The sequence below is a fragment of the Pinus tabuliformis genome, chromosome X (genome assembly GCF_031772625.1).
Source record: "Pinus tabuliformis cultivar Carrire ecotype Pingquan chromosome X, CPIR1, whole genome shotgun sequence".
NCBI classification, from domain to species: domain Eukaryota; kingdom Viridiplantae; phylum Streptophyta; class Pinopsida; order Pinales; family Pinaceae; genus Pinus; species Pinus tabuliformis.
The window spans coordinates 301,355,471-301,427,559 of record NC_142308.1 but is presented as its reverse complement, the minus strand read 5'-3'; the positions used below and the strand labels follow the sequence as shown (position 1 = coordinate 301,427,559).

The 72,089-nt window shown below is 36.7% G+C and overlaps 3 protein-coding genes, 1 long non-coding RNA gene and 2 pseudogenes across 5 annotated transcripts; 1 reads left to right on the top strand and 5 right to left on the bottom strand.

The window, feature by feature from the left end:
- The first annotated feature begins 26,338 nt into the window (after positions 1 to 26,338).
- LOC149139606 (vacuolar cation/proton exchanger 1-like) lies at positions 26,339 to 27,743 on the top strand. Its single transcript, XM_089452719.1, has 5 exons — positions 26,339 to 26,502; positions 26,715 to 26,946; positions 27,120 to 27,187; positions 27,350 to 27,378; positions 27,515 to 27,743. The coding sequence occupies exons 2-5, from the start codon at positions 26,836 to 26,838 to the stop codon at positions 27,739 to 27,741; spliced, it is 435 nt and encodes a 144-aa protein (XP_089308845.1). The 5' UTR covers positions 26,339 to 26,502; positions 26,715 to 26,835; the 3' UTR covers positions 27,742 to 27,743.
- An 8,996-nt stretch (positions 27,744 to 36,739) lies between these two features.
- Positions 36,740 to 37,854, bottom strand: LOC149139605 (ACT domain-containing protein ACR4-like). The gene is made up of 3 exons (XM_089449791.1): positions 37,496 to 37,854; positions 37,192 to 37,296; positions 36,740 to 37,050 (listed from the first exon to the last, which is right to left on the bottom strand). Exons 1-3 carry the CDS (start codon positions 37,778 to 37,780, stop codon positions 37,042 to 37,044), a joined length of 399 nt encoding a protein of 132 aa, XP_089305917.1. The 5' UTR covers positions 37,781 to 37,854; the 3' UTR covers positions 36,740 to 37,041.
- Positions 37,855 to 38,464: 610 nt separating this feature from the next.
- LOC149139604 (uncharacterized) lies at positions 38,465 to 39,296 on the bottom strand. The gene is made up of 2 exons (XR_016264829.1): positions 38,964 to 39,296; positions 38,465 to 38,883 (listed from the first exon to the last, which is right to left on the bottom strand). It is a non-coding gene; the product is annotated as an uncharacterized LOC149139604 (long non-coding RNA).
- A 129-nt stretch (positions 39,297 to 39,425) lies between these two features.
- LOC149139603 (ACT domain-containing protein ACR4 pseudogene) lies at positions 39,426 to 39,785 on the bottom strand (annotated as a pseudogene).
- Positions 39,786 to 39,932: 147 nt separating this feature from the next.
- Positions 39,933 to 40,590, bottom strand: LOC149139602 (ACT domain-containing protein ACR4 pseudogene; annotated as a pseudogene). Its single transcript, XR_016264893.1, has 2 exons — positions 40,234 to 40,590; positions 39,933 to 40,034 (listed from the first exon to the last, which is right to left on the bottom strand). The product of XR_016264893.1 is annotated as an ACT domain-containing protein ACR4 pseudogene (transcript).
- Positions 40,591 to 61,295: 20,705 nt separating this feature from the next.
- Positions 61,296 to 63,035, bottom strand: LOC149139601 (uncharacterized). Its single transcript, XM_089450776.1, has one exon. It carries the CDS (start codon positions 63,033 to 63,035, stop codon positions 61,296 to 61,298), a length of 1,740 nt encoding a protein of 579 aa, XP_089306902.1.
- Between the last annotated feature and the right edge of the window lie 9,054 nt (positions 63,036 to 72,089).

Sequence of the window (72,089 nt, the reverse complement as noted above, 5' to 3'; positions counted from 1 at the left end):
TATCATTATAAAGAATGACATCAAACATACACATTAGATTAGGAGATTGATCCTCCACAGGATGATCTACAAATCCATTTTCATGATTGTCCATAAATGAATACATAAAACAATCATTTTCTTATCTATGGTAACTAGAATGAGTAGGATAATGGTCATGGTCAACAACCACTTCTTCTTCAACAATAAGTGGGACATGGTGTTTTTGAACAACAAGTTTATCTCTCATGATGATCTTTTGCATCATTTCTTCCATTGTTCTTACCAAAATGTTGAGCTTCACTTTTGAAGATGTCAGGTGTTCCTTCTCTATATTCTCCCTATCTGCTTCCTTCAATTTTGACCTTTTGACCAGCAAATTAGCTTCCACAACTATTACATTGTCCTGTATTTCTTCGACTGTTGCAGTGTTCCTTTCTCTCAATTGAAATTCCATTTATGGATCAAAGGCATCCGGGTAGTGTAAGCGAGCTAATCCGGGAGGCAGTTTTATATCAGCAGACATTGAATGGTATACTTGATTGAACCTTGCTGAAAAGTGTTGCACTGTTTCTCCTGGTTGTCTTTCCAAATGATTATATTCTTCTAAAATCAGAAAAGGATTTCTCTTGATCACCCATTTATCAAGGAAAACTTTCACAAACTGATGGAAATCGAAAATGCTTGCAGCTGGTAATTTCTTGAACCATTTCTTGGCTTCGCCTTGCAAAGATAAAGCAAAAATATTGATACTGACATCATCTTCTTCAACCTCAAAAGGGTCGAGAAAATTTTCAAAACTCTGAATGTGTTTTTCAGCAGTGATGTTACCATATTCTCCATCAAACCTGGGAATATATTTGTAGTAATTTTAAGGGAAATCATGGAGTATAAGAGGTAAGATGAGTGGCTTGTATCTATATGAAATTTTACAAGGTGTAGTAGTATGTACAAAAGTTATATGATTAGTCTTCATCTCTCGAGGCTCATCAAGCTGAAGATGGTCATCATTAGATTTAGAAGAAGGGTCTTGATCAAGATCAAAATTTGTATTCACAATATTCAAAGGAAAGGAATCAAATGCAAGTATGGGATCTTTTCTAAAATAAAATATACTCTGGAAAACCTTCTTGATATTATCAGGAAAAGAGAAGAAATAATTTATAACAAAGAACATGGTGTCTTGGATGAAATTCCAACTTGAATACCTGATCTTCCCATATTTTCCTTTCATTATTTTGTTGGTAAGGTTCATCCTCCAGTGGAGTCTTTGAATTAAATTTGAAACCGATTTGGAGTCATCAGGTGAATGATTTTAGCCTTCTCGTGTCTAGCCATTGTCCACCATCAACAATCAGATCCAATCCTTGTCATTCTTTCCCAGGGAAGATATGATCTTTCGTTTCCCCCACAACGACTCCAAAATGTTATCCCCCATAATATCCCAAGGTTGAGGAGGGAGGCCAAAGGAGGTAACCCCAAACCATTTATGGTTCAGCAGCTAGCCTGCTAAACCAGAGAGGGATCTCTTGATGAATTCACAACCAATGATGACTAGAATGGAAAAGGATTTTAGGTTAGATATGTTAGGCTCAAGTGCTAGACAAGGGATGAAAACTAAGTATCTAGGTCAAAGGATCAAAGGGTTATAACAACAAAGATATAGAGGAGCAATGTAGCAATAATTTTGTGATGGCTTTAGGGTTTGTCGGTGTAGTGTAGTGTTTGGAAGAAGAAAAAGGTCTTAATGAGCATGAGCACATGAATTCATTAAGTTAGAAGGAAAAATACACAAAATGATATTCCCATAAAAACAGAGCTTTATGCAAAGAATTATGTTTATAAACTTTAAGGAAAACCACTGAAGAAACAAGATATGAAAGAGATGTATATCATTCAAGTAAAACTAAAACAGAGCTACACATGAATTCCTAGATAATAGCTGCAAACTGCTCCTTTGATTTCCTAAATAAAGTGTCCAAGTACAAGCTACAAGTGTTCTCTTCTCTGATGTCCAACCTGTTCTATGACTGAGAAAATGATACATATAGACCAAAACAACATCTCCCTTCTCTCAGGGGTCGAATCCATGAGTCTAGGAACTGCTACATGAGGTGTTCCAACCAAACCCTAATGTCTAGGGAGGTTAAAACAACTCCTCCAATTAAACTTTGACTCAAACCACTCTCATTAATGAAGCCTAACTTTACATAAAACAACTTTAACAAGACTATTTACTCATCATTATATCATAATTACATCAAGGTTAATCAATTACACCATAAAAAGTCGAATCCAACTGATAAAACTGAAGAAAATATGTCACAGGAAAAAACATAGTGAAATCAGCCAAAAACGTAGCGATCCTAGAGAAAACGCAGCGAATTTGGGAGAACTGATTTTTGAAGGCCTTCTTGAAGTCCAAATTATGATCTTGACGGTTCATTGGAAATTTGTGGATGTCTGCTACATGATGGACTCTTCAGGACATGAAAAAGGGTACTTTTAGACCCTCAAAATTGCATTCTCCCACAATTACTCTCAGAAACGTAACGTGGTCTTCAACAAGAGGGAAAAAAGGTGATTTTTAGGTGGTTTTTGGCCATTTTCACCTGTCAAAACCTACTAAACATCTGCTCCCTCAGGCTAAATGTGATACATAAATCATGAAAAATCCATATATGCAAAAAAAATGTGATTTGGAGATCCCTAACAAAAGCGCAGTGTGGGGCACGCTGCATTTTTTATCCTCTGATTGTCTCAAAATTGCCAAAACAATTCTAGATTTGTTACAACAATAGGGCTTAAATATGGAGCCATATATCTCTAACCATAAGGATTTTAGGACAATGGAGAGACTTTTTTGTTATTTGGTATGTTAGGAAGACAAACCTCCTCCATTTTGAAAAAATAGTTTCCTATTTATTCAGAATTGAAGTTTGAAGTTGGTCACTTAAAATTGGAAAAGCGTTGTGTGCTCACAACAAAACTGCAACAAAACGTTTGGAGAGTGATTTGGAGGTCTTCCTAGAGGATTTTTGGGATGAAAGTGGTATGGTTGGCAAGATATGGATGTATTATACACAATAGAGTCATCCAACACTGCAAAAACTTGCTCCAAGACACCTAAAAATTCAATCTCCCGAGACTACTCTAGAAATGCAACAACTCTCCTATAGCAACTATATTTTGGGAATTTCTTCTAAATAATAAAACTTGTGCATAAAATGAAGTAGGTTTTTTTTTCCTTTTACTATTATTGACAAAATCATCTTTCCCTTTTGTAAAATTCATCTCCATTTGGCCATAAACATATTTTGAAGAATAATTGTCCCTATGTGTAGCAAAAGATTTGTCTCTTGGAATGATTCCTTGAGAAATGGTGAAGACATTATCTCTTGTGTTGAAGTCGGCTCATATATACTGATCTGAACTCCTTTGTGCCTCTTTTTTCAGATGATTTAGACTCCATGGAAAACCCTAGCTCAATGGGAGAGGAATTAGGGTTTTAGTTGTAGGGAGAAAGAGGGATTTGGGTAGTTTGAGGAAATTGAGGGAGATGAAAGGGATAGAGAGCTTGTATATTCTTGCGAAAATTTGGAGAGATATTGAGGCATGTTAGGGAGTTGGGGAAAGTTAAATTTCAGGATTTGAGTGAGGGGAAGGGCTTCAAAGAGGGAAAACACAGTCCTAGCCTAGGAAAGTGTAGTCTAGGCTAGGGTTTGTGGGAAAATGATGAAATTGAGGGATGGGATTGATGGGGAGTGTTTAGGAATGTATAATAAGGATAGAGAGATGTGTATGAGCTTAAGAATAAGAGTTTTGTTTATCAATTCATCATGGATGTCATGAAACTAAGAAAAATGCACTTAAAACCCTAGGAGAGGGAAATGAGTTTTCCAAGCACAACTGAAGCATAAACAAGGTGAATTGAGGTCACTTTTGTAAAAACACATCACTTCTAGAAAAAGCATAACACAGCAAGAGAAAAGTGTAACACAACAAAAGAAATCCACTTTTGGATGGCAAGAAATGGTCTTTGGTGAGTGTGAGTGAGTTTTCTTGGTAGAGGGATGTCTCTTGAAAGTGGAATGAGAAAATGGACATGAGTTTTGCTCCTTTATAGCTTGAAAAAATTGATTTTCCTTTGCATGGTGTAGTGGACCCACCATACACTTTTCACAATCTGATTTGTTGTATCTTCAAAACTGCAGCCTTATCACTTTATGAAACTATTACATTATGATTAAGATAAAAAGACGCTTTAAAACCTTTATTGACAACTTGACTTTCACTACTCCTTTATAAAATTATTTTAATGGTGACATGACCAATTTTCAGGAAACTAACCCTATGACGTAGTGGTGACCTAACATGGACTTATGAGATAAATTATGACCATAATGACTATGAGACGCTTCCAACAATAATTTGACTTGACCATGATGGTGTTGATTGACCATGGAACTAAAATAAGTAGTAAAGAATAAACCTCCCTAAACAGTGACCAACCTTTATTTTGAAAACCTAATGAAATGATAAAAATTTGACTTGAGACCCTACCAAAACCTTTTAAGAGCGTATTTTATCACTGGCGATAGGGAGAATTGATTGAAACTAACATTATGAAAGCATATGCATAAATAACAACAGATCCTGGTATAAATATCAATAAAAAACTCTTAAGAGAGTTACACTAGTCAACTCTTTTCTAACTTTCTTTTTTTCCATTTTCTGCCAACCACGAGAGTTGGGTGTGGATGATATAATAGTCATTTGAGTTTATTTTACATTTGTTGGAACTTCTTTATTGGAATATAATGGTACTAAAGTAGAGTTATTCTCAACCTCGTCCTTTTGTGAAGTGTCCTCAGATTTCTGATCATTTATGATTGTGGTGTTTCATGTGGTTTCTGCTCCTTCTGTTTATGCTTCACGACTTTCTAAAAACTATCATCCTTTTGGCTTATGAGGTTGTCTCTTTTTTATTTTTGGGTCTTTTTTAACTTGAGGACAAGCATTTTCAAGATGACCAGTTTGAAGACATGTGCAACATCGAAAAGTCGTGTTCTCATAATCAAGGGGTTGTGATCACTGCAAATTATTGTGAAACAACAATATGTGATGAGGTAAGCCTTTACTAAGGTCTACCTCTATGCAAATTCTAGAAAAGGTAAAAAAGCCTTTTCTAACGCGTTTACCATCCACCATTAAGAATTTCCCCAAACAATTCTCAATCCCTTCTAATACTTTATGGTGCCAAAAATGTAGTGGTAGATTATGTAACTTGACCCATACTAGCATTTTAGAAACCACCATGGTATTTGCATCAATACCCGGAAACCTAGGAATCATGAATAGGCCCACATTTCCCCAAAACCATAGTCTATCATTTAAAACATAATCCTTATCTTTTGTTGTATCAAAATTTACAATAAAAAAACCCCTAGAACATAGTTGTATATCACAATTTTCTATCCATGTAGAGAATATCCATTGATGTAGTGCCTCCAATTTGGACCAAAAACCATTAAATCTACATATAACTACTCTTGCATGAAAATCCACATAAATCTCATTTACCTCAGGCAAGTTGACTATCAACGCTGAAACCTGGGTCATCTGCTCCACAATGTAGGGGCTAGGAAGGGTAGTTGGCATCTCCAAGTTTTTTTGTGGCTCCGTCTTTCCTTTGATTACATCTTTGAATGAAATTGGGCCTTTTGAGCTAGATCTAGGTTTTTCTCCAAGAAGTCTAAAGTTAAGGATGATGGTTGAATTGGAACCATGCCATAATCCTTCACCTTATAGTCCTCTTGCATTGTTTCCCTGCATATATCAGATTTTGTAATCTTGCTAGGATACCCATTTTCTCTTGAATCATTTGTTTCAGATCTTGTACTCGCTGCCAATTCCAGACCCTCATATAATACGATTTCCTACTAAGTGTTTTGATAAAAATCTGGATCTGGGTTCCTTTGAGCGAGTCTCATTAATGATCTTCTAGATCGATCCGTTTATTAATCTCAGTTGGTTTTCTCTCTCCTCCATTGCTTAATTCGTGATGCAAATTAAGAGTAATACCATACCCATCTTTCGCCTCCCACGACCATAATTAAAGTATAATACCAGAATATTTGTAGAAAAATCCTCCAGCTAGAAGTCCATCATCTTTACAGGGTAAGAGATCACGAAATTGATGAAGGATTTGGTTTTAGAAGCACTATTTTTTAGATCCCATGCGAGGATCTCAACAATGCGTTGCGAAGAATCCATTCTAGGGTAGAAAAGAGCCACAAACCATCACAACCCTAAACTCCATCGTTGCTCTTCTATTTCTTATTTGTTCAACACATACAAAAAATCATACTCACTACAAATCCATTAAATATCCTTTTAAAATCTGGAATGTTTATTCTTATATTAAATTAAATGTAATCACAAATAATTCCTTCAAACAAATTTATATGTAGAAATACAAAATCCTATATAACCATCAAATTATTACTTTAAATTAAATAAATATATAATAAAATAAAAAATATATATTTTAATAAAACTTATATATATATTTGTCATTTAACCAAAAAAGAAATTGTAATATACTTAAAGACTTGAATTCTAAATTTAAAGGAAACATTATTATCAAATATATATTAAAAAAAATGAAACAATGACAACGTGTGGTCAATCCCTCTTGCAAAAGAAAACCCACAATATAAAGTTTAATTACGTTGGCGCGTTCTCTGACTAATGAGACCCACCTTCTGAATTACGGTGACAAACCAGAGAGCCACACGTTAATTAAATTTGTCTCCTTCGCCATGATCCCTTACTCCTTAATCAACCTTTCAACTCCTTTTGATAGAGTTTCGAATAGACTTCCCTATCATAGCTCAAAGTTACTCTCACGAAACAGATTACCATTATCCAATGTTTGGTAAGGAACGAGACGACTATAATGGGTTCACTTCACTGTAAAATTATTTAGTGCAAAGATTTATGGCTCAAAAGGGATAAACATAGGAACCACCTTGAAACCAAGAATTCGGGCAACAAATAAAACATGAAGCAAACCGTTCAAGACACAAATAAAATATATTTCATTCTATTCTTTTGTCCTCCCCTCATGCCCACAAGGTCCTCTAACCAATGACATGTGTGTTGTTAACATCATCCTTTTTAAAATCGACAATTAGGCACTAACAAACAAAACAGCTGTCCCATAAAAGGGACACATCTACAAATAGAAAAAAAACATATTAGTATAGTTGTCCCTAAAAGGGCACATAATCAAAACTAAAATAGTTATTTACATAGGAAAAAGGCAAAAGGTGGAGCGGTGCTTTTGCATCAAACTCACTTAAAACATAATATTTCATGTACTCCTGTCCATGAGGTTTGCAACAGTGCTTCCATACTTTGGAATCTCTACGTCATTTACCCAAACTGCTTCTTCAACTAGAAAACCCTTCCATTTAACTAAATAGTCATAATAATTCCCATTTCTTGTTCGTTTGAGGAGTTTTTGGTCAAGGATCCTCTCAATCAGTAGCTTTTGGATTGTAGGTAACTGAGTTTCCCAATGGATCTGCTCTTGTTCACTTTGTGCCTCTCCTTAAGGTTCAGGAGACATGTCTACAACATTAAATATAGGAGAAATTCCTATACCCGGAGGTATTTTGATCTCATAAGCATTTGCTGAGAACTTCCTCAAGACTTTACAGGAACTATTTTTTTTTCAACTTCAGCTTATTGTATTCATGATTTGGGAACCTTTCCTTCCTCAGATGAGTCAAAACCATGTCCTCGACTTCGAAATTCACCTCTCTTTGGTTGAGATAATCTCTTTGCTTATATTTAAGATTGCTTTCATGTAGTTTCCCTTTGACATGTTCATGAATCATTTGCATTGTTGTAGCAAACTCCTTTGCATCAGCACTTCGATTCTCTTCTCTCCCAAATTATTGAGTTCATAAATACCCCTCGGATGCATGCCATACACAATTTAAAAAGGACTTTTGCCTATGCTCATATTAGGAGAATCATTATAGGAAAACTCAACTTGTGGGATAATTTGATCCCACTGATTATTATGCTCATGAACTAGACACCTTAATAAATTTCCCAGACTTTTATGAACTACTTCAGTCTGCCCATTTGTTTGGGGATGGTAAGATGAACTATATGTCAACTTTGTCCCTAGTTTCTTCCATAAAATTCTCCATAAATGATCCACAAAATCAGTGTCTTGGTCTTAGAAAATGATCCTAGGTAGTCCATGTAGTCTCGTCACTTCCACGAAAAACAAATTTGCAATGTGGGAAGCATCATTTGTTTTTGAATAGGGTATGAAGTGTTGCATTTTGGAAAATCTATCCACTACTACAAGAATTGAGTCATTTTCCCTCTAAGTTTCTGGAAAACCCAGAACAAAGTCAATACTAATGGCTTCCTTAGGTCTGTTGGGTATGGGCAACGACTGATATAACCCTTCATTCTGCGGTCCCCTTTAGCATGCTGGAAAATTACGCATCTATCCATGAACCTTTTGACCTCTTCCCTCATGCTCGACCAATAATAAAAAGAGCTTAACTGTGCATATGTCTGGTCATGGTTGAAGTGGACGTCAAGTCCTCCATTATGTTTCTCTTTCAACAAATTATCCCTCATCGATCCTCTTGGAATGCATGGTTGCTGCCCTTAAACAATAATCCTTTTTGGATCATGTATCAAACCACAAAGTTCTATCTCTAGCCACAGAGATTTCACAAGCTTCATAAGCCTCTTTGAAATCTGGATCTTCCCTATACAGTTGTTGGAGGTGTTCATATCCCAAAGTTCTGACTTGTAATTCTTGTAAAACAAAACATCTTCTGCTCAAGCCATCAACAACTTTATTAGCACTTCCATTAACATGTTTCAGAACAAAAGAATTTTTTTGCATGTATTCAACCCATTTGGCATGTCTCTGGTTCAACTTGTCATGTTTGGTTATAAATTGCAATGCATGATTATCTGTGTAGAGAATGAACTCTTTGAGCATAAGGTCATTCCTCCACTTCTAAAGGAACTGAAAAACAACATAAAACTCATTATCATAGGTAGAATATTTATGTTTTGTTTCATTCAATTTCTATTGAAATACATAGCCGACTTATCATCTTGGCTAAGGACAACTCCAATGGTTATTCCATTGGCATCACATTGTACTTGAAAATGATTTTGGAAATTATGCAAAATTAAAACATGTTGCTTTGTGATTTTCTTCTTCAGCAATAAAAATGCTTCTTGTGTTATTGTTGTCCATTTAAAAGGTTGTTGTTCCTTTTTAATAGTTTCCACTATCAATGCACAAATGTGACTAAAATTTCGAATAAATTTTCTGTAAAAGCTAGCCAACCCATGGAAGCTTCTCACTTCATGGATACTTGTTGGAGAAGGCCAATCTTTAATGGCTTTCACCTTCTCAAGGTCCATTTTCAACCCTTCAAAAGAAATCAAAAATCCTAAATAAACCAATTTTGTTTTAAGGAAATAACACTTCTTCAGATTTATTAGAAGTTTCTCCTGTTGCGATTTTCTTAATATCGGTTTTAAAAATCTCAGATGTTTCTCCTTGGTCCTGTTGTATACAAGGATATCATACAAATAAACAATTATGAACTTACTAATGAATTCCTTGAGGACTTTATTCATGAGCCTCATAAAATTGCTAGGTGTGTTGGTGAAGCCAAAAGGCATAACCAACCATTCATACAGACCATCATTTGTTTTGAATGATGCCTTCCACTCGTCCCCTTCTCTCATTCAAATTTGATGATACCCACTCTTTAAGTATATTTTGAAGAAATATCTAGCACCATTGAGACAATCCTTTATATTGTCAATGTGCGTAAAGGAACAATGTAAACTTTGAAACGGGAACTGATACTGTTACCCGTTTCGTAGAGATAGCAAAAAAGTGACCTGATTTTGAAAAGGGGTGATGCAGAACGAACATGTTTTTTCTAGAGCATAGTTTTTGGAAGGAATGTCATGGGAAGGATAGTTTTATGTACATTACGTTTTAGAACGGTAGTGATTTTCATGCTGATTTAAAAAAGTGAGTATTTTGCATCACCCCCTTTTTTTAAAAGACCTGTTTTTTGGCTTTAAATTTTCTAATGTATAAAATGTAAATAATTATTTTGTAAATTTCATCATTTTTGAAGTGGTCGTTTTCTTCACATTTTCTTGTTTTTAATTTTAATTTTAACTTTTTTTTAGTGAGGTTTTTATTGTTTTGCATTTTTAAATTAGGAGGTCGATATTTAGAATTTTCGATATTCTACATATTTATACATCCTTAATTAATTTTTCACTCCACATGAAATAATTGTTTCTAAAAAACAATATTAATTAACAATGGACATAAAAATAACCATTTTTAACATAAATATAACTAAAAAACTACACATTTTGATAATTTTTTGCTAGAATTGACATGTCAAAATCACAATTTTTATATGATAATTTTAACTAAAAAAGGTTAAATAATAGCTTTTTTTATGAATTTCATGTCAAAAAAATAATATTAATCACTTTTTTTTCAAAAAATAATGATTAACTTAAAAATCAATGCGAAAATCACATATTACAAATATTGAACGTATAACAACCCTAATTGAGTGTTTATTCTTCTCATAAAATGTCAAAGTCAAAACATTGCAAAGCTTGATTTCCAAGCATAACTTAAATTTAATCAACAATGTCACGTAATCCAAACTCTTCGTCCTCTAGAGTTTCATCATTGTCTTCTTCCACAATATTTTCTATTTCTTTTTGCTCATTTTCCTCTTCTAATGGGTCTTTGATGTCTGTGAATCTCCCAATATATGTCTTTCCAAACATTCGATGTAATGGTGGTTGGGGTTCCTTTGCCTTTTTTGCCACACGTGATTCACCAAAGTCCCCTTTATTCAACCCAATTTCTTGCATTTCATTTGGAAGAAATTGAAGAGCATTAATTCTTTGTTGAATGAAAGGCTGAAATGTTTAGAAATTTTCTTGAATAACTATTTCAAATACCATTTAAGAAAATATGGTAATGCAAGCACATACTCAACGCCCATGTCACCTCCTCAACGCCCATGTCACTTTTATAAAATAGAATGTATTTATCATTCTACTCAACATTCATTTTTATCAAAATTCAATATTTTCACAAACATGAAATCACTTTAAAACATTTTATATCAATTTTATACCAATTTTCAAAATTAATAAAACAAACTCAACTAATTTAATAATGGTGAATTGTAATATATAAAAAGAACTCACTACATATCATCCACTACCAATGTTAATCAAGTGAAGAAAAAAACACTATAATTCATCCAAACACAATTAATTTTATATTTATTAAAAAAATCAAAATTATATATGTTCAAGTCTACATGTGAAATTCATTTATATGATTAAGACTTGCTTACACACTTGTTTCCCTTGTAATCAATTCATCTCAACAGAATTATCAGCGAAAACAAATCTTATCTATGCAAAGAGATAAAAGATAAGCTTCTTCGATTTTTTTTTTTATTTCCACCAAGTGATTTGTCTATTTATCAATTTAATAATGATGTGTGGAATTAAACCATATCAATTTATTAGAAATTATTGAAATTTTTATTTATTAACACCAATCTAGTCAAAACGATCCCAAATCTCCCAAAAACGACTGTTTTAACCTCATGCATTCAAACAAAATGAGCCTAACAGACCCTAAACAAAATGAATTAAGTGAGTTGTTGACTCAGCCTAACAAATCCTAACTGACATAGCCTGATCACATTCCAACTTCAAGTCATTAACTAAAATAGTCGAAAGACCCTCACCCTATATCTCAAGTCTTGAAGCACTTGGTTGCCTTCATTTACCAAACATTGCTTGCGTACGTTTGGACTTGATTTGGTTTATAACAATTTGCTTAGCCAAAGAGAGCAGGGAATCCATTTGTGATTATTTACAGATTTGCAAATGGAAAATGCAAACTATTTTATGCAATCAACGAAGAATTGCAAATTGCAAATTACAGATTTGCAAATGAAAAATATAAACTATTTTATTCTGTTCTGATGAGATAAATAAATATTTGACATTTTCACCATTTATGACAATCAAATTTTTGCCCTCCTCTATTCTTATTTCATTACCTTCTTTTTGAATCTTGAACATTGGTTTTGTCCCATCCTCTTTTTTCTCCTTAGATATTAGCACTTCTAGGTTTTCTTAAGCTTCCACCCCTTTATTTTATCATACCCATATTTCCTTATTTTCGCAATACACCTCTTAAAATATTGTGCCATGGAATATCAATCATCTAAAAGGAACTTTCCAATAGTCCAAATGTTGATTGAATATTTATTTTCCCCATTACATGGATATGTCCTTTAGATGGAGTTCCAAATCAACTAATAGTTGAATAAATATCCTATCCACCATGGTTCAATACTCTTATTCAAAGAGCCCGTAAGAATGTAATATTTATATACATAATTTCATTTCTCTCAATGCAACAGTCCCTTTTAATTTCATAATTTGATTGTCAAACACCATGTATATATGCTCTCAATGCAATAGTCCCTTCTATCTTCTCATGAGCATGTATGCATATTTTCCATTTCCAATAATGGAACTTTGATTTCAGTGCAATTCGAGGACTCTTGGCAGCGACTATGAGACGACTATATTGCAAAACAATGATATTAGGTTTATAATCCTCAGTATATAATTGCTTATATATAAACTTTTTTTGTATAGATTCTTTAGGTTCATAAGAGACTTGCCCAGTGAACATAATTGGACACAAGTTCATATGAGTGCGTTTCTAGATTTACCCAATATAAGTTAGAATGACCCTCAAATTGTAAATAGATACAATACTCTTTTTAACGAAGGAATAGTATGAACATTTTAGTTTGAAAGCATAAGCTTACTTCTTGTTCGGTTGCTCAGTTCAACTAGCATCACCAGTGATATCTACAAGAACACAATCCATCCTTAAAGTGGTGGAATCGGTTTTTATCTCTCACAATAATTTCTCTCCCAGCAACCTTGGAGATGAACTTAGTGGCAATGTGGCAGTCATTACACACACAAAGGTTCTTCATGATACGGATGGGGGTGCCTGGGCTCATTTTCATCACTCATATGGGAAGACTTGGCGAAGGCGATTCTGAGAATCGCCGGGTGGTGGGGAGATTCTGAGAATCCAAGTAGCGGGGCGGTGGCGGGGCGATTCATAGAATCGCCCCACCACCTTAGTTTTTTAAATTGACAACAAGATTATCCATTAGTTCCTGCAGCATCTCCAATAAATTCCAAAGTTTTTTTATTTTTTTTCAAATGCTTTGTGGAACAAATGCAAGGGTTTTATAGAGGACAATTATCTATCTCTTAGAAGATTGAAACATGTGAACAATTTTGCAGCCATCTTTGCGATTGCGGGAGTTAGAGATTACAAGGCTGTCGAAGCATTTTGAACGGATGGGTCAGACTCTAGAAAGATCAGAAGAATTTTTGAATTTGCTTTCCTTGAAACACTTGCAGATTTCGTTCTGTGGAATACGATCTCTGCCAGACTCCTTCGGGAATCTAACAAACTTGCGCTACCTTGACCTATCATTCTCCTCGCTGTTAGAAAGACTCCCTCAGTCCTTCAGAAATCTAATAAATCTGCAACACATTGACCTGTCGAACAACATCGAATTAAAGCAGCTTCCAAACATCTTTCATAATCTAAACTTACTTAGATATCTTGATTTAAGTTTTTGCTTAAATTTAACTATGTCCAACGAAACCCTTTGAAAGATCAACACGCTTGATTACATATGGTTGCCTTTTCATCTTCAACAACAGCTCGAAAAGGACTTAATAGGGTTGTAAGTACCAAGGAGCTTAAAGAATTTGAATCTGCTAAGATGCCAGAAACTGAAATGTTCGCAGCATTCCCTTGGACTGGTTGAATCAGTTGCTGTAGATAATTGCTTGCTTTTATGCCTGCGTGGAAGCGGAATATTATTACTCTGATACCATTTCTGCCTCATCCCGCAATCACAAAGATGGCTGCAATTTAAAAAACTAAGGTGGTAGGGCGATTCTGAGAATCGCCCCGCCACCGCCCCACCACCACCACCACTGGTTGCGGGGCAGTGGTTGGGCGATTCTCAGAATCGCCCCACCACCCGGCGATTCTTAGAATCACCTTCGCTGAGTCTTCCCATAGAAAACATATATTCTGTACAGAACATTGTTGTAGTATTTTAATTCAATTTTTGTTCTGCTTGATAGTTTTTCGTTAATGTTCTTTGTTCTATCACGATTCCAATCCTTCATTCTAAAGGGTGATGGTTTCCTTAGATTCATGCTTTTCTTACGACAACACCTATATTTTGAGCCTTGGATGGAAACATTTCTCAGATTTTATACTCGAGTTGAAAATCCTACCTTTGCCTCACCTCAACCAATTCATCAAGGCGACTTCCCTACCCAGCGAGGGTATGATTTAAATTTTCTTTTCCTTTCTAAGTTCAGTTCAAAGTGGCCAAAATAGAAGTTTTGTTGAGACTGTTGAAATGGGTTTTTCTTTTTCTTTTGTTGTTTATGCTAGTCAGTTGCAGGAACAATTAAACATTCCCTCCATATTGGTACCTTCGTTTGTTCATTCTTATAGGTAATTTATAACATTTGTTTGTTTCCTTGCTAGTTTGGTTTTCATTATGTATGATTAAATTCCTTTTAGGCTAACCCTCTTCTATCCAATTTATCTATTCCTGCATAATATTTTGATTGTGCCCTTAGCTTTAGCAACAATATAACTTCCAGTTTGGTCCAACAACGATCTCTGTTCAGTCAAGCGATCAGGTATATTTTAATACAAAACTCCAGTTGTGAATCCTTCCTTCATTTCACAATGCATTATCTATATATTTACATTTAACGCTTTTCTTCTTATTTGAACTAACCCTCAGTTACATGGGTGTGTTGTCTTTCCACAAAAACCCTTGACCAAATTTCAAAGTTGGAATGGAGAAATATCTACAGGTAAAGGGATGCCCATTCTATTCTTAGTAAATTACTGCAATGATTCTTAGGTATCAAACTAGTAGCTAAATTAAATTTACTTCTTCTACAGGAATAGTTTATATATTAATTCTCTACTCTGTACAAGTTTTTGCATCCACTCCAACAGTGTTGATAAATAATATATATTTCCTTCTCCTGACATTATCCACCTACTTGTTCTTAGGTTAGTCCACTGTTACACTCGATTGCCTCGATAGGATGACGCATATCATTGCATTTGTTGTATAATTTATTTTGTTAATTTACAACAGGGTTTCAATGTATCTTAAGGATAAGGTTATCTGGAACAGACCATCCTTCAGCTATAGTGTTCGAACTGGTTAAATTTGTCTTATTAGAAGCCGCTTATATACATATTTGAATAGGGACTGCAAACATGATTAAAAAAAGACTGGGTTCATTTTAAGTTATTGTTTCTTCTCTATTGTAATTTCGCTAAGCACAATTTGGAAATGACTTATTCGTAGACTTGGTTTGCATATTACTCAAGGTTATATGTAATATTATTGTTGAGCTTTATTTTCATGGGATTTTAAAGAATTTCCTAACGGTTTCTCAGAACATCATATGCTTCCTATGTTTCTTAAATTTAACTATGTCCAGCGAAACCCTTCGAAAGATCAGCACGCTAGACTACATATGGTTGCCTTTTCATCTTCAACAACAGCTCGAAAAGGACTTAATAGGGTTGTAAGTACCGAGGAGCTTAAAGAATTTGAATCTGCTAAGGTGCCAGAAACTGAAATGTTTGCAACATTCCCTTGGACTGGTTGAATCAGTTGCTGTAGATAATTGTTTGCTTTTATGCGTGCGTGGAAGCTATTCGGGTGAATATTATTACTCTGATACCATTTCTGCCTCATCCCGCAATCGCAAAGATGGCTGCAATTTAAAAAACTAAGGAATCGCCCCGCCACCGCCCGGCCACCTTGGCGTGGCGGTGGCGGAGCGATTCTCAGAATCGCCCCACCACCCGACGATTCTCAGAATCGCCTTCGTCGAGTCTTCCCATAGAAAACATATATTTTGTACAGAACATTGTTGTAGTATTTTAATTCAATTTTTGTTCTGCTTGATAGTTTTTCGCTAATGTTCTTTGTTCCATCACAGTTCCAATCCTTCATTCTAAAGGGTGATGGTTTCCTTAGATTCATGCTTTTCTTACCACAACACCTGTATTTCGAGCCTTGGATGGAAACATTTCTCAGATTTTATACTCGAGTTGAAAATCCTACCTTTGCCTCACCTCAACCAATTCATCAAGGCGACTTCCGTACCCTGCGAGGGTATGATTTAAATTTTCTTTTCCTTTCTAAGTTCAGTTCAAAGTGGCCAGAATAGAAGTTTTGTTGAGACTGTTGAAATGGGTTTTTCTTTTTCTTTTGTTGTTTATGCTAGTCAGTTGCAGGAAGAATTAAACATTCCCTCGATATTGGTACCTTCGTTTGTTTATTCTTATAGGTAATTTATAACATTTGTTTGTTTCCTTGCTAGTTCAGTTTTCATTATGTATGATTAAATTCCTTTTAGGCTAACCCTCTTTTATCCAATTTATCTGTTCCTGCATAATATTTTGATTGTGCCCTTAGCTTTAGCAACAATATAACTTCCATTTTGGTCCAACAACGATCTTTGTTCAGTTAAGCGATCAGGTATATTTTAATACGAAACTCCAGTTGTGAATCCTTCCTTCATTTCACAATGCATTATCTATATATTTACATTTAAAGCTTTTCTTCTTATTTGAACTAACCCTCAGTCAAATGGGTGTGTTGTCTTTCCACATAAACCCTTGACCAAATTTCAAAGTTGGAATGGAGAAATATCTACAGGTAAAGAGATGCCCATTCTATTCTTAGTAAATTACTGCAATGATTCTTAGGTATCAAACTAGTAGCTAAATTAAATTTACTTCTTCTACAGGAATAGTTTATATATTAATTCTCTACTCTGTACACGTTTTTGCATCCACTCCAACAGTGTTGATAAATAATATATATTTCCTTCTCCCGACATTATCCACCTACTTGTGCTTAGGTTAGTCCAATGTTACATTCGATTGCCTCGATAGGATGACGCATATCATTGCATTTGTTGTATAATTTGTTTTGTTAATTTACAACAGGGTTTCAATGTATCTTAAAGATAAGGTTATCTGGAACAGACCATCCTTCAGCTATAGTGTTCGAACTGGTTAAATTTGTCTTATTAGAAGCCGGTTATATACATATTTGAATAGGGACTGCAAACATGATTAAAAAAAGACTGGGTTCGTTTTAAGTTATTGTTTCTTCTCTATTGTAATTTCGCTAAGCACAATTTGGAAATGACTTATTCGTAGACTTGGTTTGCATATTCCTCAAGGTTATATGTAATATTATTGTTGAGCTTTATTTTCATGGGATTTTAAAGAATTTCCTCACGGTTTCTCAGGAGATTATATGCATCCTATGTTTCTTAAATTTAACTATGTCCAGCGAAACCCTTCGAAAGATCAACACGCTTGACTACATACGGTTTCCTTTTCGTCTTCAACAACAACTTGAAAAGGAATTAATAGGGTTGTAAGTACCGAGGAGCTTAAAGAATTTGAATCTGCTAAGATGCCAGAAACTGAAATGTTCGCAACATTCCCTTGGATTGGTTGAACCAGTTGCTGTAGATAATTGTTTGCTTTTATGCATGTGTGGAAGTTATTCGGGCGAATATTATTACTCTGATACCATTTTTGCCTCCCGCAATCGCAAAGATGGCTTCAATTTAAAAAACTAAGGTGGCGGGGTGATTCTCATCGCCCCACCACCGGGGCGATTCTCAGAATCGCCCCACCACCCAGCGATTCTCAGAATCGCCTTCGCCGAGTCTTCCCATAGAAAACATATATTCTGTACAGAACATTGTTGTAATATTTTAATTCAATTTTTGTTCTGCTTGATAGTTTTTCTCTAATGTTCTTTGTTCCATCACGGTTCCAATCCTTCATTCTAAAGGGTGATGGTTTCCTTAGATTCATGCTTTTCTTACCACAACACCTATATTTCGAGCCTTGGATGGAAACATTTCTTAGACCATCCTTCAGCTACTTGTGCTTAGGTTAGTCCACTGTTACACTCGATTGCCTCGATAGGATGACGCATATCATTACATTTGTTGTATAATTTGTTTTGTTAATTTACAACAGGGTTTCAATGTATCTTAAAGATAAGGTTATCTGGAACAGACCATCCTTCAGCTATAGTGTTCGAACTGGTTAAATTTGTCTTATTAGAAGCTCCTTATATACATATTTGAATAGGGACTGCAAACATGATTAAAAAAAGACTGTGTTCGTTTTAAGTTATTGTTTCTTCTCTATTGTAATTTCACTAAGCACAATTTGGAAATGACTTATTCATAGACTTGGTTTGCATATTCCTCAAGGTTATATGTAATATTATTGTTGAGTTTTATTTTCATGGGATTTTAAAGAATTTCCTAATGGTTTCTCAGGAGATCATATGCTTCCTATGTTTCTTAAATTTAACTATGTCCAGCAAAACCCTTCGAAAGATCAGCACACTTGACTACATACGGTTGCCTTTTCATCTTCAACAACAGCTCGAAAAGGACTTAATAGGGTTGTAAGTACCGAGGAGCTTAAAGAATTTGAATCTGCTAAGATGCCAGAAACTGAAATGTTCGCAGCATTCCCTTGGACTGGTTGAATCAGTTGCTGTAGATAATTGTTTTCTTTTATGCGTGCGTGGAAGCTATTCGGGCGAATATTATTACTCTGATACCATTTCTGCCTCATCCCGCAATCGCAAAGATGGCTACAATTTAAAAAACTAAGGTGGTGGGGCGATTCTCAGGATCGCCCCGTCACCCGGCGATTCTCAGAATCGCCTTTGCCAAGTCTTCCCATAGAAAACATGTTTTTTTATCCCTCTTATGCAAAGTTTTTGACATTCATTTCCAACATTTCGGTGGTGGCGGGGCGATTCTGAGAATCACCCCGCCCCCGGCGATTCTCAGAATCGCCTTCGCCGAGTCTTCCCATAGAAAACATGTTTCTTTATCCCTCTTATGCAAAGTTTTTGACATTCATTTCCAACATTTCTTTGGCATTGTCCATGATTTTCTGCAAATATCCTTGTTGTTAATAGTTCGTCGATCTGGACTGCCACGTCCACTATTAGTAATTGTCATTTGCAACATTCGCAGTACTATGCGACATATTCTGTTTTTCTCATCAAATCTGAAAAAGAAGTGCAGAACGAAGTCACTAAAGCTCTAGAATGGAATTTTCTTACATGGTAATGAAATGAGTCTGGAAATGGTTAGTGAGTAGATCTATAGGTCTAACTACTAGACCCTCTCCAAGTCGTCGCATTAAATCTGAAAGTGGTGGGAGTTCTGGTGCCATTTGAGGAACTGGTGCATGAAGGTACATTCCTTTCTTCCTGTGACCTACTAGAAGTGGCCTCCCCAGTGTTACAACTACGTTAAATCTACTACCTTGCATTGCAAGGGAAAGTTCTTCGTGTGGCTACCTACTTGAAGAGACGAACAGTCCAGATTTCCAAAAAAACCATGCAAAGGAAGGTAAAACCCAAGCCTTTGTTTTATGTACTCTCATATGCAGTAGCAAAGTGAAATATTTCTTCTTTCAGGTTCTCTAACACAAATTTGTGCCCTTTTGAAATTTAAAACCTGGAATGTGCCGAAGAATCTGTAACATGTTGAATACATATTTTAAAAGAAGGCAACTATGTGGCTGTAGGAATGTAAGCCAACAGCGTAGAGATTCGGAAAACACAGGCGTGTTACGCAGAAACAAAAAGCACAAAAGGACGGGTAGGTTATTTTGCCAACTGAGCAAGAACCTGAAAAGCTTTTCCACCGCACAAATTTCTCTCATTATTGTATCAACGCCATCACAATGTTAATGGCTGCCAAGTGTTCGGCGTGGGCCGCATTGTGTCCGTTTCTTTCGGCTTTACTGTTGGTGTCATCATCAATACATGCTGGCAGTCTGAATAAGCAGCCTTAGACTTTCCCTTGTTATGAAGTTTCTTAAACAATGAGGTAAAAAAAATTATCTAAAAAACGATTTATTGAAAATTTTACAAATTGGAATGCATGCACGAACAGTCGAGATTTCCAAAGAGATTTCCAAAAAAAAATGATTATGAGAGATATTGAGAAATCAGTAGGTGTTAAGAAAATGAGGAATTGTTAAAGGACGAGAAATAAATTAAAATTGGCCATTAGAGGAGATGTAGGAATGAAGGTAATTAAAATTATTATAGAGAAAGTTGTCATGAGGCGCTTTATCAAAAAATAGGTTAAATGAGAATCTTTATGAAGGTGGTCAGAAGATAATTCATTTGATGTCCTCGAATATGTCCAAAAATTCCACATTATGATGTAAGAATGACTCTCATTCAAATTCAAAAGTAAGAAGGATATTGAAATTATTCTAATAACTTGTTGGTTTGGGGTCTATTATGATATTTCTAAAATGTTGGAGGTCAATGTTCAATCCTCAAACTAGACCCCTCTTCATATGACTGGTTTGGATGTTGTTTCTTGGTCTCTCAATGGAGCTTTAGATGAGAGATATATTGGAAATTATTGGAAATGGAGTTCATTGGAATACATCAACCTTGAATAAGAGTATTGAACCATGGTGGATAGGATATTTATTCAACTATTAGTTGATTTGGAACTCCATCCAAAGGACATATCCATGTAATGGGGAAAATAAATATTCAATCAACATTTGGAGTATTGGAAAGTTCCTTTTAGATGATTGATATTCCATGGCACAATATTTTAAGAGGTGTATTGTGAAAATAAGGAAATATGGGTATGATAAAATAAGGGGTGGAAGCCTAAGAAAACCTAGAAGTGCTAATATCTAAGGAGAAAAAAGAGGATGGGACGAAACCAATGTTCAAGATTCAAAAAGAAGGTAATGAAATAAGAATAGAGGAGGGCAGAAATTTGATTTTCATAAATGGTGAAAATGTCAAATATTTATTTATTCAAGAGAAAATGAATTTGAAGAGCCCATAAGCATCTTAAAAGGAAGCTAGATACAATAAATCAATAAAACACAATATGATTTATTAGTCTCGTAAATCCATTCTTTGTCGATTTTGGAATATGGTGAGAATTTCATGGATAAACTCATCGATTATACAACATGGGAAATCGATTTGGATATTTTAAAGATTACACATACACCTACTGATTTCTCAGTAAGTGTAGTCTCAATCTAATTGCAAGGTAGTTTTGTTTTATTTTGATGAGTTAAATTGCATTGTAGTTTTATTTTATTTGGATCAATTAAATTGCATTGTAGTTTTGTTTTATTCATGTAGGTTTCCCATTTATTTACTGTAGTTTCTGGTGAGTATAGTTTGGAGTATCTTTTTCTCACTCTCATAAATATTTGATTTAGGATCAAACATAATATGATATAATTATATAACTGAATAATAAGAAAATAATCAAATTAATGACTAAATGATAGATATAAGATCAAATTAATGACTAAATGTCAGATATAAGATAGTTGGTAATAGGGTGTGTTGTGAAGTCATTAGGGTTATTATTGACTCCTTAAATATGACTCAAGGATTTCTAAAAGTATTCTTCCAATATTAATGAGTTTCTATGTCTACAATGTAATCACCACAATGAAATAATAAGCATTTACTACCAATTAGATGTTCATAGTCCCATAAAAGGTTTTTATATCCCTCGTTACTTCCCCCATTGGGGTGCTTTTCATTTATTTTATCTATCCCTTTTCTTTTATTTAGATATGAGGATGGGTAACATCTAATTGATAATAGTGGGGGAAGCAACGCACTGAATAACCATATTAATAGGGGTGTCTCCTTATATTAGGTGTAAATTCTTGACCTAATTGACTTTTTAGAATTGTTGCCAAGGGAGATGTTTTTATGCTGTTGTTAAGATATTCGAAGTGAATTTGATAAATGTAATCCTTTCTCAGTGGTAATTGATGTTAATGGAGGTCCAAAATTAGTTTGCTCATTTTGGTTGTGTTTCCCATTGTGGTATTAGCGTCCATGTGCTCCTCATGAGTCACCTGCAACAAAATAAGACAAACACAAAATACCATGTAACTATATTTAAAACGCCATCAAAGTTATTATTGTGGTTCATAAGATGACAGTGACAGTGACCTTCCTTTAAAGTTTTGGAAAGAAATTAAAATAGATTATTATTATGGCCTTAGATACTCTAATCAAAGGAAATCGAGTGGTCGTAGTAGCTCATCATATTCTCCCTACATGTGGGGTATGATTTCACTGATGATGCATTATTAGGATTGTGATTGACACTAGAGTTATCTTCTGGGAACTTGCTTGTTTTTTCCAATTATTTCATTCTTGAGAGAAAATCCTCTGGCATCTAGGTTTGGGATTTATTGATAGCAAATGAAGTTATCCTACCTTCATTTCTCGGGAACACATTTATGAGGGAGTAATAAGGCTCTTGAGGTGTAACTGAGTTGCTTTAGAACAAATGAAACTTGCTTCTGGGATTCCTTGTGGACTTTTTGTGAACATATTTTATGGAGAGGGTGATTAGTTTAGCGAGGGTCATTAGAGGAGATTCACTGTAATCTGACTCTAGTTCCTCTTTTTAGCGAAATCCTGGCCTCCTATGAATTTGTCATGCTCAAAATTAAAATAAGGATAATCAGGGAAATGTGCTTGATGTGATATGGTAAATTTGTCCATCTATGTTTAGGTGTAATAACCATGGCATGTAATGGTTGAAAACATGTTGAATTTATACTTAGGAAAGAAAAATGATATTCTACCAAAAACATTAATGTGTTTTTTTCCTCATAAACAACTTTGTTTGGCACATAAAAATTTGGTTTTACTAGCATTTTTTAAAAAGTTTGAAAATTGACCCTAAAAAAAAATATCATCATTCCAGTATCATCACTTTTTCGTTTTGAAGCTATATTTTGCACGAAAATTTCATATAAATTTCGTAGTCACTGCCATTTTTAAAACATGTTCAAAATTGACCCCTAAAAAATAAAATCATCGTTCCAGTATACACACTTTTCGTTTTTAGCACTGTTTTTGATGTTTTTTTGGGATTTTTTGGCCAGAGTTCCCGTTTTGAGTTTATAGTTCCCGTTTCAAAGTTTACATTGTTAAGGGATTTTGTACCTGATAGTTATCTCATTAATAACTTTGGAATCAGTGCACATCCTCTAGCCCCCATATTCTTTTGGACTCAAGATAACTCGGACGACACAAGGACTCAAGCTTTCCATGATTAGTCCTTTTTCAAACAACTGTTGGACTTGTTTCTTAATTTCTTCATTTTTCTTAGTGGTCATTTTGTAAGATGCCTTGTTAAGATTAGCTCTTGGAATTAAATTTATATGTTGGTTAATGCTCTTTACAAGTGGCAAAACATTGGGTAACTCATCCGTGATAGCATCAGTAAATTCATCTAACATTGATTTCATTTCAGTAGGAAACTCATTTGATTTCTGCGTGTAAGGACGATTTGAGGTTTACAACTTACAATGAATTGTACCTCCTCTTCTCTCTTTACTTCTTGTAGCAGCTGGTTCCCAACCATCATTAATAAACTTGGATTTGTGTCCTCTTTGACACCTTTCTCTTCCAAGGGTAAGATCATGTGCTAACAGTTGTATTTTTCGAAGGAGTAGGTATTCCTTCTCCCATCATGGATAGTTCCTCAGGCATACTACCATGACCTTCCTAATAAAACATGCAAAAATCCATAAGCATGATGTCGCACAACACCTCATCCTTGCAGTTTTCAATTTGGAGCTCTACCTTGCAGTGTTCGTTCACTAGAATTTGATGTCCCTTTTGCATCTATGTCACTTGATAAGGAGTAGGGTGTGAAATCCTTTGCAACCCTAATTTATCACCAATTTCTCCACCATTTCTATCGACACTAAGTTATTAGTGTTCCCACTATCAATAATTACCTTATAGCATTTTCCTTTGGAATTGCAGACTATTTTAAACAAGTTCCTCTGTGTTGGTTCTTGTTTCTCTTTTTCTCCTTTAATCAAAACCCTCTTCAGCAATAGAGACTGACCCAACTAAGGGGTTTCCTCTTTTACTTCTGCTATCAATGCCTCATCTCTCACTTCTGCAACATGCCCTCCTCTCTGACTCATCGATTTGTTTTCAGGATAGTTCCATGACATATGCCATGTATTTCCACATATATAGGATCTAACTTATCTTTCCCTACCTATACCTCTTAGGAAAAACCTTCTATCTCTTGGTTCTCCCGCTCTTGGAGATTGACTATTTGAACTCCCTACTTCCTCTCTTGGAGTTTGGAAACTCCCCCTGTTGCGGGATCCTCTTCCTCTAGCTAGACTCCTTCCTCTATTGCGTTGGCTCTACTTCCTTTCCAACTTTTCTTCTAGCCTCAGTGCTGCCTGATAGGCATCCTCCAAAACCTTTAAGGCTAAGAGGCCAATTTCATCTTGAATTTCAAACCCCAGGCCATTTATGCACCTAACCACCTTCTTTACATCTTCCTCGGTGTGACTTGGCCTGATATTCAACTTATAAAATTGCTCTATATATTCTTTCATCGTCATGGAATTCTACCTCAAATTCTATAGCTACCTAAATAAATTCAACTGGTAATACTTGGGCATCGATTTTCTCTTGAATTTAGCTACCATCCTATCCCAAATTTTAGTCTTTGCTTTCCCATTTTTCCTCCGATCTACCTACAACTCATCCTACCTCAGTGTTGCGTGCCCTCTTAACCTGGTCATAACATACTTGACCTTTTGGTCCTCCTCAACATCCTCATAGTCAAAATACTTATTTAGTGTGTTGATCCAGTCCAATAGCTCCTCCGCATTCAGGTTGCCAACATATAAGGATACTTCCATATTTGGTTTGGACCCAACCTTGGTAACTAGTTTTATCATCTGCTCATCTAGTTGCTCTCTCCACAGAGTTCTTTCCACCTCTTCCTCAGAACTCGTGTCTTCACTCTCATTAATATCTCCTACATCAGGTTCTCATCTCTAAGCAGTTTTCACGGCCTCCATTCTTGCTTGGATACGCCTCAACTCCAATCTTAGGTCGTTGTCCATTCCACACCCTTCCCATCTTTTTCTTTTGGGAGACATACTAACAACACACTCTTAATAGTGTCTCAATTCTGCTTGTAGTTACAAGAATGTTCTAGAGATGAAAAAGCACGCTTTGATATCACAAATGACGCAACAACATGAGGTCAATCACTCTTCAAAAAGAAAACCCAAAATATAAAATTTAATTACCTTCGCGCGATCTTGTTCCTCACTCCCACGCACAAGAAATTCCCTTTTCGTCCCTTTCTCTCTTTCTTTTTACGAATCCAAAAAAAAATCGTCACACCCATATATGATTTCCAAGACAAGGTTGGGGGACAGGCATCCCCAAAAGGTTGGGTTGGACTTGCTACTGATGTAGCGTACCACCCGACTCTGCCATTATCTACATGGGTTGGGATCAGGCTCGACCTGAGGTCAGGGGTTGGCTCACTCCCTTGCTCGTTTTGGCTTTATGCGTAACTTTCCTTTGACTACCAACTTGCGGGACCCACTACACGAGGTCGCGGGTTGACCTATGTTGCAGACTTCGTAGTATGAAGGAGTTTGGATGGGGGCCGACCTTCGACCAATGGGACCTACCTTTCGAACTACAATGCAAAACTAGAGAGCCACAATTTAATTAAATTCGTCTCCTTCACCACAATCCCTTACTCCTTAATCAATGTTTCAACGCCTTTTCGACAGACCTTCAACTCGACTTCCCTATCGTAGCTCTAAATTACTCTCGCGAAAAGGATTATCACTAGCATTTGCACCTAATGTTGCAAAGGAAACGCCGTAAGGCATAGTGTGTGGAAGAATATTGAAATGTGAATGGGCTTTTTTGAAAGCAACGGTCGATGATAATGAGTTTGAATTGAGGAAGCCATGCCGAAAACCCTATTCAGGGGTTAAAGTGGCTATGAAATAGAATAAAAGTAGTCATAAATATCCATTGAACTTGTTTAGACACCTTAAAGATTGCCTAGTTGAAGGTGAAGTTAAACAAATGAATTCACGTGAACAACAACTAGGTATCCATATCGATATACAAGGCCACCAGACATGCTTTGAAACACGGGGATAAACAATGGGACCAGGTAAAACTTTCTATTTCCCTTTTCCTTTTAGTTTCATTGTTTAATATAGCCTCTCCTCTGGATATGTAGAGAAGTCTTATTCACTGAAATGCTATAAACCACCTTAACTCAGGGTTTCGGAATGCCAGACATGCTCTGAAACACGGGGATAAAGAATGGGACCAGGTAAAACTTTCTATTTCCCTTTTCCTTTTAGTTTCATTGTTTAATATAGCCTCTCCTCTGGATATGTAGAGAAGTCTTATTCACTGCAATGCTATAAACCACCTTAACTCAGGGTTTCGGAATGCCAGGGTCTTGGGCATTATGGGTTGCAACAGAGTTGTTTACAACGGTGGTCCCCTAATCCATAGTTTTTGTTGAATGTTGTTGAACAGATATACTTGGCAGATTATAATCATGACAAGGCAGAGCAGTCTGTTCTGTGGACCTTAAGTGCAGATGTTGGAAATAGGTATCAATGTCTGAGGCCTATGAACAACATTAATTTGAATATGGATGCGAAAGCTGCAGATAGCCATGTTGGAGGAATACGTGATGGAAATGAACTCATCCTCTTTGAGTGGAAGAAACAGAGCAACTAGAAATGGAAGCTCCAGCCCATCTATTGTAAGCAATCTAACAATAACAAGTTGTCTTTCAAGCTCTTTATTGAAATTAGCATCATTTCTGTAAGTTTATCAATAGAAAGGACGGAGGGTTCATGCTACTTGAAATTTTATCATTTCTGACATTTTCTGTAAGTTTTTCTGGCATCATTTTCCACATTCTTTTGTTTGCAGGTTTGGGTGTTCATCATAAGTTTGCTTGGCCTTGCACCTCTTGCTGAACGTATAGCCTTTGTCACCGAGTAAGTGAAAAATTGCATGGTATATGTATATAGGTTATGTGTAATCTATACCTTGTACTGCAATTGTTTATACACTTGGAATGGTCACTGCAGTGCAGTGACTTCATAAAATATTATGTTTGTTGGTTTTACAATCTGATGTTTTGTTGTAAATTGCTGCAGACAAATTGCATTCTACACTGGACCAACAAGTGAGATTCTTATATGTATATGGACTATGTACTCATATTTGTGGATACAAGATATCAGCTAATTGATATATATGAGAAAGTGTTTGACATTTCAAAGTAACTGATGCAAATATATTGTTAATTAATTCTCCTATAGTTGGCGGGCTGCTCAACGCCACATGTGGAAATGCAACAGAGATGCTCATTGCAGTGTTCGCACTTTACCATGGCAAGACCAATGTGGTCAAGTATTCTCTACTAGGCTCTGTGCTTTCCAACTTACTTTTTGTGCTTGGCACATCTCTCTTTTGTGGAGGAATTGCCAACATGAAAAAAGAACAACGGTTTGACAAGGCATGTGATATATTTTTAGTTTTTCTTTAACAACCTAGGCCACCAAAACAAGTCTGACCTGCTCATGATATTCATTCATTAGGGCCTAACCATGGGTGTTTTATTGCTATATGACGTAGGTTATTTCTGGAATCGACTCCAGTCTTCTCATGATGGCTTCACTGTGTCTCATGCACCCTTGGCCCTTCAACAATCTATGGCATATAGTGAAGAAGCTGTATCAACATTACAACTGTCTAGAGTCAGTAGCATCATCATGCTGATAGCTTATGCTGCATATTTGTTCTTCCAATTAAGGACACAGACAATTGTTTGAAGAAGGCCCAGAAACAAAGGAGCTTTTTCTCTGAATCCTCAGCAGCAAGAATTCTTTGTCTTGGGTGGTTCCACTCCATCCCCATCTCCATATACATCCATAATATTAACTCTGTTGAGAGACAATTGAGACTTATAGGAATCTGAATTCAGCATTTTCTTGCTCACATTAGTGTAAATCTCCTTGACCACAATTTGGAATGCAGGCAATACATTTGTATTATCCAGAGCCAATTCATAGTCAAATGAATCCATGCATGATTGACTACAAGCAATGGCTTATCTAATCATGATTCAGTGTTTGAAGGCTGCCAAATTTGACTCAGAGGAAGAGGTAAGTGACGCTCCAATGGTAATTGGGGATCTCCTTCTAGATTTGCATGACACTGGCTTGGAGCTTGCAGCTCTGGATGAATCTATGTCAAATGGCAAAATTTTGTATTGTCTCAGATCGAAACTAGAATGTGTCTTGGAAAGGAGAGGCAAAAATGGTGATTTTTGGCACTCTAAATTTCTCGATTTCTTAGTGGCATTGTCTGATAGACGGCGTATCGTGTTGAAAAGTGGCTTCACTGCAACACTGCAGAATTTTCTGGGAATGCTGATGTACACAAGTTGCAACTGGAGGCAATTTTATCACTTGCAGAACTGAAACAGGGACTCTCTGTATGTGTTTGTAAATGTTCTGTATGTTTTTGGTAGTGTGTTCTAGAGAAGGGCCATTCCTCTGATCACTCTTGTATGGGTAACCATTGTTGTGATGAAAGGTGCACATATTGCTCTCTTGAATCACACCAAGGAAATGAATTGGAGGAATGCCGAAACTTGGCAGGTCATGATGGGAGTCATGATTGCAAAAAGAAAAATCATACATGTATGAAGCTCTGTTCTTTATTTGATAAATCATCTAATTGTAACAAATTTTGTTGCTTGAAGGTTGGCCATGAAGGTTACAAATTGCTACAAATTGGCAAATGCCTACAAATTGTTCATTCTAATAAAATGAAAAGTTATTTGCAGGTGGGATGTTGTCTTTTAACAAGTAGACTTCCAAGGATTGCCAAACTAAAGTCCCCATATGGATTATTAAGCAATGATGCATTTGAGATTAGGACAAATTCTATATCAGCATATTATTATACAACCTTAACTAATGCATTGACTAGCTTTTCCACTAGGCAATCAACTAGTGTAACGGATTTCACTTCGAGTGGATCTTTTCCAATATAATTGACTACAAGCAATGGCTTATCTAATCATTTGACTATGAATTCTCATGGTGAATCTAATACAAAAATTCCATCTATAAGGGACATTTGTCTTCTCCAATGGTTGACTAAGACAATTGAAGTTGTCGATGTTAATGTAGGTACGATAAATGACTCAAGAAAGACTTGATAGAAATAGTGTGTTAGTGTTGCTTTCATGGCATGTATCCTAAAGGAATTGATCTCAATAGACATTCAGATGCACAAGTTTAATCTAAATGGGAGAATGATATGACTAAAGAGTGCAATTCCTTTGATGAAAAATAAAAGTTGACTTAGTTCCCCAGGCATAAAGAAAGAATGTGATGAAATGTCTAATGGTCTACAAGACTAAATTTACCATCTGCATAAAGAAAGAATGTGATGAAATGTCTAATGGTCTACAAGACTAAATTTACCATCTACAAATGTTATTGAGAAACATAAATTTACTTGTGACAAAAATCTTCTCTCAACAAGATCATATTCATATTGACTACATTGAAATCTTTGCACCTATTGCAAATATGAACTCTTATCTACTTATTCTTTCACACATTATTCATTCTGTATAAGAGTTATAACATACATCCTACTAAAGAAATCCTTTTACACTTTGAAGCAAGCCTCCATAGTGTGGTATAAGAAGATTGATTGATTATTAGTTTTGGTTTCAAGCATCATGAATTTGATTGTAGTGTTTATATTTTGCAAATGATGATACTTACATGTTGGTGACTTAATCATAAATGTGCAAGCGATAATACTTACATGTTGGTGACTTAATCATAAATTGAAGTAGTGTCAACCTAATTTTGGGTTTGAAAAAACAATAAATAGAGATATTTAGAATTACAAACCTGAGTGTGTTGTATTTTTCCTTATGGAAGCCAAGTTTTGCAAATGGATAACAATATATTTATTTACCTAAATATAAATCGCCATTCATTAAACATTTTTAGGATGGAATAATATAAACCATTTTTGGCACCATATAAATCAAGAGAGACATTGACTGAGTGTGCCTTTGAAAATTGACTGAGTGTGCCTTTGAAAATTAATGGTACTCTCTACAAGAAGACTACTGGAGCCTCATTTACTTGATTCATAGCAGATTTGATATATTATTTGATGTTAGTGTGGTCTACAAATCCATGTAGGATATGAAAGAGAGCTGCTTAGAGGCCACAAAAAGGATTGTTTATGAAAGATACATATTAGCACAGTATGAAGTACTGCATTGAGAATATGAAACTAGTCAGTTACTTTGGTCTTGTAAGAAGCAGGCAGAACTATTGACCACTAAAATTGAATATAAGGGTGCATTTAATGTTGACAAAATCAATGAATCCACATAATGGATGAGGTTAGCTTCTCGTTTGAGCAATAGATTCCAATGTATTATGCAATACAAAATCTTCTTGTTCATAGTAAAATAGTGTATGTGGAGTCTTCATGCCCATTATTTGACAAAATAAAGATATTGTGAATCTTCTTGTTCATAGTAAAATAGTGTATGTGGAGGCTTCATGCCCATTATTTGACAAAATAAAGATATTGTGAATCTTATTTATTGCAAGATAAGTGATCACATCATTAATATTTTTGCAGAGTCATTAACAAAAGACAAGTTTACGAAACTTTGAACTATGTTTTGGATTTAAAAAATTGCAATCATGGTAGAGTGTACATAAGACAATTTCACCTCTAAAAAGTTTCAGATAGTTGTGTTGACAAATGAGCTTTGAAACATCAATTTCATCATACAATTTGACCTTTTATGGATATTGTTGATTCACAATGGAAGGTCAAATTACTAATTGGTTAGATTCGTCCAAGGTCCCCAAGTTATGCAAGTCGAAGTATCTAAGATAGGTCCCCAAGCTTTGCAAGTCAAAGTATCTAAGATAGGTCCCCAAGCTTTGCAAATCAAAGTATCTGAGATGAAGATCCAAATGCATTTAAGATGATTAACGTTGATTGTTTTTCCTATTTTAGATGAGTTACTTTTAATTTTAAGCCATATATAAATCATACCGATTGTCTTATCATTAAAATTATTTAGTTATCCATTTTATGTCAGGCAATGCTTACTTGTACTTCAACACTGTAAAGATATCTTTGAACACAACATTTTCTTGAAATTCATTATTCTTCGTTCCTGTAAGTCCACGACTCTCTAACAACCATTACCATTGACTTGAGTACATTTAAAGAACATTGTGATATACTTAAAACCCTAGTTTTAAAAATAAGACATAAATTCCTTGAGAATTCACTTTCTTTAGATCCTTTGAAAGCTCATTTACCATAGGAGTTCACAATTTATTGTTAACTATCCTCGGCTGCACTTGGAGATGATACAGCGCATAGCAACCTCCCGTGAAATAACAACAGAAATCTTATAAATCAGACAGAGCAAATCAACATTGCCACGAAATACCTGAAGTATCATCATCGCGGTTACTTCATAAAAAGTGCCAAACATAATACAAAGAAAAATAGCACAAACAAGCACCACACACATTTGTAATAAACTTTTATTATTATGGGCTGATAAAGAAACAGAGGATACAGAGCTATACAGAGGCCAACCCCCAGTCAAGTCGATCACAAACAATGAACTATGATCATCCAAAGGCCAACTCCATTGAATTTGTTGTACAATTATTTACATATTTTACATCATCAATACAACGGTATAAGAAGTGCAAGTGATCAGAAGTGCCAGTGGATTCAAATGATTTAAGAAAGAAGGGGGAAGCACTGTATTAGCTGATCCAGCGAAAACATACCACTGACCAGGAATCTCTAAACAGAAAGGTGGGGTGCAGTTCCTATTCGATGAAGGAAAGCAAAAAATACCAGAAATTTCCCCAAATTGTCACCTTGTGTTGTACCAATCTCCTACCAAATCACACTCCTTTCAAATTCAGATGTTCAGCAAGAAGTCCAGAATCCAACGCCTTCTCCATCAATATGCCCAATTCTTGCAGATAGACTTGGGATCGTGCCTTCTACTTTTCAAAGGAAACCTCCAGTGGCTAAAAGGAGTATTTTACTTCCTACAAGGCCAAGAAGTGCTAAGAATCTATGTCAAGCACTAGAATCTATGTTAACACTGTGATTCATCAATGGTCTTTACCTGTGTAGTTTGAAGAGTTGTCATTTTGTAGAACAAAGACTATTTATCAGCTTGTAATTTGTACAACTTGTATAAGCAATTCTAGATTAGGTGGATTTAGTTCCTTTCTCCTACCACCACTGTAATTAGTGCTGTCTTCTTTGAGATCTACCAATTTTGCACACTTCTCTATGATGAGGTCAATTTCGCAATTCCTGGGTCATCAAATGACAGGGCCATGTTCGGCCAGTGTGGTGAATAGTTCTCCATTGCTGGTCTTCTGTTCGATGATCAACAAATCATATTTGGCAAATCCCAGTGGTATTGTGCTTTCCAGATCCTGGCATTGCTGTACCCAATTTCTGTCTTTAGCAAGGTAATTGTCACAGTGGAAAACAGATGAACGACGATGGTTTTTAGAGAACCATCGTCCATACATACAACCTTCAAAGGCAATTACTTAATTCCATTGCAAGAGGCCCAAAACAATGTTGCACGAAGCGGGAGCGAAGCGGAAGCGTTTTTTGGAAGCGGGGACGCCGAAGCGTCATTTTCCAAAAATCTAGGAAGCGAAGCGTCCGCGGAAGCGTCTGCTATATATATATATATATATATATTTATATTTTTTTGCATTTATACTCAAAACAAACATCCCAAATACCAAATTAATTGTAGAAGACATGAAAACATGCATATTTTTGCATAAATCAAGATAGATATGGCATCCATGATTCCATTGTAGTTACTAGTATGTACAACAATCATCTATATTCTAGCTATTACAAACATACATCAAATTTTTAAGCATATTATAAAACATAAAACATTTAAGCATATTATAAAACATAAAACATAGAGCATATTATGATTTATCTAGCAAGTGAGCAAATGTCAACATTTGTCATGTCCAAAATTCAAATAATAATGTTTACAAAATATGTCACTTGGTCACCGCCAAGCCAAAAAGGTTCAAAATTCAAATTCACAAGTCTACAAGTCTAATGAGTAATCTATGACAAAAAGTAGTAGATTGTGAATATATCTACTAATCTCTCCTCCTTCCACCACGAATAGAACGTGGTGGCGGGCCTCCACGTGGTGGCAATGAAGAAGATGGTGCCTGTGGAAGTCGTGGCACTGAAACTGATGAAGAAGAACCCCCTGCTGTTGGTGTTGAACCATGGAACCTAGGAACCAAGGGACCAGATGGGGGTGGGGGTGGTGGCATATCAACACGGTCATCATCATCCTAGAATCGCTCAAAAAATTCATGCAAAAAAAAAACACTAGTTAACAAAAAAATTAAAAACATGAATTAGAGAAATGCTTTATAAGGGAAAATTGGAAAATTCATACCACAATGGACATACCTGGATAATAGCATCCTCTAATTGCTCTAGTCGCAACACTCCATCCTCCAAATTGGGCTCCTCTGGATTCTTGTCCCAAATCAACAAGTCTTTATTAGACTTTGCATCTTCACAGTAATGGGACAACAATCGCAAGTTGTAATGAACATAAACCAAGCTCTCTGCCCAGTCTAAATTCAACCTGTTCCTTTTAACACTGTGGATGAAAGAATAAGAGCTCCAACACCTCTCTGCAGAAGAAGTGTTTACCACCTGTGATATCACCCGCAATGCCAAACTATGTAGAAGTGGAGTACCCCCTCCATGCATGTTCCACCACTCAAGAGCAGAAAAAGTCTCTCGATCTTTAATTGCATGCATGCTCCCAAATGGACCAGTGTTGAGCGTATAGTTGCTCACCTGTCTCTGTACCAATGCACCCTCCTCCTCATCAGGGATTAATTTACTCAATGCAGCCATATATTTTTTGTGAACCTCTTGATCTTGGTGTGGTTTCCTCCTACTCCCCCCCCCAGGTGCTGGTGTTGAAAGCCATGATGGATGATAGTATTTAGGTGTCAAAACATATGCTAATGCATGCAATGGAACATTTAGCATTTCCCATCGGTTTTCCACCTCTACACGAATATAGTTGTACAAGGTGATATCTCTAGGCTCAACAATGTCTTTAATCTGCCCCAACATGCTATCCATTTGCTCATACACCTCCCCAATTACTGGTCGATCAGAATCTGCAAACTTGATCATGTAATAAATTGGTTTGGTGAATTGCAAAACATATTTAACCTGTCCCCAAAAGTAACTGTTAAGAACAGTGTCCTTGACTGCATTAGCACCATCTATGTCAGTGTTAATTTCATCCCATGTTTCAGCACACACCAGATTAGTTAAAGCTTGTCTCACCTTCACTAGCCGCCTAAAGGTGAGGTAATAACTAGCAAATCTTGTCTTTGCAATTTTAAGCAATTGCAACTTGGAGTAAGTGCCATAGAAGTAGTTTACCCTTGTATGCCCTGTGATGAATTTAATGAGCTGCTTCCCTCTCCTATAAACCTCAGCAATCCACCCACATTCTTTGCGTTTCACAATATCATGCATCAAAAGGTTCAATGTGTGAACCAGGCACCCAGACCAAAAGATGTGTGGATGAGTACGCTCATTAATTTTTCCTGCTGCCTTACAATTTGCTGCATTATCTGTGATCACTTGAACCACATTATTTGGACCAACATCTTTGATTGATTTCAATAGGAGATCTGCAATGTTTTGTGCAGATGCAGTGATGGAGGAGGAGTCATGACATGCAATAAATACTGCACCACTAGAAGAAACACCAAGAACATTTATCAAATGTTGGTTTCTAATATTTGTCCACCCATCTGATACAATGAATACCCCAGAATCTACCCACTCATTTGTAAAACGTGTCAAAGCTCTTTGAACCTTAGCTTTTTCTCTTTCTAATAACACTGTTCTAGCTTTCTCATAGTTGGGGGCCTTGTATCCTTTTGGGGCTTCATTGATGGCCTTTACCATTTCATGCCAATAGGGAGAGCGAAGCACATTGAATGGTACACCGCAAGCACAAAGAAAACTGACTATCTTTCCATCCACATCATCCCTCCCAGCAACATTAAGGAAATCCCCTATTGTTCTTCTACCTCCAGAGCTTGCAGAAGTACCATGAGGAGATGAGCAACTACCAAATTTAGAGGTTGCACCTGATTCAGAATGAGTTATTTGTTTCTTGTTTTTTTGTTGTGCAGCCATCTCTATTTGGATGTATTTTCTTCTTTCTTCAGTTGAAATGTTTGGGCAAATTTGTACCCCCACAGAACCCTTTTTTTCATCACTGTCCAGCACCCCACAAAGATGCCTCCTCAAACGAGTATATGAACCACAATATGGTTTTCCTCCATGACAACCATGAGGGCACACAAATTTGTAAGATCCACCACCCTTTCCCCCATCAAGTTTGGTCACATAGTTCCACAAGGGTGTTGATGTAGCTTTCCCATCTTGTGTTTCAGTGTCCCCTTCAGGTTCATCCCCTTCCTCTTCAAACCCTTCCTCCTCATCATACATTGGGTCACTCCTATTAGGACCATCACCAATGTCCTCTTCTGTTTCTTCCCTTCTATTCCTCACCTTTGCCATCATTAAAACCAAGAGGGGAATGATAGATAGAAGCCAAAAGAACACCATCTTGGAATATGGATATAGGTGGTGGAAAACCTGTAAATAAAGGAGCAAGTAGAAACAATGGGAAAGAGTAGGAGAGGGAGGAGAAAAATACAAAAAAATTGTCAAAAAAACAAGGGAGTTTGGGGTTTGAACTTACCTCTTTAGCTCTTGTAGATGAAGTCCTCCAAGCTCTTGCTCCAAGCTCCTCCTCCTTCTCCTAGCTCCTCCTTCTTCACTCCTCCAAGCTCTCCTCTCTTCTCCTCTCCTTTCCTCTCTTCTCTTCTCCTCTCCTCTCTTCTCTTCTCCAACTCTCATAAACTCAAAGTGAGAAAATGAGGAATGAATGGGGGCTTTATTCTTTTCATTCCTCACCTTAACCTCACTCTAACCTCACCCTAACCCACCCCCTTAATGTTGAGTGAACATAACTTAAAAAAAAAATTAAAAAAAGAGTGTTTTTTTTCCCTTGGGCGCGCCCCTTTTCGCCGAAGCGTACGGAAGCGTGCGCGAAGCGGCCGCTTCCTGCTCCGAATCGCCGCGCTTCGGAGGCCCGAAGCGCCGTACGAAGCGCGCTTCGGAGGCATGGAAGCGGCGCTTCCGGCTGGCGCTTCGGAAATTCCAGGAAGCGTCTTAAAATGCCGAAGCGCCGCTTCCGAGGAAGCTTCCTAGGCGCTTCCGTACGGGACGCGCTTCGGAGCTTCGATCCGGGGGGGGGCGCTTCGTGCAACACTGGCCCAAAATACAACATCTAAGAATAGGATTTTATCAATCCAAGACTGTAGAGAAAACGCTTTGACTTTGATTTGAAGAGATCACCAAGGGAGAATCGGATGGCAGGTTCCCTTGGAGGAGATTTTGTATGCATACAGTCGTCTTTTACTTGCAAGATTGTTAGTCCAATTTCTTGGCGAACAACTTCTACTGTCTTGGCATCAACGAGGTTTCCAGCTGTATCAGTCACATAGAACACATCAGCTACCTTATCACCCCGCGTTGACACCTCTGCTTTTGTAACTGACATCCCATTTTCTCTAAATATGCGAGTCACCTCCGACAGAAGCCCAACACGGTCGTTGGTGCAGAGTTCCAGTCACATACCCTGAATTCATAAAATATCATCAACAAAACTCACACTAAGCTGACTAAAATTTAAAAAGGATGAAATTTGAATGCACCGGGAATCCCAAGTCTTAGGGTTTTGAATAAATTTCCACCATGGATTCGATCCTTGGACTCATACCTCTGATGTTCTTCGTCTAATGGCAGCCTCGAAACACTGAATCACACGCTGCTTCTCTGCTTCTGAATACACGGGGCAACCATCAGTATGCCTGATGTAGTACTCCTGTATCACAAAAGAGAAGAATGGAAATAAATACCCCAACTCTTCTTTAACCTAATTTAGATTCAATATTAATCCCATTAGGGATGTGATCTGAAACCACCTATACCTGGTTTAACAAAATCAAATTAGGAAATAAACATTTGAAAAAAAACAAAGATCCTATGAAAAATCAAGTCCCTTGTAGTTGCTGGAGCTATACCTGAAAAGTTTGTGGGCCTTGAGAGTCTATAGTGGCATGAAAGACAACATACTCCATATCTGTCAAGCTGCAAACAATATCAAAGAGAAGCTTAGGTCTGTCTTTACACTGAACAGTCACCACAGAATACCCCCTCTCCAAACAGTTGTCAACAGTCACAAGAGGCTTGGCGTTGTCGTTGTCGAAGTATCTAAGATAGGTCCCCAAGCTTTGCAAGTCAAAGTATCTAAGATAGGTCCCCAAGCTTTGCAAATCAAAGTATCTGAGATGAAGATCCAAATGCATTTAAGATGATTAACGTTGATTGTTTTCCTATTTTAGATGAGTTACTTTTAATTTTAAGCCATGTATAAATCATACCGATTGTCTTATCATTAAAATTATTTAGTTATCCATTTTATGTCAGGCAATGCTTACTTGTACTTCAACACTGTAAAGATATCTTTGAACACAACATTTTCTTGAAATTCATTATTCTTCGTTCCTGTAAGTCCACGGCTCTCTAACAACCATTACCATTGACTTGAGGACATTTAAAGGGCATTGTGATATACTTAAAACCCTAGTTTTAAAAATAAGACATAAATTCCTTGAGAATTCACTTTCTTTAGATCCTTTGAAAGCTCATTTTCCATAGGAGTTCACGATTTGTTGTTAACTATCCTCGGCTGCACATGGAGATGATACAGCGCATAGCAACCTCCCGTGAAATAACAACAGAAATCTTATAAATCAGACAGCGCAAATCAACATTGCCACGAAATACCTGAAGTATCATCATCGTGGTTACTTCATAAAAAGTGCCAAACATAATACAAAGAACAATAGCACAAACAAGCACCACACACATTTGTAATAAACTTTTATTATTATGGGCTGATAAAGAAACAGAGGATACAGAGCTATACAGAGGCCAACCCCCAGTCAAGTCGATCACAAACAATGAACTATGATCATCCAGAGGCCAACTCCATTGAATTTGCTATACAATTATTTACATATTTTACATCATCAATACAACGGTATAAGAAGTGCAAGTGATCAGAAGTGCCAGTGGATTCAAATGATTTAAGAAAGAAGGGGGAAGCACTGTATTAGCTGATCCAGCGAAAACATACCACTGACCAGGAATCTCTAAACAGAAAGGTGGGGTGCAGTTCCTATTCGATGAAGGAAAGCAAAAAATACCAGCAATTGCCCCAAATTGTCACCTCGTGTTGTACCAATCTCCTACCAAATCACACACCTTTCAAATTCAGATGTTCAGCAAGAAGTCCAGAATCCAACGCCTTCTCCTTCAGTCTGCCCAATTCTTGCAGATAGACTTGGGATCGTGACTTCTACTTTTCAAAGGAAACCTCCAGTGGCTAAAAGGAGTATTTTACTTCCTACAAGGCCAAGAAGTGCTAAGAATCTATGTCAAGCACTAGAATCTATGTTAACACTGTGATTCATCAATGGTCTTTACCTGTGTAGTTTGAAGAGTTGTCATTTTGTAGAACAAAGACTATTTATCAGCTTGTAATTTGTACAACTTGTATAAGCAATTCTAGATTAGGTGGATTTAGTTCCTTTCTCCTACCACCACTGTAATTAGTGTTGTCTTCTTTCAGATCTACCAATTTTGCACACTTCTCTATGATGAGGTCAATTTCGCAATTCCTGGGTCATCAAATGACAGGGCCATGTTCGGCCAGTGTGGTGAATAGTTCTCCATTGCTGGTCTTCTGTTCGATGATCAAAAAATCATATTTGGCAAATCCCAGTGGTATTGTGCTTTCTAGATCCTGGCATTGTTGTACCCAATTTATGTCTTTAGCAAGGTAATTGTCACAGTGTAAAACAGATGAACGAGGATGGTTTTTAGAGAAACATACAACCTTCAAAGGCAATTACTTAATTCCATTGCAAGAGGCCCAAAATACAACATCTAAGAATAGGATTTTATCAATCCAAGACTGTAGAGAAAACGCTCTGACTTTGATTTGAAGAGATCACCAAGGGAGAATCGGATGGCAGGTTCCCTTGGAGGAGATTTTGTATGCATACAGTCGTCTTTTACTTGCAAGATTGTATAAAAGATTGTTAGTCCAATTTCTTGGCGAACAACTTCTACTGTCTTGGCATCAACGGGGTTTCCAGCTGTATCAGTCACATAGAACACATCAGCTACCTTATCACCCCGCGTTGACACCTCTGCTTTTGTAACTGACATCCCATTTTCTCTAAATATGTGAGTCACCTCCGACAGAAGCCCAACACGGTCGTTGGTGCAGAGTTCCAGTCGCATACCTTGAATTCATAAAATATCATCAACAAAACTCACACTAAGCTGACTAAAATTTAAAAAGGATCAAATTTGAATGCACTGGGAATCCCAAGTCTTAGGGTTTTGAATAAATTTCCACCATGGATTCGATCCTTGGACTCATACCTCTCATGTTCTTCGTCTAATGGCAGCCTCCAAACACTGAATCACACGCTGCTTCTCTGCTTCTGAATACACGGGGCAACCATCAGTATGCCTAATGTAGTACTCCTGTATCACAAAAGAGAAGAATGGAAATAAATACCCCAACTCTTCTTTAACCTAATTTAGATTCAATATTAATCCCATTAGGGATGTGATCTGAAACCACCTATACCTGGTTTAACAAAATCAAATTAGGAAATAAACATTTGAAAAAAAACAAAGATCCTATGAAAAATCAAGTCCCTTGTAGTTGCTGGAGCTACACCTGAAAAGTTTGTGGGCCTTGAGAGTCTATAGTGGCATGAAAGACAACATACTCCATATCTGTCAAGCTGCAAACAATATCAAAGAGAAGCTTAGGTCTGTCTTTACACTGAACAGTCACCACAGAATACCCCCTCTCCAAACAGTTGTCAACAGTCACAAGAGGCTTGGCGTTGTCGTTGTCCTTGAGAGAAAGAGATGCCCTGTCTCCAGTTCCATCGAGTTTATCATAGTCACGGTCAGCAAACATCAATTGATAAAGCCGCCTTTCTGTGTGAGTGAATCCCATTGACACCACCGTTTTAGCTTCTCTGTGTTAATTCAATTGTCGTATGTTCAGTGGCTGCATCTAGACCTACTGGTTTTCCAAACAAAGGCACTACGCAAGGGTTTGTTGCCAACCTCTGCAATACAACGCATGGATGATTCAGAGGGATATTGCATGGATGATTCAGAGGGATCCAGAGCGGCATGGAGGGATCCAGGGGAGGCAAGTCCTGAGGGATCCAGGGGAGGCAAGTCCTAACGCCCGCCTGGAGAACACCACTGGAGAAACCCTACCTCTGGAATGGTGATTGGCACCCCGCGCTCTTCATTACCTGGACCGCCTCAGTGACATTTTTGATCGACGATTCCAGTGTTTGTAATCGTATAACATCTAATCGTACGGCGTCAAAGGAGGACACGTAGGCAAAAATGGGGATGGATTTCAGAGGGAAACGCCTTACGGCGTAAAAATAAAAACAAGCAGTACTGAAAAGAATTATTATTTAGCTCAGACATTGAAAACCACAAAATGAACCTACAGAAGTTCTCTACCCTGCACGGTGTAACTTCAACAGGACATACTCTTTTTTGATAGCGGTTTGAATATTCTACTTTTCTTCTTGCTTTACTTGATGGTCTAAATATACAGATGTATGTCGACACAGGCTAGAATATGCTGGCTGAACATCTAAGAACAAACAAAACATTACCAGAATTAGCACAAAATTTATATGTATCCTGGTCTGGTTTAAAGCTTCATTTTGAAGTATGTTGGCTGAATTGTTCGGATTTAAAACTCTGATATGCACCTTTGTGCTGCAGATTTTGCATCATATGTAAATTCTATACTGATAAATATATCGCTTTTTTCATCTGAAAAAAAAAGGTGTATGGCGTCATAGAACAGGGTTATCCTTAAACCAGTTTATCTATCAACGGGAAATTTGTTCTATAAGGATTCTATAGCTTGAATTCATGCGCTAGCTACAGCTTTAGAAGTTGGAGTTTTGGGTTGTAGCAGACATTACAAGTTGGGGTTTTGGGTTGCAGCATACATTGATGGACTTCTGTTAAATAAATATGTTACTTGGGTTGCAACATGCATTAGAAGTTGGGATTTTGGGTTGCAGCAAACATTGTTGTACTTCTTTTAAATAAACAAGTCATTGCAATCTAAACAAAAACTGGCGGACAAATTCGTGTCTTCAACGTATTGTTGAGTGTTTCAAAGAACAGAAAATGGTTGGTGAAAGCAGCAGTACATGTTGATTTTTCCCAAAATGTATTTAAACGCAACAAGAAATACTACCTACAGTGGATTTTTCTGCACTTAGTTAGGTGACCTCACATTCGATCTGAAAAAAAAACATTGAGTGGAGGAAACCTGTAACGGAAGTTTATTACCTGATTTTGCTAATATCAAAACATCCAAAAAGTTGTTCGTATGAATATGCCACAAATCCACCGCGCACACGGGCATATTAACCATGTAAATCAGGCTGCAGGTCGGCATGTGAAAACCATAAGATAATAGGAGCCGGTTGTTTATTATCAAATTCTATTTGAAAGCATCTGCTTTAGACCAGGTTTAACATACTCCATATCTGTCAAGCTGCAAACAATATCAAAGAGAAGCTTAGGTCTGTCTTTACACTGAATAGTCACCACAGAATACCCCCTCTCCAAACAGTTGTCAACAGTCACAAGAGGCTTGGCGTTGTCGTTGTCCTTGAGAGAAAGAGATGCCCTGTCTCCAGTTCCATCGAGTTTATCATAGTCACGGTCAGCAAACATCAATTGATAAAGCCGCCTTTCTGTGTGAGTGAATCCCATTGACACCACCGTTTTAGCTTCTCTGTGTTAATTCAATTGTCGTATGTTCAGCGGCTGCATCTAGACCTACTGGTTTTCCAAACAAAGGCACTACGCAAGGGTTTGTTGCCAACCTCTGCAATACAACGCATGGATGATTCAGAGGAATATTGCATGGATGATTCAGAGGGATCCAGAGCGGCGTGGAGGGATCCAGGGGAGGCAAGTCCTGAGGGATCCAGGGGAGGCAAGTCCTGACGTCCGCCTGGAGAACACCACTGGAGAAACCCTACCTTTGGAATGGCGATTGGCACCCCGCGCTCTTCATTACCTGGACGTAATGAACCGCTTCAGTGACATTTTTGATCGACGGTTCCAGTGTTTGCAATCGTCTAACATCTAATCGTACGGCGTCAAAAGAGGACACGTAGGCAAAAATGGGGATGGATTCCAGAGGGAAACGCCTTACAGCGTAATTATCCAACAACTAGTAAGTTACAAGATGGCTATACTGGGTTCACTTCACTGTAAAATTATTTAGTGCAGAGCTTTACGACTCAAAAGGGATAAACACACGAACCACCTTGAAACAAAGAACTGAGGCAGCAAATAGAACATGAACAAAACCATTAAAGACATAAATAAAAGATATTGCATTATTTTCCTTCATCCCTCTCATGATTGCGAGGTCTTCGGTTATGTATATATATAAAATATGAAAATAAATATCCTCTAACAGGCCACAGGTGTGTTGCTAACAACATCCTTTCTAAAATCAACAATTGGCCTTTTTCTAGAAGCTTTAGGGTAACAAATAGAACAATTGTCCCATAAAAGGGACACATTTACCCAAAAAAAAACATACTAGTATAGCTTTCCGTTAATGGACACATAGGCAAAACTGAAATATATATTTATATAGGAAAAGGGAACAAAAGGTGGAGTGATGCTCTAGCATCAAAATATTATTATCAAATCTATAATAAATAAGCATAAATCCATTTTAACTCTGGATTTTTTAAGGGTAGAGAGGGATCATCAAATTTCTCAAGATGCAAACCTATTTTTAAGTGAAAAACATTAGAAAAGATTCATTCCTAGAGAGATTTGATCCCTCTCTACACTTGGTAGATTATATATTAAGATTGATCTATGTTGTTTTTTAATAATAATATTTATATTTATATAAATTTCATAAGTTTATATATAGGAATATTCTTAGCCCCAAGGGATAGCTTAGTTGGTCAAGTTCTTGTTGCTAAGTACTTTGCTTATCTCTCCTCGGCTCCCTTGGGGTTAGGTCTTGCTAGTTTGGCCACATAGATCTCTATGGGGTTGATCTACTTTGATATTATATGTTTTATAGCTTTTTTTTTTTAATGTGATATGTATAGGATTAATGATATAGATAATGTAAATGTTGAATTTTTATATGTTTATTAATTAAATTTAAATATAAAGTTATGCAATATAATGGTTATGAATATAAATCATTATTTTTAATTTATTTTAATATCATATGCATATCATAATTTTTTCTTAAAAAATGTTTGTGATTTGATTAATAAAAACAAAATTTTGATATAATAAATTACTTTTTATTGTTTATGGCTTTTTAATTGCTTTATTATTATTATTATTATTATTTTGATCTAATTTTATATTTTAATGATACTATAACATCTTTTTATTATTATATCTTTTATTGTTTATGAGTCTTTAGGTGCTTTATTATTATTTGATTTAATGTTTTATTTTAGGGATTATATAACATCTTTTCTAGATTAAGTAGACATTTACAAGTTTATATTCATTTACAATCATTATATCTACTTTAATCCAACATTTAATTGTTTAGGCTCATTTAAAGATATTACAACATCTCATCATACTGGATTGTAAAATGCCATATATATATATATATATATATATATATATATATATATATAACTTAAATATTTAAATAAAATTATTATATATTTAAAAACTTAAATATTCAACTAAAAATGTTATATCAAATCTAAATGTAAATCTAAACTTTACATTTTTCCTATATTTAAAACAAAGATTTTACATTGTAATTTTTTAACCACAGACACATTATTTAGCATCTTGTATCTTAATTTTTGGCGTCATCTACGGAGGCTCAGGAATTGCCCGGATAGACAAAAGTGGCCAGAATCCGGGCAAAAAATTTCAAGAAATATTGCAATAACAATGTTTGAATACTTTTTTTGATGGTGGAAATAGATTCAGCACCATCAAAAACTTCCAAGGCACCTAAAATCTTGAAATTAAATATTAGAAGAATTTATATAATTTTCAGAGACAAAAACAGTTTATAAACTACTACATTATATTTTAACCATACACATTATACACTATTTACTATTTAAATATTGGAAAATACAAAACTACTCTCAAATTTTAATACCACATTTTACATTTTATCAATATTTTTGCACAAAAGATAATGGCTAACTGAGATATATTAATTCAATATTGAACCTAATATATTTGGAAAAGTATATATATGGTTAAAATAAATTTAATGTTAAATCGAAAAATAATTTATCCCATTGTTTCCCATCAGATTGTGTGATTGTGTAAGTGTTGGTAAAAAGACTAACTACCCCATGAGAGAATGTTTAGCTCATGAGACAATGTCAAGCCTGACTTTTTCGTGACACAATGTTTATTTCTCACAGTTGACTCCCACTACCATATGAATACACTAATCTACACTAAAAACACTTACCACAGTCATATTCAGAATATGGATATTTCATAATCAACTTTTGCCAAATAAAACTGGTTCAACTGCTAAAAAAACCTAGATATACAAAATCAAACCGAATAGAACTTGCAGAAGAATCACTAGAGTATTTTTTTTATTTAAATTCAAATAGAAACGACCATGAATTAATCGTTATCCTTAAATTAGAGAAGACTACTCACAAAAACAACCATTCATTTTGTGATTTGAGTGGACTAGAATCTACAATCAGATCAACCTCAAATTGCAGAAAAAAAATGTCTTACTATGATTTGGTAGGTGAGAGTCAGTTATATTTTTCAAAACAAACAAAACATTGGAAAAGGGCCGACGAGTCTGGCATATCACAATGAGTCCTTTTAGAACCGGAGCCATGCATTTTTTTCATAGTTGCACGTATGTAAACTCCAGTGGTAATTGTCGACTTACTCCCCTGGCCTTCCCTGCTACGTAAAAAGCGTCCCAGAGCTCTTCCTCCATGAAAGTCTCTGCCCACAATCTGCACTCCTCCATTATAATCTTTTCTACTTTCAAAACACAACTCCCAATTATATCTGCCAACCAATTCTGAACGAAATTCAAAATTTCGTCGATGCTGTCAGACCGAATTTTAATGGTTTCACATAAATTGTACAAGCTATTGCCACCAATTATTTCCTCCCAATATTTGGAGTCATATCCAGTACTACAGATACACCTGCGTTTTGCCATTTGCTCTGCCTTTTCTGCGATGTGAGCAACCAGACCGTCCAGTAATTCCAACAGAAGCCCTGGTGATCGATGCTGTTCTTTACGACTACGATATATGTCTCGTAAGAGATGTGAATGAGCCGAACCGTGGCAATTATAGCCACCGAGAAAATGTCGCTCCACAGGTTCCGTCGGCAGGATCGCGCGACGCCAGGCAGCAAGATTCCGATGAAGACGCATGTGACGACCCTTTCGCCCAGAATCAGCAGCTGGTTATTGTGAATTCTTTCGAACAGGAGGTTCACGACTTGTTGGTGCAGCCCCTCTGCGTCTGAAATGCTGACAACGGCCCGGTAAAGCAATCCCAGCAACTGAAGACTGAGAGCTCCCAGGACGAGAGAATCCCCGCGAATCCAAAGGGTATTTTTCGTCTTTGACCGCCATACGTCCAGACCGAGCAGCAGCAACAGACCTGCCGACCCGAACGACATACTTGACAGACTCGCGACTTCGGCGTGACAAGGGAGTTATGCCAAAGGGATGTGGGGTTCGGTAGGCGGAGCGGCCATGATTCACCACTGGCTTTTTAGCATAGAGTCCAGGACAATGTCTACAGCGAGTGAAGTGGGCGGCGGAAGATTAGAAATATGAGTTAGTTGCAGGTTTTTCCCATATGAGATGAGTGTTGGATAGTCATGAAACAATTTGGGAAATTTATAATCCGTTAACCTCGTGAGAGTGCGTGTAATCTAGGTTACTACAACGAAACTTCTCAGAATCTTACTCTCATACCTTATTTTAATTTACGTCACTCTTTATTATCGTACTTGTAGCGAAAGTCTTATTACGAGATACAATGTTGAACGATATAATTATTTTAACAGTGGATTGAGTCTCTTGATTGATCGGTCATTTTTGACAGTGGATTGAGACTTTTGATTATGTATTTATTGTACATTATTTTAAGTATATAAGTTTAATGGTTAAAGACTTAACACATTAATGAAAATAAGAGAGCCTATTATATCATAAGGGTGGATAAGAAATAAGAAACATTACATGTCGGTGGATAAGAAATAAGATACATTAGTAAGGGTGAATAAGAATTTGAGTTTTAAGATTGAAAGTTATTAGTGGATAATTTTTTTTAATAATATAAATAATCACAAATTTTAAATAATTTAATATTTTTTATATTAAATTTTAAATATATATTTAATATTTATAATTAAAGAAGTTTACAGGGCATTTTAATTGGCAATTGGGGTATATGTGAAAGAAAAAGTTCAAAATTGTAATTAAGGAATTTTAAAATCTAGTTGTAGATATGACATAGTTATTATTTTTGATATAGTTGTATGGTTTTTAGTTTTGATATAGTAATATAGTTTTTAAAATAGTGAACAAATTTAATTAGAAGTTTAAATCAAGAATGTCACAAAGAGTATTTTTTTTTTTTGGTCGGTAAACGCTAATTCTATTAACTGTAAAATAAAGTAAAAATACAAGGGGTCGAGGCCTCGGGAATCATCATCCGAGAGCACTCAGAACATCAAAAACTGTCCTATGTGAAGGAGAACCAGTTACATAAGCATGAGTGCAGATATAGACATCAGGAATTAACCGAGATAACATGAAGAAGAGATGATATAACCGTCTGTCTAGAGCGCATGACCAGAGAGCTAGACCAAGACATTGCTCAAAATTCCAGAAGATCTTGACATTGCCGCATATCATGGAGAGGAGTAAGACCGCCTGTCTGAAGAGGCCGAACCAAAACTGCATCCATAACCGCCTGAACTTGTTCATATTAGTCATCCGCAAAACCGAAATGGAGTGGGCCCAGATGGCCTCAAGTTGCTGCGTCCTCATTCCGAGGCTCCTCCACCACCGGGCAAGCAGTATCCTCCCATTCATCATCATATCCAACATTTTCGTTGCCTAGGTGCCTCAACAGGGGACGCGAGTCACTATCATTATCTTCCACCTTTCTCTGATCAGCGGCATCTAGAGGCAGAGAGGCGCTGGGAGAGTCGCTCCTTTCAAGCCTCTCCCCTTTACCTTTCTCTAGGCTTTCCCCAGCCATTACCTGCAAGTTGCTCTGACTGCCGACCTCTCTGAAAGCCCCCTGAGGAGGCTCAGACATCATACGCACCCTAATTGGAGGCGGAGATTCTTCTTCAGAGAAGAGAATAGTGATATTGGCAGTGATTACAGGCCTATTAAGATTGCTTTGAAAAGTAAAATGATTGGTCTGAAACCCATGATATGGAGAGGGTCTGCGAGCAAGATGCACAGAGCGGGCTGCCTGTGGTCTGCCACGCCCTCCATGACTCCCCCCGAAACGGCTTCTCAAACTATGGCGTACCATGGTGAGGGGATTAAGGAGAGGCAGATACAAGAGAGTAGTTATACCACACAGGAAATCAGAGGCAAATTCAAGAGAGTAGTGATACATCACAGGAAACGACTTTAGACAAAGACAACAGGCTAGAGAGTGCGGGGAGAGCGGCGCAGGATAAATGGCAGGGGCGTATGAGAGCTGACCAATGATTCTAGAGACAAATCTGCTATCGAAACACACAACTATCCCAAGCCTGAGATAAACAGAGAACGGAATGCACACAAAGAATTTACCTTTGTTTTCAGAGACCAGCCTGCCCCACAAACCTACATCCAGCTTCGGCCATAGACAAGAAGGTGGAACGCTTGCAATGGATAGGATAGCCCGGCACGCCATGGTTATAATAGCCAGCACCTTACTTCTGGATCGTCACTCTCATGAACCAAACGGATTTCTGGAATGTCGTGCTGGTCTGCATTTGGTAGTGCCAAGCTCGTCCGTCTGTCCAATAATGATTAAATCCCATTTATTTCACCCGCATCCGGGTGGTCACAAAGAGTATTTTAACAATGTATCCTATCACCAATTAATTTACTCTCTTTTTTCAATAACATTTACATTTTTTATTTTTACACCAAATTAATTAAAAATTTAAAAATACACCCGTTTTGGAAATTTAAACTAATAATATTATAAAGAATATATTGAAAGAACACCTTATTTTCAATTAATTTACATTTAAATATGTAATTTATAAAAAAAATTAATATTTTTATTATTTTTAAATTTAAAAATAATATAAAAATTAAATAAGTAATAATTTATTTTTCTTAATTTTAAATCTCAGAATAATATAAAAATAGATAAGGTATAGTTTTATTTTTCATTATTTTTAAATTTAAAAATAATATAAAATCAAATAATTAATAATTTTAGTTTTATTATTTTTAAATCTAAAAAATAATATAAAATTAAATAATTAATAATTTTGTTTTTTATTATTTTTAAATCTAAAAGAAGATATAAATGTTTAATTTAATTTACCCTTTTTTTTTCCAATAACATTTACACTATTTATTCTTACAGCAGATTAATTAGAAATTTAAAAATACACCAGGTTTGGGAATTTAAACAAACAATGTTATAAAGAATATAATAAAAATAAAATATTTTTATTTTTATTTTCATTATTTTTAAAGTTAAAAATAATATAAAATTAAATAAGTAATAATTTTTTCTTTTAAATCTAAGAATAATATAAAAATAAATAAAGCATAATTTTATTTTTCACTATTTTTAAATTAAAAATAATATAAAATTAAATAATTAATAATTTTATTTTTTATTATTTTTAAATCTAAAAAATCATATAAATATTTAATTTTATTTAGCTTAAAAATATTATCGTTATTATTAATTAAAATAGTAATTTAAAAATAAATGAATAACAAATTTAAAAAATTAAAGAAAAATATAACTAGAAATGAAAGAAGTAAATAGAAGATAATATATAAGATGTAAATGTAAAATTTAGTCTTTATTAAATTACTGACTTAAATTTTATTGGAATAAATTTAACATATAAACTTAATATAAAAACATCACACACAACATCTTTTTACATTAAATATTATTGTTTTTCATTAACATTCAAAATAACATCTAACCTTGAATATTATTGTTTTTACAAAAATACCATCCATCAACCTAAATTTAGCAGAGCTTCCCAAAAAAACTAGAATACAAAAGCAGGTTCAGAATATTAAATTTTAAATTAGATGAAAAGAAAAATAAAAGAACGCATGGTCAGAATGTCGAATTAAATCAGAAGGGAGATAGGGAACCCATTTACCTTGGTTAGTTTTGACACACAACTTGTCTCATCAAACTCCGTCCATTAGTTGTCAACGTCAACCCAAGTCTAGGAAAAGAAAAATACATTATTTCTTATTTTTCTCTCATGACTTTACTCTTCGCCTATGATGAAAGATGTCAAAGTTTTAGCTCCATAACCCCTTTCCACTTTGGGGAATGGTCGCCAAATATGAGACTATTTCATAATTTGGGTATAGATTATTTTTTCAGCATGAAAAAGCTATATATTAATCATATGGATCATGTACATAATATTCCACATAAATATTAAGAGATAATCCAGTTATTCCTATAAGAAGGGTAAAATTAGCAATTGCACTACATGTTGTAAAGGAAACGTGGTAAAGCATAAATTTTACAGCATAAATTCGAGATAAGGGCATTGCAAGCAATCTGATTCAACCTTGCTTGCTCCTTATAAACAACATTCCTGTCCAAAGCCAATAGTGAAACAAGACCAAAATTAAAAATCAATGTGCTTTGTGAGACCTTATAAGATCTGTTGGACAAGTAAAAAGGTAAATATAGTACGAGTTATACATTTTCTCTCCTCTTCTAGCACAAGATACAAACATACATTTTCTCTCCTCTTCTAACACAAGATACAAAGATTACATTTACTCTGAAACCATCTAAATTTATAATGTCATTAAAATCCTTCATACCTAAATTATCTAGAATCATTTTTTTGCATTCTAACACAACCAAGCTAGGATAATAACAATAGTGATTATGAAATCAATTTCCTCCTAAACAACTTTGAGAATATCTTATGAAATCAATTTCCTCCTAAACAACTTTGAGAATATCTACATTTGACAGTCAACAATGACATTAAGAATTCAACAAAGAAAAAAAATAATATATTCTTACTGATGCAAAAATAAGGAAACAATGAACATTCAAGAATTAGTTGTCCAAAATGCTTGGATTTACTGATATTCAAGGTTAGCCAAGAAGGTATGTAGTTTTTTTAATAACAAAATTATTTATGGATAAATGAGAATAGTAAATATCTATAAGGCTTAATATATGGGTGCAAAGAGAATATATCCATGGGTGTTCTCAAAACAGATATCTACAAATTCAATAATTAAAATTGTGAAAATAGAACATAGAGTATTTTATGTACTAATTATCTTCTAACCATGTTCTGAATGCATTTTTTGGAGATTCATTGGACAATATTAAATTGCATGAAACCATATAAAAGTGGTTTGGAACCATGGAATTAGTAGTATGCTCCATGTTGAGATGGTATAAATTTTTAAGTATAATAAGCTACTTTGGAAAAGAGCATGGTAAAGGAAATTTTCCATGGGAAAAAACATGAGGAAAAAGGTAACTGTGTGATAACAAAGAGTTATTTTCTTAAAAAGTATTGCAAAAACCAGCAAAGTGTTGCTAAGATGGGATATAATATCAAAGTAGATTGTGGCTAAGAGAAAATTAATCATTGTAATAACAAAACAAGTAAAATAATGTGATAATATCAATTTTATAAAGTGTAATAGATAAGAAAACTCTTGAAAAATATACTACGTCTCCAAGATTTCACAAGAGAAATAGATCAATCTCAAAGTATTGATACACACAGACCATGTAGTTGCAATGGTTCAACAAATAGTTCAATAATTTCCCAAATAAAAGCTACAGGTTACTACTCCAGGACCACATCCCTCTTCAAATCATTCATACACAATAAAGAAGTCATAACGAACTTATAGAAAACAGAGTAATCGATATTCATTATCAAACTATTATTGATTTAAAGTTTGCTAAAATCGATTCATGAATCAACCCTTAAAAGAAGTGAGATACCATGGTTTTAATCCTCGTATTCTCTAGATCCATATGCACTCCACTCAGGCATATACTAAATTCTATGATCCCAAAACCATTGATATATGAAAGCTTTAAGGTTGATTAGCACACCACACCATGAAAATGAAATAATGCAGAAATATATCTATATCCTAGATGAAAATTTGAATAAAAGAAGAGGGCAATGATTGAGTTGGCATGCCCATCAGCTAGCTTCTTTCATTCTAAATAGGTTAAATCACAAAGCTTATTATAAACACAAGTGATGACAAATAAAACCTTACATATCCTTAATATTGAAAGTACTCAATATTTTACAAAGCACATAGGTATAATAAAGTCCAATGACCTTATGGAGCTACCCCAAGAGCTAGGGTAGAATATATAGTTACAACATAATCGTTGGCTTCGACCAGAGCCATAGCTAGACTATTATAATAGTTAAAATACATTGCCAAGCTAAAACTAGCTAGAGCAGTTATGAAACAAAAAACATTCAAATCAAAATAATCCATGAAGAGATAAGTGTGGTTGTGCTCGTTTTCCAATCCTGGTAAACTAGAGATCTTCTTGTAGAGAGGCTAGTCACTTCCTCCTAATCAGAGGTTTTCACTTCAAATACCTTATAAGCCTTTTCACCATAGACCAAATTGGGTGAAGGGAGTCCATTTTCATCATCTGTAAAATCTGGAAAAGTACCTGCAACATGAAAAATGACGCTTATGAACAAAAATCCCTTCTAGTAAAGCATAGGAAAAACTTGAGTAACTTTGGCACATTACCATGCCTGCAATTGCTACCATAGAAACAAAGTTGCTTCTTATCTGACATACAATTTCAGTGTAATGCATAACTCTGACTGTAGATTGACAGAATTTGTATATAAAGGTTGAAATCCACGTAAAAGTCCTTTGTATCCAATCTGGAAATATACTAAGCATCTGTAGTTATAATAGTGGTTGTGTGAAGTAACAATGATAGGATAAAGATCCATAGAAATAGCATTCACTCGAAGGGAAAAGAACTTCATTAAATTCAAATGAAGTAGCGATTTTAAACATATTCTTGGAGATAAAATAAGAATTTGTTTAAAATGGTTCTCCTACCAAAGGAATAATCTGAAGGATTGGAAATAAAAATTCAATTAGCTTATTCTTGCATTTGAAACTTGAAAATTGGATCAAAAAACTCTCTTCATATTAATATGACTTAGAAAAACCTACTCCATTCAATCCCTTTTCCTCTAAATAAAACAGAGATACATTTTTATATCATATATAGCAGTGTATTTTTCGATAGCTACTCTGATGCAAAAAACACATACATTGGAACACCTCATTTTTCCCCATTGATGATGGACAAATCTCATGCCTCTGATCTTATGAAGTAGCACTCAATGAAGATAGAGAAGTAGAAAATGCTTCCATTTGTTCACCCATCAAAATATGTCATTAATGATATTTCATCATCCATCAAAATCAATTGGTAGCGGCATTCCTCGCTGCAAAATTCCATGTCACCCCTACAATAATCATCAAATAGAGAATGAGGCTAACTCTTAAGAATGGGAAATTTTAATCAATTCAATCAGTTTTAGAGGTTTAAAGCAATCATGTGATCATTATAACAGCCCTGTACATGTAGATGTCTTTTCCATGGTTCAATTGTCGTTTGTAAAGATAATAATCCCTGAGAAAATGGGCAACGGGAAACGCTGGAGCATTTGAATAGCTCTGAGATGGCCATGCGACATCCCATATTTCATATCCATCTTGCTTTTGAACATGGTATTGCACAATTTCACACTCTATGCCGCAATGAGTATGCATGTTGTTTGTGCTCGAATTTGAATCACGGGATATAACACAAGTATAGCTACCTGAATGCTCCATTCCTATTTGATGGGTGGATTATGTAAATCCATGGGGAGAAGCAATCGGTATTGTCTTGCTTTGTTGCTTGTGAGAACTCAACTGGGAACCAAAGTTGTTTTCAAGCCAATAAGTGATCCCAACTCCAGAAAAGGTCTTCAAATCCAATGGAGAGATTGGGATTTTGGCCCCCTCTGAATCTGAAGACCCCTTTGGATTGAAACCTATTAAGATCCCAGGAGCATTGTAAAACCTGTGCTTGTCTTCTGGCCAACCTCTAGTGGGTGATGAATCTAATGGGTAATTAGGCATAAGATGAAGCATTATATTTTCTCTTCTCTTTTCTTGATGCCACTGAGAACTCACCCCTCAACCAACCCACTTAAACTCCCTTCTTAAACTTGCTTAGCACACTCTCTTCAATTGAAAAATAAAATGACGTTCAAACCCAAAAAATCCTTGTACACCATTCACATACACAATACCATACAACTTCAAGCACACTGTTCCACAAAAAGTGTAAGAGTCCTTGGAACTGGTGACATATATACTGCAATAAAGAAAATCTCGCACTACAAGCCTGGTCTAAGCCTCCCTGGATGTAGTGAGCATATACTGATCCTAGTGGGAGCCTAAGAGAGCCTGTGAAGAGAAGAAACATGATAGCAGGATTTCTGCATAATGAGAAAGATCAACATGTTACACTGTCTTTGCGAAAGAATATCACTATTCAACTATCAAATTAAAAAACTGCTAGAAGATTTCATGTGCCCCAAGCTGGTGATATTTCATGTGATCTTCGCCGAAAAATCTTTTGTAAACTTGATATGGATCACAAAAGCCTCAACTCTACAAGAGTTTAATCTTATCTGAAAATCCATTAATTTATCCTATTCCAGATAACTTTCTAATCAAGCTCAATGCTTTGAGGGTTCTTGATCTCTCTCATACCCAAATGGAGTCACTGCCAACATCGGTCACTCAACTCACATTGCTTGAATTTCTCATATTGAATTCTACTAACATCAAGGAATTGCCTCCAGCTATATGCAGTCTTTCAAGGCTTCAACTCTTGGATCTTTCAAACTGCAAAGTCTTAACATCATTGCCAAGTGAGATGTTTAAACTCACTTCATTCAAAAGACTACATTTGAGTATGGGTACGGAAAAAGCTTTGAATGATCCCACAAATGTTGTGGCTCTGAAGGATCTCACAAATCTTATAGAGCTCCGTTTAGTCTTATTTTCAAAATTTGATGCATTAGCAACCATAATGTTAAATTGACCAGAAATGAGGCATTAATATTTGCATCACTTAAACAAGAATAATCTTAAGTACAATCTTCTCGATTAGATGCAAAAGATGAAGAAGTTGCAGAGTCTTCTATTGGATGATTACATTGGAGTGAAATTGCCCAAATGGATGTGTGACTTTCAACAGCTGGAAAGGCTAGAATTGGATGGCAGTCAATATGTGAAGGAGCTTCCTCCATTGGAGAGGTTGTCCACTTTGAAATTTATAAAACTAAGGAATTACTCCAACGTGAGAGACTTGGGATTATTAGTTTAAAGAAAAAATCAATAGCGAAGAAACTGGTGAAACAACAGAGACAGAGAACCAAAGAACAGGATGGAAGAGATGTAAGTGTGGAGAGAAATGGGGGAGGAGAAGGAGAAGGCCAAGTCCAAGTGTAGTCATTGTGAGAAGGAGAGGTGTTGCCTCCATCACCTTAAGGTAGAGGGCTTGTACCAGCTCCTTTGCAACTCCTGTGTCCTCATGACTCATTGGCACATGTATGTAAACCAGTTTACATAATCCATATAATTCATAGATGAAATTGTTTTGAACTGTATGTTCGGCTCAAAATACAATATATATCTCTAAAACAAAAACGTATCCCAAAGATAAATTTCCAGTATATATAGACCTATAATAATCCCAAAAATGCCAAACGTATTCCAAAAATAAATTTCCAGTATTTAGACTTATAACAATCCAAAAAATGCCAAGATAAAAATAGCCAAGGCAAACATAACAAAAACATGTAGCAAGGCTAGAACATTCAAAATATAAACAAGTAAAAAGACTTCGGTGTAGCATATACTAAGATGCAGAGGCTATCTCATGGCACCCAAAGCCAAATCATAAAACAAAATAAACCAAAGCCTACATGTTCCAGCATCACAAAGCTCAAAAGTAAGCCTAATTTGAATAACACGTGTTGGGCCTCCAAATTAACCTTAATTTTCACTCCATTTTCACCTTTTATCCTCATTTTGTCATCTCATTTCACCATATTATCATTACATAACCCTATATTTCCATTACAATATGAGTTTATATTCTCATTTTCCAAAGTTATTAATTTCATGTATTTAGAGTGAATTTATGATTAAAAGTTAGAGAAATAACATGTATTTGCTTATACCTAAAAGTGGCTTGAGTTTGATGACATGTGTAGATCATTTGGAAGCTTCTAAGGCACCCTTATGTGGCCTCCCAAGATCAAATTCGAATTTCAACTCAAGAGGTGGACCATATTCCAAGGAGAAAGATCATGAAGATTTTGATGTGTCATGGGATTTGTATCTAGTATTTAGGGATAAGTTGAGACAAGTGTGGGTCTAGTAGATATTTAAGGGATCTACATTTATTGAGTAGATATCCCTAATTCATGTATAAATAAGAGGAGCATCCTCCAAATCATGTAATAAAGGAGGAGGAGGGAGAGAAAACAATTATCAGTTATTCATTAGCATTAGATTTTTGTTCATTCAACATGAATAATACCATTTTCTCCAAATCATGAGTTATGAGTGTTGTTTGATTCTTAAGGTGTGATAATTGTTCATGTGTGCTCATTGAGGAATTGAAGGATCCCCATACTGAGATAAGTACACTTTGTTGTAGAATAATGTTGTGAATATACTAATTTCAATTCTAATGTTCATCTTATTTCTTTCTTGTAAATACTTGTAGATAATTTTAGTATGAATTCATGTTGTGGCCATGTTTTGTTGTGTGAAGGTTGATCTCCTTTCAATAGCTAGTTTTGATGTGAGAAGGAAAACCAGGAACTCCTAAGTTAGGAGTCTCTTCTCCATGAGCTAGATTAAATTGAAATAAGATTTACTTTCTCTTATGATTTCCTAGATTACATTTATGTGAATATTGATTCCCTTTCAGTATCTAGAGAAATCAAGTCCTCCTAAGTTAGGAGACTCTTCTCCATTAAGAACTGAACTGAAAACAATATTTACTTGCTTTCATTTACATGCTTTCTTTCCTGCTTTCTTAGGTGTTTGGCAATGTTATTATAGAAAGATGGTAGAAGGACAACCATGACTCTTGAACAAGAGACTCTTCTCTATCTTCTAAAGTAGAATAATTCCATTGATCAGACATTATTTTTATGCTTTCATAGAATAGATCTGATAGTTTAGATTTGTAATATGCATTTCCATTCTAAACACACTTCTTACACCTGTTTCATCTAAGGTTTCATATATATTGGTTTGCTTCTAAGTTTACGATTCCCCGGATTGATAAATTAAATGACAGGGATTTAGCAGACAACTAAATCGCCCAACAACACGACTGTTCCAATAACAAAATATCTTTAGTAAAATAGTGGCAGTTAACATCCTACATACCAGGCATAGCTGTAAAAGCACTCTTGGAAGTAAATGCATGAGATGTGACCTATGATCACATAAGTACACCAAGCTCAACACTGTTGTTGGCATGACGTGTTCTACGATTGGACCGGATACCAATGGGGTTTCCAAGTGTGGTGCTTTTATTAGGGAAGAATGATAAAGAATACTACTATCAGCCCAGACCAAAAAAAAAAGTTGTTAGAACAATACTTACAATGTCTGGACTTGCACCTACTTGGATTTTAAGCATAAAATTAATGAATTAGATCTTGGACACCACAAAATATATGCATTTAAACTATATAGGAAAAAGGGTCCACGCCATAAATGTTGACCCTAAAAAAGACCACATCCCACACGGTGTCATGGTTAGATAAATTTCAGTGTCATTTAGCTAAGATTTGCAGTTAAATGGTCTTGAAGATTGAGCAGAAAATATTTTGGTCCCAGCAATACTAGTGACCCAAGAAACTCTTTAAATCACCCTGGCTCTAAGGGGTATTACCAATAAAATTTCATTAATGCTTCTCTACATGCACTGAATGACAGATAAAGCCTTCCCAACGAAAATCAAAATAGCCCTTAGACTTATCAATACACAAGGATCTAGATGGCTAAGATCCAAATCATAACTCTGCAGAGGGTAGCTTTGTCGCGGTTCTCTTGAAATTCTATGCCTCTCCTAGCATCGTCCATGTCAATTGCCGGCACATGGCGACTGCCACTTTACCCATGGCAGTGCCCATAAGTGAACCCTTCCTGTGTCCGCACTGCCAAAACCCTAATTTAGATGCCAGTCAATTTCTCTCTAGAATTCAAACATTTTGCAGGCAAATTAAACCTAAAAGTGCCAAATGTGTATTCATAGAAAAATCCAAAATTTATCTTGTCAAATTAACTCTATATCAAAATCCGATGAAGAAACTGAATAAAACTGGGGATGGACATCCTCATTGAACCAATTTCTCCACCTCTCATGGGATCCATTATGTGTACCCTCAATTTCAGTGTCTTAAGCCCAAGTGGCCACCTTGCTTGGCCTACTCCATCCTGCAAAAAAGTACCACATGAAAGACTCTTTCACTCACCCGAGAACACACAACTTCATCAAATGTTTGTGGGGAAAAAGAAACATAAATTGCAAACTACAGATCTCCATAGAGAATTTGAATCTTTTGCAAAGTAATTGATGTTGTAAGGAGTCTCCACCTGGTGATCCATGGAGGAGTAGAAATTAAGATGAATAAATTCAGATATGTATCTATAATTTCCCTGGAAACTTAAGTATATATCAACATCATTCAATTAAAGATCAAATCTGCGAACCATCGTGACAGTGGCCAAAGAAAGGTAAGAAATGTCTGAATGAATTCCTATTCATGAACAAGAATAACACGTTGGTCAATACATACCCGATTATAATCCATAGCGAAGAAACTGGTGAAACAACAGAGACAGAGAACCGAAGAACATTGTTGGATGAGGCCACGAAGGAGCATTGCCGAGACAACAGGTGAGCAAGGTTTCCACTCCTGTAAGCCAAGGGAGAGGCCTAGGATTGGTATCCCCACTCCAGACGTTGGGCGATGGCTCCTCTTTTGCTTCATAAAGTCCCATACAATACTTTCAAAGCAAACTGTAATGCCTAGCTCGGAAGTGATGGCTCCTCCTCTGCTTCATAAAGTCCCGCATACAATACTTTCAAAGAAAATTGTAATGCCTAGCTTGGAAGAACCTGCAGAAGAACTGTCAGTGCCTGGATTTAGAGGAAGGTGGGGTAAGAAAAAATGCTTAGATCGGAAGAACCTACAAAAGCACTATTAGTGCCTGGATTTAGAGGAAGGTTGGGTAAGAAGAAAATTTTGTTAGAGAATGGTAACCGAATAATACCAGTTTTTAATCGGATGGCAGAGACCATTTCTATCGTCTAACACCTAAATCAATGACTCACAACAACACAAGTGGCATGGGAGGAGAGTTGATTTCAGAGGGAACGCCTTATGGCATAATAACTGGTACCACATATAAAACAATGGATAGTCATATACAGTCTTAATGGAGGAACTGATAAATACTACCTGGAAGTAATAAACATATATGAAAAAAGTTATTTTGAAGCAGCTAACTTCCATTGTAAGCTGATATAAAAACCATATTGACCCATTTTGGGGATAATATATAATGTTTTGTGTTTCCACCATATGTCAATACCTGTTGCATACAAAAAAACAAAACTGTTATACAAAAAAGGAAAAATATCATATACAGTGTTATCCAGGAAATGTATATTCCACTGAGCCGATCCTCTTGTCCTCCATAATAATATCCATCTGCACTTCACCCATTGGACCATGAAGACCATTTTTTGATAGCTCATCAGCAATCTGATTATATTCTCTTCCAATATGGCAGATTGTGGGCTACCCCAGTTGATTCCAAAGACCTTGTATTCTCCTTAACCAGCCATGCAATTCTTGTTTTTTAATTTGTGCCTTCCCTTTGACATGATCCAGGATGATCTTCGAGTCCCCATATATATGGATCTCCAGAATACTAAGGAAATTTATTAACCACAACATTCCCCATAATGCCATAGCCTCGGCCTTGTTGTTTGTACCCAGGCCAACATTCCAATGAGCCTTATATTGTAAATCCTTTGATATGTTTATCCAAAAACCGCAACCACATATGCTATTTTGAGCAGCACCATCAAAACAAGCAAATGGAAGTTCCTTGTGGGGACCATGGCTCCTATCAACCTTATCTTTTGGGATACCATCTTGTGAAGGATATAAAGCATGTAAAGAAATAATTTTTTCATGCATCAGCTCAAAGTCCTCTGACCTATTCTAAAAAATATACATATTTCTCCATTTCCAAATGGACCAGAAAAGAAATAGAGGGATGGCCTGCCAAGTTATTTTTTGTTTACTCCACCACCCCATACAATCTGCAATATTATGGTGAAATAGATATGTAAATCCAAAATATTTTGCTAATTTTTTCCATACCTGTTGCACCTTTTGGCATTTGAGAAATATATGTTCATTGTCCTCCACATCTTTTTTGCAAATAGTACAATAACTGGGGCCATGACAATTTCGCCTTTGAAGATTCTCCCAGGTAAGATTCTTGTTTTGATATACCAGCCATGCAAAACAGATAATTTTAATAGGAATATGGTTACTCCAGAGAGCCTTGAGGATGGGATCCTCCATATTGATATCATTTCCATCACACAAAATAGCATAAACATCAGCAACACATATGTTGCCATCCTTCATTTTCCCTGCCCATACCATTTTATCACGTTGATCTTCTCGGCATATTCCCAAAGCTTTAAGAGCCTCACAAACATGTTTCCATTCCAGTGCTAGGTTATCAGCCATCCCCAGTTCATTTGCGGTTTTCCATATGGGATATCTATCCTTCCAATAGCTGATCAATTGGTTCCATAAGAAAATACCATTATCATATAGAAAATGCAATAAATTGTCAGGAAGACAACAATCCTGACCAGCACCCAGAAACTTGTCCAGTCCAATGATTATGGAATGCCCCGATCCCATACTCCAAACCAAATGTTGTAAGAAAATATAAGACACCTTGTGCATGTTGTTCCAAATGGTCGATCCACTTGGTAAACCAATGCTTTGACTGCGGAACCAATATATGAAATCTCGATTTTTCATATACTTCTGTTTGATCACCATACTCCATAAGCCAGAGCCAAAAATGGCACGCCAGAGTGATTTCACCCAAAGTGAGATACCAAAGAGATTCAGATCCATAATGCCCCATCCCCCCTTGTTTCTTGGTCGGGCAATATGAGTCATTTTGGCCAAGTGAATTTTATGGCTATCATTACAACCCGACCATATGAAGTTAGCAATGATACGATTGATGCTTTTTAGTATAGCCATTGGAATCTGATATAAATGAGCCTAGTATACCCCAAGTTGAGCGAGCACAGCCCGTGTGAGGATCACACGGCCCCCCAGAGACAGACAACGAAATTCCCATCCAGCTACCCTCTTGAAGAAATGATCAACCAACCATTGCCAATCGGAGTTTCTGTAACAGTTTGGTTTAATCCGGTAACCAAGATATTGCATACCAGGCAACATTTGTTCTGCTTCAATACCAAAAATATTTCTGATATATTCAATCACCTCCAAGTCACCAGCATCATGATATACTATGGATTTATGTAGATTCATACTTAGTCCAGATACAATAGCAAATTTGTTAAATATATGAAATAGGTACAGCCAAGTAAACCGATTTAACATTGCCATTATAAGAACGTCATCAACAAAAAGACTGTGAGAGATTTTGATGTTCATACCCATTTCCAAAGCTTGTATATGACCATCCGCCACCGCTTTCTTGATTTGCAAGCTCAATCCATCCATGACTAGTATGAACAGTAAGGGAGATAATGAGCAGCCCTGACGCAGTCCACGACCGGCCCGAAAGAAATGAGTGGGAAGGCCATTTATAATAACTGCATAATTGATGTTCAATACGCAAGCCATGACCCAATTTACACCACTGGGTTGCAGACCAATTTTAAACAAAACCATTCTCAAATATCCCCAATCAACACGGTCATACGCTTTCTGTAGATCCACTTTCATAATGTCGGCATTGATATGCTTTGTGTGAATAGAGTGCATGCACTCCTGTGCTATGGCAACAACATCATGAATTTGCCGATCTGGTAAAAACCCAAATTGTTCTGGCGATATAAACTTTGACAAAATCCCCCGCATACAAACAACAATAATTTTGGATATAATCTTATAAATAAGATTACAGAGCGATATAGGTCTATAATCATAAAATGCTAGGGATGCCAGAATTTCTTCAATAGTAGACAGGATATCCTTTTTCTTGCTTTCAAGAGCATGAATACGAGTCCTGATATCCTCATGTAGTGAGTGCGAGGACATCCGAGGAAGGAGAGATTCCAGTTCCAGTTCGATCTCCTTAAGGTCCTTCTGTTGAGCCATTGTTTTTTGTCTTTGCCATTTCTTTACATTCCGCCTGAGAATATCCAACTTAGCCAATATGTGTTCCATTGGGGAAGCCACCTGTTGAATAGGCCAGGTCCATATCTTGCTTACAAAATCATTAAACTCAAGGTCTTTGAGCCAAGTATGATTGAATTTGAATGGCATACCATACCTGTGGATCCCCGCCCGCCAATGCAATACAATAGGCCGATGGTCTGAAAGAAAATTACTAATGACCTCCGAATTTACATTACCCAGGCGATCCATCAAGGTCTCATGTAGGATGAATCGATCCAGCCTTTTCACAATATATGCCTCCCCTTTCCTGCCATTATCCCATGTAGGGAGGATCGATTGTGGACATATATCAATGAAATTATGTTCTATGATAGCCTCACGAATCATTCCCGCAATAGGATCTCCTTTGGCAGTCCTCCCCCACACTTCATCCATACCGATTGTACAATTAAAGTCCCCCGCGACAATCAGTGAAGCCAGGTTCATAATACCAGAGTCGAACAGTTCCTTCCAAAAGGTTGTCCTGTTCCTATATGGACCATATAGGTTCAGAATATGTATACATTCTGGTTGCCCACGAAAGTAAGCCTCAATCAGAATGCCAGCCGAGCATGAGAATTTTTTCCCCCCACCCAGAGCGGATCCCATATGACCACAAGCCCACCTGATAGACCAACAAGGGTTGTGGCAGAAATATACCAATGCGGGAACATTTTCCGGAAATAAACAACAACATTAGAAACCGAATGCATGGTTTCTTGTAATAAAATAACACAGGGATGAACAGAGTGAAATAATTGCCTAAGAGCCAGGAACTTTGAGGGTGTTCCCAAACCCCGGATGTTGAGAGATAATATAGCAGTCATGGCACTTCCCTTGTAGGCATAAGTGCTCCAAGGGCCTGAGTAGATGGTATGTCAACAATCGGTACATCGACAAGGAAGTTTTCAATAGGGGAGTGTGAAATTATCTTTCTGGCACGACCCCTAAAATGACGGCTACCACGGTTACTTTTTCGCCGAACAGTAATGTTCCCCGCTGAGGTAGGACTGATTTGTGGGGAAGAAAGACTGTCCGGCTTATGGATAGTAAGTGACCAGAGATTAAAGGTTTTCCAGTTTAGTAGTGATTCCAAGTCACTACCGACAGAATTGGTAGGTGAGTGCCGAGGAGTAACCGGAGGGTTGCTGCTGATGCGAGGACTCTGAGTTTTAGGCACACGAGGGGGAGATGGAATGTGGGTTACATATGAGGTGGACGGGATGTCATGTGCCTGATATAACTTGGGATTAATATTGCCAGGAGGAGAAAAATCCGGGAAGGTTGTGCAAGAAGGCGGAGCCGGACAGTGAATGGCGATGGGTTTCGATTTCTCAGAAGAATGGGAAGTTGATGGAATATAAACTGGGGAAATACCGTCACGAGGAGAAAAACCATCACGTGAAGATCCATGAGTAGAGTATTTTTGAGAGTGAGATCTATGAAAAATACCTGATTGACTACGAGTATCATGACCCCGAGAATATGCAGCAGTCGGATGAAACTTGTTCGGTGCCCCCATATGATTATGTCCATGATATCATCCACCCCTGCGTCGAGGACAATTAGCCACCATGTGCCCCGTATGGTGACAGAAGGAGCAGCGGAACGAGATGCCCCAGTAATCCAGCCTCTGGGTAAGGTGTGTCTCCCCCCAGTGGAGACCAATATGGTCCGGGAAGCCACCCCGATATTCTTTTTCGATTAAAATCCATGCGACCCGCTTATCAAGTGCCCCCAAACACCGAGGATCAACATATTTAAACTTCCCTATTGCATTCCCAATGTCCTCCAAGGCCTGCTTCGTCCAGAGTTCGATCGGAAAACTGGGCAGCTTCACCCAAATTAGTTTATTTTGCGGGGTATTATTCAGGGAATTGAACCCAATAAACCAGGAATGTAGTTCCAGGAAACTACGTCCATCAATCCATGGGATGGCCTTGGTCTTTTGTAAGTCTTCCTGACTCAGAAAATGGAAGTTGTACCATCCCCGCAACAACCTCACAACTGTTGGCATATAGCCAAGCATAGTCTTCCACTTTTGTTCAATCCAGGACTGCATATCAGAGTCAGATTTATCAGAGAAATGCCAATGCCCCACAAGCGCTCGTTTTTGCAGGCTGGTGATACGGTCACTAAGTCGATCAAGGTCAAAAACCAGTGCAGGAGGGGGAGATGTTGTTTTTATAGATTGGGCCTTATGACTAGTACGTCGATCATGACGAGAATGGATACCACCCGGCATATCAGAGGAGGCATGTCCACCACTTGGCACAGAGCCATCCCCTAGAATGATGTGCCAACCATCTAGAGATTTCATGCTATTACAACAACCACCTCCCAGACTATTAAACCTGTTTGACTCAGCCGCCAGGGTGGCTTGAATGAACGCCTCCTGGGCCGACGTGTCAGAGTCTAATATATCCATAACACCTGATATGAAGACCCCACAAAAAAAGACCCCACCCAATTCGGGGTCCCGTCAGATAGCCACATGCCCAAAACAATATATGCGACAGATAGTGACAACGGAGAGAAAAAGCATCATACACTAGGAATTAAACCATATGACACAACCTAGTACCTTCTGACAGTGAAGTAGACTTCAAGAGATATACGCGGTAATTGAAACCCACCCCAACTGGAACGTCGACAGATGACAACTTGATCCAAAATGGATCCAAATACCCTATAAGTCTTCAAAAATCCTCTAAAAGATCAAAATTATTGCATGAGAAAACCTTCAAAAAATGGCAGAAAACACTATCAGGACCTAAAAATATGAAGAGCCAGTGGAAAAACAAGTTATCGGCAAATTTGCACAGGAGCCATCAGATCTGGCCGACCAAAGGTCTAGATCTGATCGGTAAATCGCAATTAGCAGTGGCAGGTGGAGGATATCGGTGAAGACCACATGGAATATGCGATCACAATTAGCATGGGTCAACAAGGACCATCAATCAATCGCGCAAATCGACGGCCCAAGTTCAATCATGATATCACAATCGACATTACAATGGAGTGGGGCCATATATATATGCGATGTGATAGCTGGACCTGATGAGGATATAGGCGATATTTCATAAAATTTGAGATCTGTCAAAGGGCTGATTTCTATGTATTTCACGTATTTCGTTTATTAAACGAAATCTGAAGGGAAGCACCCATGCGATGAAAACCGGACCTGAAAGTGTTTGTGAATGAAAATGTATAACATTTCAAGTTTGTAAAAAGCCATTTTTGTGATATTTTCAATGTTTTAACGTATTTTCCAAATACAAAGGGAAATCATGGAACGGGCAATTGCGACATGCGATAAGCGATTAAAGGCAGACCCGATAGGAGAATAGGTCAGGTTTATGAATATTTGAAGTTTAATGAACAACGTTTGGTGGATTTTTCCTGTGTTTGAATGCATTTCTCTGTGTAAATAGAGATTGGTTGTTTCAGGGATTTCAAAGGCCCAATGCATTCCTCCGTTGCAGAATAGGTGGTCACCTCCCCTAAAGACGTTATGCAATGATTCTTAATGCTCAGAAGGGGGATTCGAGCAGACAGAGGCTAGGAGCTAGAGAGCCCGAGAAGGAGAAATGAACGAACAACGCCGATTAGCTTTAAAGCCACAGAAGACAGAAGACAAAGGCAAGCAGTGTTGAGACAGAGAGAAAACAGAGACAGAGAGTCAGTGAGGAGAGTCTGTGTACTCAGAAAGACTTGGGGGACCCAAGTGAAGGCTTGTTGTTTTGTATCTGCTGTGTGAGACTCAAATTGAGCTCACTTTTGTAAAAACTCTGCTTCTGAAGACATAATAGAGAGGTCACCACTGAAGGTTGGACCAGGAGATGTAGCCTAGGAGTGTTGGGTGAACTCCTTATTAAACTTGATGTGTTTATGTATGTTTGTCTATTAATCTTCTTTACTGCTTCATTGTCTATGTATTTCGCAATCGTATCGATCCATTGCACAAAGTAACATAGGAAAATCCACGCACTTGAGTTTGTAATACCTTAATAAGTGTCTAAGATCTCATTTACAGATCAAGTGGTATCAGAGCTTTTAGTTTTTGATTTGTTAAGGTTAGACAAGCTTGCGTTGGATTGTTTTTGAATGCTAACGAGGTCAAAGCTCAAACTGGAAAAACGGGAACTTGTTGAGGCAAACCCAGAAATTGGAAGAGTCTATCCAAAGAGGAGGATGACAGAAGAGATTTCAATGGAATCAAAATCTCAATTCATGGATAGCTTCATGACCATGAAAGCCATGGTAGAAGAGATGTATTGAGAATTCAATAAAGGTCAAGGTGAAAGTACTTAAACCTCCAAACAAGATAAAGGAGCTAAGGAACCTTTTCTAGATGCCCCAGAGGGCAAAGATAAAGGGGAAAAACCTCCTCCATCATCCCCACCCTCTAGCCCTCATAATAAGAAGAAGAAAACCTGTGTGTTTAAATTAGCTATAAAATTTGATTTGCCAATATATGATGGAGAATTAAATGCAGAAAAGCTAGATAACTGGATTAGACAGATTGATGTATATTGTAGGGTGCAGAACATCGATTCAGAAAGGAGAAAGATTCAACTGGCTATACTTCGCCTTGGAGGAACTGCCCTAGTGTGGTGGGAAAGCAGGACACAAGCTGATTTGAAGAAGCATGGTAAAATTCTTTCTACCTGGAGTGAATTTATTTCTGCCATTAAAAAACGATTCTATCTACTAGCTTATATGCAACAAGCCATGATGAGTTGGCAAACTCTTCGCTAATTAAAGGGGCAAAGTGTACAAAGCTATACCCAAGAATTTAAAAAAAGAACTTTAATTCTAGGAATTTATTTAGACTCCCCTGAAACTTTGTTAAAGTATATAAGTGGTCTGCATAACTATTTGAGGCATCCATTCTCTTGTTTAATCCTACTAGCATAGATGAGGTATCTATTCATGCTACACATCTAGAGGCTAGAGGTAAGAATGTGAACCCAGAGATTGGGGGATCATCAAAACCCACTGCAAGCAAGAACAAGGAAAAGAGGAAGCAGAAATGGAAAGAGAGGAAGGCAAACACTATACAAAAAAACAAACCTTCATGCACTCACTACAAGAAGGATGGACATGATGATGAACATTGTTGGTATTTGCATCCGGAGCTGAAACCCAAGAAGTTCGATGGAAAGAAGAAGAAGACTACTGCTGCTATACAGAAAGATTTGGGGTCAGACTCAGGTGATGAAACGACAATCACAGCTACAGGTATAAAAGGTAAAAATTCTGAAGCATCTACTAGTAATTCTGCACAAACTATTGATAATGAAGAAAATGACAGGAAAAGGCATGAGCTTTTTCATATTAGAGTTGTTTCCAAGCATCAAAAGGTTGATACTTTATTTGATAGTGGCTCACAAGTAAACTTGATTTCTGAAGCAATTGTAAAGAAGTTGGGATTACTAACAACACCTCATAAGAAGCCATATCCATTAGGTTGGGTATGTGATAAAGCAAAGCTACAAGTGACTAGACAATGTAAACTTAGGTTTCCTATTGGGTCAGCATTTGTAGATGAGGTTGAGTTAGACATAATTCCCTTGGATATATGTGGTATTGTTTTAGGAAGTCCTTACTTGTATGATAGAAAAGCCATTTTCTATAGAGCTGAAAATAAGTATCAACTCATCAAAGATGGAATAGAATATATTGTAAGAGCTCATAAACTCAAAAATAACTATACTCTCATAAACTTAGGGCAGATGAAAAGAATTATAAATTCATGCAAGCAATTTTTAATAATGGTTGTAAAGGAAAAGAAACCTGATAAAACCAATGTATTTGAGGGATGCTAAACAAAAAGCTAATTTAGAAAAATTTGTTTCAGAATATGATATCCTATTTCAAGAACCTAAAGGTCTCCCACCCAAAAGGGAAATTGTACATGATATTCATTTGCAAAAAGATGCTCCATTGCCTAACATCGGAATGCACATGTTATCCGCTTTAGAAAATGCAGAGATCAAGAAGCAGGTACAAGAGCTACTCGAAAAGGGGTTCATAAGACCAAGCACATCACCATGCGGATCTCCAATTGTGTTGGTGAGAAAGAAATATGGTTCGTGGAGGATGTACATTGATTACAGAGCATTGGATAAAATAACAAGCAAGAATCGTTATCCCCTTCCTCGCATTGATGATCTATTGGATCATATGAAAGAAGCAGTTTACTTTTCCAAGTTGGACTTGCATAGTGGCTATCACCAGGTCAGAGTAGTAGAACAAGATGCATGGAAGACTGCTTTCAAAACAAAGCAAGGGCTGTATGAATGGCTAGTTATGCCTTTTGTCTTAACTAATGCTCCTGCCACTTTCATGAGATTTATGAATGATGTACTCAAGCCTTTTATTGATGATTTTGTAATTGTATATTTAGATGACATTCTTGTTTTCAGTAAAACATGGGAAGAACATTTGAAGCATGTAAAGCAGACTTTAGATGTTTTGAGAAAAGAAAATATCTATGTTAAGTTATCAAAATGTGAATTTGGCAAAGCATCTTTAAATTATTTGGGTCATATTGTAGGGGGTGGTGAATTGAAGATAGTTCCCTCTAAGGTTGAAGTCATTGTAAACTGGCCTAAACCCAAATCTTCTACAGAAGTTAGGAGCTTCCTAGGAGCAGCACAATATTGGAGAAAGTTTATTGCTAACTTTTACTTGATTGCAACTCCCTTACATGTTTTAACAGGATTGAACAAGGTGTTTTAGTGGGGAGACAAAAAACAGAAAGCCTTTGACACCTTGAAAGAAAAAATTAGTATAACACTAGTACTAGCACTTCTAGATCTTCAACGACCATTTGAGATTGAAAAAGATGTCAGTGACTATGCCATGTGTTTTGGGGGAAAATGCCTATGCAGGACGATCCTATCCACCTAAGGTGTGACAGTACCTTAGCAACAAACGAATACAGCTACACTGGTTTCTTCCTTTATGAAATATGAAAGAGAGGAGATCGATAGACTTACCGTTGTCTTCCGTTTGTCCCTCGATCTAGATCCTCTTCTCTTTGGATGTTCACAGCTACTTGCCTCCTCGCTTGCTCAAGAGAACAGCTACTTGATTCCACGAGATCACAAGAGAACAACTACCTGTGACAAGAGAACAGCTACTTGCGACAAGAGAACAGCTACTTCTAATGATTCAGGATTAGAAGTAAATCAAATACACTAATGCAATCATACAAATACACCAGTATATAGGAGCAAACCAAGATAGCTTTATTGATAAGTAACAGGGTTCAGGAAGAGATACAACCCATAGGGCTCCAATCCAGCATCTCCTTCCCAGCAGAATGGAATTCCTTCTTCAGCTCCCTTCAAAGCATTAAGCACCCAATGATCCAGTCTCAAACCAACAACAATTCTTTGCAATAACAAAATTCCAGCCTCTAGATCCCATGGAGGAGAGATCTATATATAGTTATTTTGGAGAGAGGATGAGTCAGCTTGAGATCTGACTAGTGTCCTCTCCCTCTCTCAGTTCTTGAGTCCACTTGGAGGTTCTTGCTTCCACTTGGAGATTTGGAACCTCTTACTCATCACCAGTCGAATTCCTTGATGCAAGTGTCATTTTGGAAGCTTCCTGGGCATTGACACATTAAGGAATGAGCCTGTCACTTGTCCAATTACGCTCAGCGCAGGTAGCCTTTGTTGGAGTTGACATTCAACGCAGGTAGACAGTGGAGCAGTTGACATTCAGCGCAGATGCTCAGTGGAGCAGTTTACATGATCCAGAATTGGCTTGTTTTTGAGTGTTTTCAGGTGGAGAATTTCTGTGAATTGCTGTGGTTAGTTAGCCTTGTTCCTCTAGGGGTAGGAACAACATGTTTAGGGACTTTAGATCCCTTAGATTATGGACATTTCATGCTCAATGCTGTAAGGCACAAAAATGTCTATAACAGTTGCCCCCTAAAGTATGAGGCCGTTTATCGGGTGAAATGCTTTATCCAGGAGGGTCCGAAGTTCATCCATCTGCTGGGAGGAGACCTGTAATAAAATACAATACAATACATTATGATTCATACTGCTTTCATGATCTAGCTGAGGCGGGCATTCCCATGCTCAGCTTTATAAATTCATTTTTGTACATAGAACAGACGATCGTCTGATGGTAGACTTATAATTTTGGCGAAATTATCATCCTTTGAGTAGGATGATCATCTGCTGCAATGATGTACATGTCAAATGTATTTATCTTTCCTGAATATATATCGCAGCCCGGATGGATGAAACTAGATCCGGGGTCTTCAAACTCGTTCGATCTTCACTCTAAGTACAAGTCGATCCATGTGAGAATTGCGCTGAAGTCGAACATGGAAAGACCTCGCTTGATTACCGGTCAATGATGTAAACCGTTAACAAGCGCGAGAGGAATCACCGATAATGATAATGACCCTCAAGGTACTGCAGTACAATTCACGTGGTGTGAATAAAGGACTTCGCGTCGAACACCACGCAAAATCTTCTGGTCGAAGGTCATTGATGTATACCTGTCGCCGGAAGTGAGAAACTTGCCATTGAGGCATGCAAGCTTCAAAGTACTGAGGGGGTTGTTCCTAGATCATCTTCTTGGATAATGAGCTGATGTCGACAAGAAGCGATCCGTCAAAGGAGGGCCTTGATGAATCCCACATCAGTGACACGGAATGGAGCTAGTGATTTTAATGGAGGTGAAAACGATCTGTGACATATGATTCAGGGTGGCAGTCATGAATGGATGAAGGATAATGTATGGCAGTGGATGGGACCCGGTTGACTCTTTCTGAACGACTTCTCTTGAACATATGGCGACACTGATGCGATGGATTGGTAGCATTACCCCAAATATGGATGGTATGGCGAGACCATGGTGATGTGACCGGTGAATGAGACAACCCAACTCGATTGTGGTACGGAGGAAAAGTGTCATGTTCAAGAGCGACCTGCTACCATCAAAGTTTTCTTTAGTTTTCTCCCAATTTTTCCCCAGTCATTGTTGACCAGTACCTCTTTATTTTTGTCAAGCTTGAGTAGGATAACATATGCTTGTTCTATAACCTGCCCTTCGGGCAAGCCCATCGCTATGTTTTAACGAGCCTAGCGATAGGGAAACTCGTTCTCGTCTAAAGACAAGTTTGTCGCTATTTAATAATTTTAACGAGTCTAACGACAAGGATAACTCGGTTCTTTTCATTTTTAGAGAGTCTGAAAAGATACATAAAGTTAACTCCAAAATTCCTTTTTCGTCATCTAATCCCTTAAGTCCGAAAAAGTATAAAACAATACAGAAGGGATGAGTTTTCGATAATTTTAACGAGCCGAATAAAACAAGCGCTCGACCTTTTTGTGCAATAATCCCTCAGGTCCAAAAAGATTAAAATCTAGAGGAGGGATAGCTCTTCTTGTCCTTTAACGAGCTGGAAGGCCAAAACTCGGCAATCTTTTCATATTTTACGAGTCAATTGAAAAGAGCTTAAAGAAGACTCGTCTTTTGAGGAACGAGTGATGAACAGGGATAGCAACAGATTCCAGGTACAAGTTGGAATTTTCCAATCACGGCAGTGTCACAAGGATGGCTAGGTGAAATCACTCTTCGCAGTTGTTCCTCAAAATGGGTAAACAATCATATGGGGGTGAACGATCG

Coding starts and splice junctions, on each gene's coding strand:
- LOC149139606 (XM_089452719.1), top strand. CDS start 26,836: ATGCGAAAGCTGCAGATAGCCATGTTGGAGGAATACGTGATGGAAATG. Junction 26,947..27,119: donor GAAGCTCCAGCCCATCTATT/GTAAGCAATCTA, acceptor TTTTGTTTGCAG/GTTTGGGTGTTCATCATAAG. Junction 27,188..27,349: donor CGTATAGCCTTTGTCACCGA/GTAAGTGAAAAA, acceptor AAATTGCTGCAG/ACAAATTGCATTCTACACTG.
- LOC149139605 (XM_089449791.1), bottom strand. CDS start 37,780: ATGCATTTGGATCTTCATCTCAGATACTTTGATTTGCAAAGCTTGGGG. Junction 37,297..37,495: donor AAGGCCCACAAACTTTTCAG/GTATAGCTCCAG, acceptor TTTGTGATACAG/GAGTACTACATCAGGCATAC.
- LOC149139601 (XM_089450776.1), bottom strand. CDS start 63,035: ATGGGATCCGCTCTGGGTGGGGGGAAAAAATTCTCATGCTCGGCTGGC.